The sequence below is a fragment of the Carcharhinus amblyrhynchos genome, chromosome X (assembly GCF_965287045.1).
Source record: "Carcharhinus amblyrhynchos chromosome X, sCarAmb.v2.hapA, whole genome shotgun sequence".
Taxonomy (NCBI): domain Eukaryota; kingdom Metazoa; phylum Chordata; class Chondrichthyes; order Carcharhiniformes; family Carcharhinidae; genus Carcharhinus; species Carcharhinus amblyrhynchos.
The window spans coordinates 9,248,907-9,320,995 of NC_137359.1; the positions used below are offsets into that span (position 1 = coordinate 9,248,907).

Genomic DNA, 72,089 nt, shown 5'->3' on the forward strand with positions numbered 1-72,089 from the left:
AGTACATTTATGAATGAAGCGTTGTTGGAGAAATTGATCTTCAGGTGAAATGTTATCCTGAGGTTCCGTCTGCTTATTGAAGAGGAGCAGGAAACTCTTTCTATTTCACTGCCTATTCACTTTATTTGCTGTGCGCAAAATAGTTGCTATGTAACAATGACTAGACTTAAAAAGTAACTCCATTATATGTGAGGCACTTTGAGGTTTGTTAACTGGCAGATACATGGGCTATAACTAGAACACTCAGATTTGTTGTTCAACAATATTGTACCAACACTGGATATGATGGATGGATTTAAAATGGAAGCTCGATGGAACTACCAGATTCAAAAGGTCCTTGGAGGCTTCAATTTATTACCTATGTAAATGTTAAATTCAAATATCTTGCTCCCAATCTGCTCTTTTCACCTTGCAAAAAAAAACTGATGTCCAGCTTGAGATAGGGTGCATGGCAATCCATTTAAATTTGAGACTCCTCCCTGCTTTCAATGCTCCATACTTTAGTGTGGACCCTCTTGCGTTGTAACCCTTTAATCTCCACGAGGCATCTCCAATAAAGGCTCTATTTGTGTTCATGCTGTTGTGTATTTATTTTGTTACTGTGAGTGAAAGAGGTAAGTTGCAATAGATTCTGACAGTCTGCATCAGCAGGTATGGCATATAAAACAAGAATATTTAGATTCTGAAGCCTGAAGTGTTTGGTTACTTTTGCATTAGACCATGTGTCATAGAGCAATAATGCATTGGGCCCTGACCAAAGTTGTTTAGAATTGGCCGCCAGGAGATGAGTAGTTCAAGATTAATTACCTAGAAGGATGACCTCAACAGAAATGAGCTCATGTTGATTTCAATTAAGAATTGAACTACCTAGTTAACACCATGATCAACATTCCTCATCACTGGTCTTGAATTGCATCTTGTTAATACACTTAATAAATCTTGAAATTTGGACAGATTTTTCTCAAACTTAAAGGTATGGCAGGAGAGCTGTGCTCTGTGGAATGCTCCTCCAATATGTGTGTAATAATGGACACTTCCTATACTGGAAGTGTTCAGCTGCGGCTCTTGAATGACTGCATTGTGTGACTGGAGCTGCAGATGGACTCAATATAGAGCATCTGTGATGCTGAGTACATAATGGATAGCATGTTTAGCAAGCTGGTCACACTGCAAGCAATGGTTGCACAGGTGGAGAAGTGTTAGGTGACCACCAGGAAAAGTAGTAGATGTAGACAGGTAGTGCAGGAGTCCCCTGTGCTCATCCCCTCAAACAAATGTACAGTATTGGATACTGTTTGAGGATGGCCTCTCGGGAGAACAGCAACAGCCATGTCTGTGACACCATGTTGGCTCTGCTGTACAGCTGGGAAGAAAAAGACTGGGAGAGCTAGAGCTTTAGTGATAGGGACTCAATTATAAGGGGAGCAGGCAGGCAATCCTCTGGCCATGAATAAGACTCTTGAATAGTATGTTGCCTCCCTAGTGTGGCTGCAGGGCATCCTGAAGGGGAAGGATGAACAGCCATTGGTTGTGCATAAGTCAGTGCCAATGACGTGAATAGAAAAAGAGTTGAGGTCCTGTAAGAGGAATTTAGGGATATTGGTAGTAAAAGAGCAGAATTTATAAAGTTGTAATTTCAGGATTACTTCCAGTGCTATGTGCTATTGAGTATAGGAATAGAAAGATGGGTCAGATGAATGTGTGGCTCAAGGGATGGTGTAGGAGGGGGACTTTAAATTTTTGAATCATTGGCACAATTTCTGGGGTAGGTGGGATCTGTACAAGTTGCATCTGAACCAGAAGGTGTCCAATATCCTTGCTGGGAGGTTTGCATTATTGATACGTTACTATCACTGCAGTAATGAGGGAGGGTGTCTTAAGCTCTTCAAATGAGGCTGTATGGGTGGATCTTAGAAATACAAAAGGGGCAATCGCTTTGCTGGGATTATACCACAGGCCCCTCAATAGAGCGAGTTGGAGGAGCAGATATGTAGGCAAATCAGATGAGGGGAATAGAATTATAGTATGGGATTTCAACTTTGCCAGTATTAAGTGGAATTGCCTTCGTGTGAAAGGATTAGATAAAGTGGATTTTTTAATGACTATCTGAGAGATTTTTGTGCCAGCACATTGCCCCATCCCTGCTAGGACTATGCTAGACCTAATTCTAGGGAATGAAGCTGCGCAAGTGGTCAAAGTGTTGGTGGGTGATAATGGCCATAAATCCATAAGTTTCAAAGTCATGGAAAAGGGTAAGGATTGTCCAGAAATCAAGTGTCTGAATTGGGAAATGCTGATTTCACTATCATCAGACAGGATCTGACAAACATACTGGGAGCAGTTATTTGCAGGTAAACCTACACTTGGAAAGTGAGAGTTTTCTAAAAGAGCTCAAAGCCAACGTGTTCCTCTAAGAATGAAAGGCAAGGGCAGCATCCAGGAAACCCTGGATGTTAAGGGATATTGAGCGTTTGATTTTGTTTTAAAATAAGGAAGCCTACAGTAGGTGTAGAGCAATAAAAACGGGAGGCTCTTCAGGAGTACAGTGTTTTTTGGGGGGGGGGGGGGGGGTGGTGCTTAAGGAAATATAGGAGGGCAAAGATGGAGCCACAAAATATCATTGGCAGATAATATTAAGGAAAACCCTAAGTGTTTTATAAGTATATTAAGAGCAAGAGGATGATCAAGGGACAAATTGGAGCCCGTTACAGACCAAAGGGGCAATCTGAGTGTGGGAGGAGTCTCTTTCATCTGTATTTACTAAGGCAAAAGACTTTGTAGCTGGAGATTTCTGTTGGAGTATGTTGAGATTAATAAGGAAGAGGTATAGAAGTTATAGTAACGTGCATAAATCCCCAGGGCCTGATTCGATGCATCCCAGGCTGCTACGGGAGGCAAGGGAAGAGATTGCAGGCCCTGATGGAGACATTTAAATCTTCGCTAGTCGCAAGTGAAGTTCCAGATGACTGGATGATAGCTAATGTGGTACCTTTTTATTCAAGAAGGGCTTTTTAAATGAGGTAACTAAATATATAGTGCAGTTGAGGTATACGTGGACTTCAGTAAGGCCTCTGAGGTCCTCCATGGCTGGTTAGTCCAAAAGGTTAGAGCCCACAGGATCCAAGGCAAATTGGATTCAAAATTGGCTTGTTAATAGGCAAATAGTGATGGAGGGCTGCTTTTGTGATCAGAAGCCTGTGACCAGCAGCATAAAACAGGGATCGGTGTTGGGACCCTTATGAGAGACACAGGGTAGATTGGAAGAATCTTTTCCCCATGGTAGAGATGTCTTAAGACCAGAGGGCATCGGTTTAAGGTGAGGAGTAAGTGCTTCAGAGGAAATCTGAAGAAAATAAATTTCACTGAGTGTGGTGGAAATATGGAACATGCTGCCAGGGGAGATGGTAGAAGCAGGTACTCGCAGTTTTTAAGAAGCATCTGGATGAGCACTTAAATTGCCACAGCATAATGGGCTATGGACTAAGTGCTAATAAATGAGTAGTATAGATTTGGTATTTGATAGCTGACATAGACATGATGGGCCGAAAAGCCTGATTTTTGTACTATATGACTTTTGCCATTTCAATAACTACTTTTTTGTAAACCTTTGTTAATTTGTGTAGTTTCTGCCCTTCACATTCTCTTTTCTGCCCCCCCACCATTGCACTATGTTGTCCAATCTGATCGCAGCTACATCATTTTATTTTCTTTGGCTGGAGGAAGATTCTGGATTCCTATTAATTGACTTGTTGGAAAGTTGTGTGGGTGTTGGGTTTTAAAGCTGTGAATAATTCCTGCCATTAAATCACATGGTTTAATAATGAGGTAATGAAGAATAGCCATTAGGCACTAAATTTAATCTATATTTGAAAAATACTAATCTGGATCATAGTTTTGAGTATGCAAATAGTTCCCTGAACCTTGAGCTACTAAAGGCAGATTTAGCACAATTGTTATGTGTGGGATCATAAAAGCTTAAAATTTACTCATAACTTGATTTTTTTTTTAAATGTTTGTGTTGGAGGGTGGGGATAAGTTTGGAATACATTCTGGGATAGTTTCAGAAATGTGCTATTTTATCAGCACTGCTAGTTGTGAAGAAGGGTTGCTTTGGCTGTTTTACTTAGCACGTGAAGCTGAGGGACACCACTTGGTGTATGTGGTTCAATCATCTCAAAATTTGCAGTTGAGGCAAAGCTTGAAAATGTGAACAAATGAGTTCAAAAGATCAGGAGGATAGTGAAATGAGCAGATATATAGATGAAATTTAAAACACACGAAGTGATCCATTTTTGGAAGGAGTGGTGATAAAATGATACCATTTTAAAGATGATTCAGTAAGGTGACCAGATCAAGCTGTTTTGTGGTGTTATAACATCCTTGCTTCTGTATTTTCATATCAACCACCTATTAGCTGGAATATTGTGCCCAGGCATTGGAGCAGGTGTAGAGATTGCTTAGAATGATACCAGGAGTGAGGGACTGCAATTAGAATCGAGAAAAGGACAGTGGAATGTCTGTATAAATGTTGCATTGATTTCTAAAGCAGCTCATAAGAAATAAAGTTGTAACTGAATTGAAGGCAATTGACCTGATTAGTTATTTGTCTCCTACCACTTCTGGAAACTGGATAGATGCCCTAATTGACAGGGTGTGCCTGGTGTTGCCTATCAAGCATCTGTGAGTTTCAACTTGTCTTCATGTGTGCTCTGTTCATGCTCTTTGGCTCATAAGTCATTACATAGCACTTAATCCTGTGCCATTTTTTCATTTGCCAATGATTTGCATCAAGTTTTAAGCTACTACGTGTCGTGATGGCCAAGTTGTCAGTGACTAAGCTGACAGTACAGTCGAAGGCAATGGGAAGCTACTGCTGAAAATAACCATAAACAGCTCAGCATGGCATCAATGCAAACAAACATCAATGATATAACTGTGGCAAATGGATTTCAATGCAGGCAAATGTGCAGTTATCCACTTTTTTGGCCTAAAAGGAAGGAACAGTACTTTCTAAATGGTGAAAGTGAGGGAACTGTGAGGGTGTATGTGTGTAAATCAATGTTCGAGGTCATAAGATTAGAAGCAGAAATAGGCCATTCAATGAGATCAACATAATCCTCAACTCCACTTTCCCTTACCCCTAGCCCTACAAGCCTTGATTTCCTTATGATTTAAAAATCTGTCTCAGCCTTGAATTTATTTAATGATGCAGCCTCTACAGCCCTCTGCAGTAAAGAATTCCACAGATTCACAAACCTCAGAAGAAATTCTTCCTCTGTCTTCAATTGACAACCCCTTAGTTTGAGATTATGGCACAAGGCGAAACAACCTCCCAGCATTTAACCTGTCAAACCTCCTGCGAATCCTGTATGTCTCAATAAGGTCACTTGTTCTTCTAAACTGTATTGAATATAATTTCAACCTCCTATAAGACATTTCTTCCATACCCAGAATCAACCTAATGAACCTGCAATGCCAGTATATATCTCGTTAAATAAGGGGACCAAAACTGTTCTCAGTGCTCAGGGTATTGATACAGAAATTAAAAACTAATGGAATTGTGACACACGGGTTAGCACTGCTGCCTCACAGCACCAGGGACCTGGGTTCGATTCTGGCCTTAGGTGACTGTGGAATTTGCACGTTCTCCCTGTGTCTGCATGAGTTTCCTCTGCATGTTCTGGTTTCTTCCCACAGTCTGAAGATATGCAGGTTATGTTGACTGACCATGCTAAATTACCCTTAATGTCAGGGGATTGGTAGGATAAATTTGTGGGATTAAGGAGATAAGGCCTGGATCGGATTGTTATCGGTGCAGGCTTGATGAGCCGAATGGCATCCTCCTGCACCTTAGGAATTCTGAGAACTAGAATACACACAAGTAGAAATTATGCTATATTGACATAAAGCTCTGGTTAGACCACAAATAGTTCATCTGGTGTGATGCCCAAGATATGTTAGCCTTGGACCAAGAATCATAGATTTACCAGAATGATACTTGGGTTCCAAGTGTTAGGTTATAAGGAGGAATTGCACAAATTGGGGCTGTTTTTTTTGGATCTGGCAAACTTGGGAATTAAGAGAAACTATTTCTACAGGTTGGGGAATTTAGGACTAGGGAGCATGGTCTTGGGGCTGAATCTTTTGAGAATGAAACACTTGTGTATATACACAGGGTAGTAAAAAGTTTGGAACACTTCAAGATGATGAATACTAGATTGGTTTCTTAAATTTATCAATTTCAGATTTTATAAATTATCAAAAGTATGAAGAGATATAGGGCAAGATTGGGTACATGGAGTTAGGTCACAGATCAGCCATGATTTAACTAAATGGTTTGAGGGATTTAATGGTCTACTCCTGTTTCTATGGTTCCAGACTTGTTGTCATTTCCTCTGTAATAATGTCACCAAGAGGTGTCAGTGACAGCCTAGTAATTTCAGCTCCAGAATTTCAGAAATTGACAGGAGGCAACTATAACATTCACAAGTACCTCACTTGATCAAGCTTGAGTTAGGAATTGAGTCGAGGAAGACTCGTGCTTGCATTAGTCCTTGTTTAATGGAACTGAGTTAATGTTGGCAGGAAAAAGATTTTTAACAGACATTTGAAAGGTCTGATAAAACCACAAGAGGAGCAAAATGTCATTGCACAAAGTTTTTAAAAAGGCCACAATTTTCATTTCAAATAGTTTTGCTTTTCCATTCAATTGGTTTTATCAGCATAAAAGTTTCCTATTCTGAGCTAGGTTTCCTTGGATTTAGTAACAATATACTGAGAATTTGAAGAATTGTCACAGTTTAACTCTGTGCTGGATGAATTGATATCAGATGGGGCTGAGGTCAAGCTGTTACAATTACCATTCATGTATCTAAACCAAGGTTTTGCCTTATGTCAACTACCCAGTGAAGAAAGTATTGAGCTGAGCTGTGATGCCAACAGATACATGGTGTTTAAGCATACACAAAGGTTAACTGGGTGAGAGTGGAGAGCTGCACCACAGGAAACCCATTCAAATAGTGAAGGAAAGATTTATTTTAAATTTGCTGTCAGGGTGTGAGCATTGCTGGTAAGGCCAGCATTTGACCATCCGATTGCCCTTGACGAGGTGTTGGTGAGCTGCTGCCTTGGACTGTTGCAGTTATACCCTCTGTGCTTCTAGAAAGCAAGTTTTAGGATACTAATCCCACAATAGTGAAGGAAAGGTGATATAGTTTTGATTCCAAACATTAATTGAGATGTTGTGTTCTGGCACTGATCATTGTTAAACATTGCTTTCTGCTGTCTCAAAGACAGCTGGCAATCCATTCAGCCACATCCCTGACTAAATTTGTTTGAAAATCCAGATACATTATATCCACTGCATTACCATTGTTTTTGCTCTCTCCACCAAAGAATTCAAGAAAGTCGATCAAGCAAGAGCTTTTCCTTATTGAAATCCATGGTATTCTTTGCTGAATGTCAAGGTGATGATCAGATTTCTCTGAGATGTGATCGTTGCCTGACACTTGAGATCCAACAGTTGCTTCCTGCTTATCAGCCCAAGCCTAAATATTGTCCAAGTCTTGCTGCGCATGGTTTCTGAATGTTGTCCAAGTCTTGCTGTGCACAGTATCTGAAGAGTTGTGAATGGTACTGAATACTGCAATTATGGATTTCATAGAATCCCTATTGTGCAGAAGGAGACCATTTGGCCCATAGAGTCTGCACTGACTACAATCCCACTCAAGCCCTGTCCCTGTAATTTCATGTATTTACCCTGCTAGTCCCTCTGACATCAAGGGGCAATCAACCTAACCCGCACATCTTTGCAGGGTGGAAGGAAATTGGAGCAGGAAATCCCTGCAGCCACAGGAAGAACACGCACACTCCACCCAAACAGTGACCCAAAGCTGCAATTTGAACCTGGGTCCCTGGCAATGCAAGGCAGCAGTGCTAAGCATCATGCCACCCTACCGTAGCTCAATTCTGACTAAAAGTTCGTACGTGAAACCAAATCAATACAACTCAACCAGCTTAAGGCTATGGGCCAAGTGCTGGTAAATGGGATTAGGTGGGAGGTCAGGTGTTTCGCACATGTTGGTGTGGACTCGATGGGCCAGGGGCCTTTTCTGCACTTTGTGATTCTAACTATGGATGTGTAAACAGTAGGCAACATCTCTAGCAGGTGTTTGACATATTTTACAGAACTATTGTGAATTCAATCATCTGTAATACAAAGCAACTCTGAGCACGTGATCAGATATCTTGGGACAAATCTCTATGATGTGCTTGGGATGGGGTGTGGACCAGACAGAATGTTTTTAACAAAATTACAGTAATACTATGATTCAGGTCAGAAATTCAAGTATTTTATGGAGCCTGCCTGGATCATTGAATTTAGCTAGAATAAGCATGATATGTTTCACCTCAGGTATGATTCAAATATCCCACTCGGGAGTTTTTACCAAATAAGGTTTATTTAAAAATATTGTTAACATGTATGGAAAGAAAATTAGCAATAACTTTTATCAATTACAAATAAAAACAAAACAACCAGAATAATGTATAACCTTTAAATATATCCAAGATGTTCCAATCAAACAAAAACTTCCTTTTGGACAAAAAATCCTTTGCACAGATTTAACACAGCAAAGACTAATGTTCACACAATACTGGAACTGAGTCCTTTGATTAAAACATAAGAACATAACAAATAGGAGCAGGAGTAGGCCATCTAGCCCTTCGAGCCTGCCCCGCCATTCAATAAGATCATGGCTGATCTGAAGTGGCTCAGTTCCACTTTCCCGCTTTCTCCCCATAACCTTTAATCCCCTTGCCTACCAAAAATCTATCTACCCACGTCTTAAATATATTTAGCGAGGTAGCCTCCACCACTTCAATGGCCAGAGAATTCCAGGGATTCACCACCCTTTGAGTGAAGAAGTTCCTCCTCAACTCTGTTCTAAACTGCCCCCCCCCCCCCTTATCTTGAGGCTGTGCCCCCTAGTCCTGCTGTCCTTTCTGAGCAGGAAGAACCTCTCCACCTCTACCCTATCCATCCCTTTCATCATCTTATATGTCTCAATAAGATCCCCCCTCATCCTTCTAAGCTCTAACGAGTCCAAGCCCAGTCTATTCAGCCTCTCCTCATAGCTCAACCCCCTCAACTCCGGTGTCAGCCTAGTGAACCTCCTCTACACTCCCTCCAAGGCCAAAATATCCTTGCACAAGTGCGGCGACCAAAACTGCACACAGTACTCCAGCTGCGGCCTCACCAGTGCCCTGTACAGTTGCAGCAAGACCTCCCTACTTTTATATTCAATCCCCCTCGCTATGAAGGCCAGCATCCCATTTGCCTTCCTGACCACCTGCTGCACCTGTAGACTGGGTTTTTGCGACTCATGCACAAGGACCCCCAGGTCCCTCTGCACCATAACATGCCGACTGGAGAATTGAAACCCTGACCTCTCAGCCTTGTAACTAGCTAGCAGCCCTCTGGATACACCCAGAACAATTTGAAGTCAGAATAGCTTCCCAGAACAGCAGGGTGACAAGAAGCCTTGCTTTCAGCTAATAGAATTTTCAAAAACTAGGGAGAGAGAAAAACACTTCTTTTCAGCTTCATGTCCCTTCTAAACTTAAACTAAACAGCAGCTCAGAACTGAAAATGTAAGAGCTCTTGTTACCTGACCTGCTAACCAGTTTTCCTCCTAACAATACAGGGTCATAAAACTAATTCCAGAAAGTACCTGAGGCCTGTAGTAAAAATTAACAAACTACCATTTAAGTAGCAATAAAAGGACTTCTTTTTTCAGTTTAGTTTTTTCATTGTCACCAAGCTGTCTGGAGGTCTGCTTACAACTGCAGAGAACATGATTTTTTAAAAAATCTTTTAAAGGTACACTAACATCATGTTAGATTTGTTTTACAGCTGGGGTCTCTGCTATTAAATTAAGGTGTGAATGTTTCTTTTTAAAATGTCACTTTGCATTAAAAAGGTACAAGGTAGGTCATGATTTGGTGTGAGACTATCTCCTGGAATAATACAATGTGGCATTAAAGGACCCGGCTGGAATTAAAACGCTGAACAGTTTACAGCATTTTTTTAACTACTCATATTTGCTGGTAATTTATTGTTGAAAAGGGGGGATTATAAAGGCAGTTGAGTTTATTTTTTGGAAAGTCAGCCTTCAATGTTTGCCACAGTCCACTCAGATTGGTAGGTGATCATTTGGCAGTGGTTTACAGCCCTCTCACTAAAGCATGCCAGACCAATGAAAAGGTTGGTTATGACATGAATAACCCAAAAGCGGAATGCTGCAACTACTCAGCAGGTGTGGAAAGAGAAAGAGTTAATGCTCTGGGTTTGCTGAGTATTTGCAGTGTTTTCATTGAGTATAATGGGTCTTTTAATCTTCTATGAAACTTCTCGGGGACCTCGGGGTCCTTGTGCATGAGTCGCAAAAACCCAGCTTGCAGGTGCAGCAGGTGGTCAGGAAGGCGAATGGGATGCTGGCCTTCATAGCGAGGGGGATTGAATATAAAAGTAGGGAGGTCTTGCTGCAGCTGTATAGGGCATTGGTGAGGCCGCAGCTGGAGTACTGTGTGCAGTTTTGGGCGCCGCACCTGCGCAAGGATATTTTGGCCCTGGAGGGAGTGCAGAGGAGGTTTACTAGGCTGATACCGGAGTTGAGGGGATTGAGCTATGAGGAGAGGCTGAATAAACTAGGCTTGTACTCGTTAGAGTTTAGAAGAATGAGGGGAGATCTCATTGAGACGTATAAGATGATGAATGGGATGGATAGGATAGAGGTGGAGAGACTCTTCCCGCTCAGAAAGGACAGTAGGACTAGGGGGCACAGCCTCAAGATAAAGGGGAGGCAGTTTAGAACGGAGTTGAGGAGGAACTTCTTCACTCAAAGGGTGGTGAATCTCTGGAATTCTCTGCCCGTTGAAGTGGTGGAGGCTGCCTCGCTAAATATTTTTAAGAAGCGGGTTGATGGGTTCTTGATAAGAGAGGGGATTAAGGGTTATGGGGAGAGGGCGGGAAAGTGGAACTGAGCCACAACAGATCAGCCATGATCTTATTGAATGGCGGGGCAGGCTCGAAGGGCTAGATGGCCTACTCCTGCTCCTATTTCTTATGTTCTTATGTTCTCGTGAGTGACAGCTGTCACCTCCCACGTGATATTACCACCAGTATCCAGTATTAAAGAAAAGCTGACAAGTACATTTTATTAAAAATGCTTAAAATTGCATTGTAACTGAAAGAATCCATGCTGCTGTATAGTGGCACAATGTAAAGAAATAATGAATTCTAAATCTTCTTTAAAATAAAGATCTGCCATGTGGCTTACTTCACATTAGGGAGGTATGCATGGAATCTTGATAACCAACCCAGGCTGTCTTTAAAAAAAACAATCAAAAGTGATGCTTTATGCCTGAATTGTATTTCTATATTGGTGTATGCATGTAGCTTTCTCTTCTGCAGACAGTTAGTGCTGACTTTCCAGCTGTGAAAGGCTGAAGCCAGAGTGGCTGGAGGGTTTTACCCAGGCGTGACCTTGTGTTGTGGATTATGATCAGTATTGGATCACCAGAGTAGTGTCGTCCAATAGAAAGCGTTAACTAGCCATAGGTGGGGCTAAACTGACACCATTTTATTCACTTGCACTAATTTTAATAGAAAGTGTATTGCACTCAATGTACAGAAATGCCCTTCATGTGTCTGTTTACTCAACAAACATATACCACTATTCAGTGTGAAACTTGTAGCTCTTTTCACCTTTTGCTGCCATGAATTTACACAATACAGATTGATAAGCTTCTATATTTATGTAGCTAGTTAGTTACAAACGGCACCTTGAACTCAACGGATGTAAAAGATCTCATGACAGTACAGCGAAGAAGAGCCAGGGAGTTATCCCTGGTGTGCTAGCCAATATTTATCTTTCAATCAACATCATTAAAACATTATCTGGTCATTATCACATTGTTGGAGTTTGCTATGCAACAAAATTGGCTAGCACATCTCCTAAAACAGTGACTATGCTTCAAAAGTACTTGATTGTGAAGCACTTTGGGATATCATCAAGTTGAAAGATGAGGCTGGAATTCCCAGACCTCGCCTGCAGCTGGAATTCTCTAGTCCTGCTGCATTGAATGGAGTTTTGGCTGAGCGCCAATTTCTCCATTCTCACTGGCAGCAGTGGCAGGGTGAATGAGATTGAAGAATTCCAGCCGTTATTTAAATGCAAGACTTCTTTCTTTTGGATATACATGACAAATGCAGGGAAGGGATCAAAGTATAGTGGGCAGCAGTACTCAAAAACAGGAGTGTACTGAGTAGCTGTATCAAAATCTTGGTGCATGGCTCTCACAGAGCCAGTTCCAACATCTCTTCAGTAAAAGTGCAGGAAAGCTTCCATAAAAGTTGCATATAATTGAATATATCCCTGACACACTCCTCTCCCACTGTACAGGCGGCAAAAAAAGATATTGACCTTAATTAGATAGCTGAGCAGCACACAGAAATTGGATCCCTTGGCAAAATGGACTGAACTGAGAAGTTATAGTCCTAAATAAATATTTATGATCCACCTTGTAAAATGGTGACTTCTAATCCAGGGAATTGAAGGTACTCAAGACTAGTCCTCTGGAACGGTCAACCACGTTCTGAAGTAGATTAAGTTTAATACAGAGAAGTGTGAAGTGGTACATTCTGGTTGGAAAAATGAGGAGGTGCAATGTAAAATAAAGAATACAATTCTAAAAGGGATACAAGAACAGAGACTTGGGGATGTATATACACAAATTGTTTTAAGGTGGCGGAACAGTTGAGAAAGTTGTTAATAAGGCATTAGGGATCCTAGGCAGTATAAACTTTAGATGTAGAGTACAATACCAAAGAAGTTGTGGTGAACTTTTATAAAACTCTGGTCCAATTCTGGGTATCACATTATAGGAAGGAAGACTTTAGAGAGAATGCAGAAAAGATTCATGAGAATGGTTCTAGGGATGAACAACTTCAGTTAGTCGGATACGTTGGAGAAGCTGGGGTTTTTCTCCTTGCAAAAGGGAAAGTCAAAGAAATTTGATTAGAATTGTTCAAAATCATTGAGACAGTTGACAGAAACCGTTTCATTGGTGGAAAGATTGAGAACCAGAAGTCATCAATTTTTAAGGTGACTGGTAAAAAAACCAATGGGGACACAAGGAGAAGAGTTTTTATGCAGCAAGTGGTTAGGATTTACCTGATAGTGTGGTAAATGCAGATTCAATTAAGGCTTTCAAAAGGGAATTAGATGAAGCGTCTGAAGAGAAAACGTTTTCAGGGCTGTAGGGAAAGGGTGTAGGAGTGGGACTAGCTGAGTTGTTCTGGCATGAACACAATGGCTGAATGGTCGCCTTTTGTGCAGTAACCATTCTATAATACTATGAATATTATCATGGAAGGACAAGAGTCAGGAGGGTGGAAGTATGCAGAAAGTGGGTACTTCTTTAAAAAAAAATCATATTTTGATTCAACCAGTCCTTACTTGCCACCTGCTTTATGATACTTAAAAACAGAAAATGCTGGAAATGCTCAGCTGGTCTGGCAGCATCCGTGGAGAGAGAAACAGAGTTAACGTTGATACAACCAAATTGAAGTAAAATACCATGGATGCCGGAAATCTAAAATAAAAACAGAAACTGCTAGAAAAACTTAAAAGTCATATGGACTCAGAATGTTAACTCTTTTTCTCCACGGATGCTGCCAGACCTGAATTTATCCAGTATTTACTGTTTTCATTTCAGAGTTAGTATTGAAATGAATATAGAGTCATAGAGGTTTACAGCATGGAAACAGGTCCTTTGGCCCAACTTCTCCATGCCGTCCTTTTTTGTTAAAACCCCTAAGTTAATCCCAATTACCTGCATTTGGCCCATATCCCTCTATACCCATCTTATCCATGTAACTATCCAAATGCTTTTTAAAAGACAAAATTGTACCCGCCTCTACTACTACCTCTGGCAGCTTGTTCCAGACCCTCTTTGTGAAAAATCTGCCCCTCAGGACACTTTTGTATCTCACCAGTTTATACATTTCTGCCCCATCCCTGTACCCTTGTTAAATGATGATATAACATCCACATACTTCCAGTCCTCTTGGACCTCATCTGTATCCAGTGAGGATTGGACAATGATCCTCAAAAACTGATCCTAGTCAGCAATGTCTACATCCTTTGAATGAATAAAAAGCTCTAACAAATGACCAATCCTCAAACATAACCATTGGGGCTTGATGGATTGAGTTATAAGGAGAGGCTGGATACACTGGGACTTTTTTCTCTGGACCGTAGGAGGCTGAGGGGTGATCTTATAGAGGTTTATAAAATAACGAGGGGCACAGATCAGCTAGATAGTCAATATCTTTTCCCAAAGGTAGGGGAGTCTAAAACTAGAGGACACAGATTGACTCTTTTTCAGGGATGGGGCAGAAATGTATAGACTGGTGAGATACAAAAGTGTCCTGAGGGGCAGATTTTTCACACAGAGGATGGTGAGTGTCTGGAACAAGCTGCCAGAGGTAGTAGTAGAGGCGGGTACAAGTTTGTCTTTTAAAAAGCATTTGGATAGTTGCAGGGATAAGATGGGTATAGAGGGATATAGGCCAAATGCGGGTATAATAGCAATGGGTTTAATGCTGTGAAAGGAGGAAGGAGAAAGAAGAACAAAGTGGAAGGTTTACAGTAGGGAAGAGGGTGGGAAAGATTAAATGACAGATGGCATGGAACAAAAGGCAAAGGGTGTAGTAATGTTGTAATGCAACAAAGTATTTGCTTAGAGTGTGAGTGGCAGAGTAATAGAGTCATAGAGATATACAGCACAGAAAAAGGCCTTTCGGCCCACCACGTCTGCGCCAGTCAAAGATAAACTACCTAGCTTTTCTAATCCCATTTTCCAGCACTTGGCCTGTGGCCTTGTGTGCACATCTAAATACTTCTTAAATGTTACGAGCGTCTCTGCCTCCACACCCTTCCAGGCAGCGAGTTCCAGACTCCCACCACCCTTAGGATGTGAGGAAAAACCTAATCTAAACCTTACTTTAAATTTATATCCCCTAGTCCTTGATCTCTCCATCAAGGGGAAAAGTTTTCCTGTCAACCATATCCCCCCTCAATCTCCTCTGCTCCAAGGAAAACAACCCCAGACTATCCAATCTCTCTCCTTCTATAAAACTCTCCACCCCCGGCAACAAATCACCTCTGCACCCTTTCCAATGCTATCATATCGCTCCTATAATGTGGATTCCAGAACTGCACATAATACTCTAGCTGTGGCATAACCAGTGTTTTATACAGTTCCAGCATAACCTTCAAAATAGTAAAAAGCTCTGTCCGAAAGCAATAACATGAAAAGCAAGATTCAGCTAGCACGTGGCAAGAAAAATCAAAATGGAGAACAGTTTGCAATCTGAAATTATTGAATGCAATGTTGAGTCCAGAATACTGTAAAGAACCTCACCAGAAGATAAGGTACTGTTCCTCAAACTTGTGTTGAGCTTCACTGGAACACTGCAGCAGGCCGAGGACACAAATGTTAAGTGTCAGAGCAAGGAATCGGAAGCTCAGGACCACATGTACAGACTGAGTGGAGATGTTCTGCAAGCCTCATTGTCTTTTAGATTCTCTTATTCCACATATGATCAGTTACAGTTTGCCTATCAACCTCATAAGTCTGTAGCCGATGCTGTTCTGACCTTGGTCCACTTAATCCACGGATAGATTAGGCAACAATGTTGACATTGCTTTTGTTGATTTCTCTTCAGCTTTTAATACTATGCAACTATTCAAGCTAATTGAAAAACCTTGATGTTAAGCTTACTCTCCTTTGAATCAGTGATTTCCTTCACAAGAGGATTCAAGAGGTCTTAGTTTCCAGGAGTTACTCGGAGCCCATGTTAACGAATACTGGATCTCTTCAGGATTGTGTACTGTCATCTTTACTTCTCATCTTCTATGGAATTAATTGTCAATCCGAGTATGATAACAATCCTGAAGTATGCTGATGATACAGTACTTGTGGATCTCATAAAGAACAACAAAAGAAACTACAAGAACTGAATGGAGAAGTTCATAGAATGGTGCAATAACAATTCTCAATGAAAACAAGATGAAAGAACTAGTTATAGATTTTAGGGAACAGTCAATTGTATTGTTCCTGTGAAGACTGATGATGTGGACATTGAAATGGTTACTAACCACAAGCATCTAGGTGTTAAAGTAGATAATAAGTTGAATTGGAGGGAACAGTGTACAGCTGTAGTGGCCAAGGGACACACACGATTATATTACCTCAGAAAATTAAGATCCTTTCAAATAGATCTACAATCATGAAACTTCTATACGGCTATAGTTGAGAACAGTACTAGCACTATTGGTGTCTTAGGAAAGCAAACTCTTTAAGGGTACAAGACAGGAAGATATTTGATAAACAGATCTTTCTTGACAAAATCTGCTCTCGAAAGAATTTTGACAAAAATGGAGTGTTATGATAAATGAGAAGCACTCCTTGTTGCATTATTACTGCTGGTTGCATTCAGGGAAAAGGCTACAATCCCTCAGATGCAGGACAAATCGGTTCCTCATTATGTCCTACTTTACAAGAAATTTTGCAGTTTGATGAGGATATACACTCATGGTGGCTCTTTTATTATTATCATTCACTTAGAAGTATCTTTTTAAACAAATGAGCAATGCACTCAAAATGAATTTCTGTTGGATAATAAAGTGAATTGAATTAAAATTGTATTTGGTTTCCCCAATGTAGAGGAGGCGGCATAGTGAGTAGTGAATACAGGAGGAGGTAAACAAGCAAGTGTTACACCTCCTGCGGTTGCATGGGAAAGTACGGTGGGAAGGGGATGAGGTCTTGGGGGTTATTGAGTGGACCAACGTGTTGTGAAGGGAACAGTCCATTTGGACTGCTGACAGAGGAGGATAATATGTGTTTGGTGGTGGCTTCATGTTAGAGGTAGTGGAAACGGTGGAGGATAATCATCTGAAGGAGAAGGCTGGTGGGGTGGAAAGGGACGAGGGAAATCCTAGCTCTGGGAGGGATGGAGAGCAAATTGTGTGGGAGATGGGTTAGAGATGGTTGCTTTATGGTGCTCTCATTTGATCAGTTCCTATTAACAAACTGACTGCTCTGTTTAACACAAAAACAAAATATTGTGGAAGCTGATATCCAAAATAAGCAAAAACTGCTAAAAATATGCAGCAGGTCAGGCAGCATCTGCAGAGAGAAACAGCGTGAACATTTCAGGTCAATGACCTTTCAGAAGGAAGATAGAAATGCCTTCACCTCCCTCCAAAAACTGTTACAGTTCCCTTCGAACTCACTTTCCACCCCATCGATCTCCTCAAAGTATCACCCTCCGCCATTTCTGCCACTCCAAAATGATGCCAAACACGTTCTTCCCTCCCCTTTCAGCATTTCAAAGGGATCATTCCCTCCGTGACACCCTTGTCCACTCCTCAACCACCCCAACACCTTGTCCCCTTTTGTAAACCAGTAGAAGGGGAAGGTGGCAGGAAGAAAAGGTAAGATCTAAAATAGGATAGGGCAGGACAGTTTAACAAACAAAAGATTTCACAATGTAAAAGCCAAAGAGATTAGTAATAGATATAATAAAGAAATAAAAGTTGTGTCCAGATGAGGTGTGAATGACTATATAACAGCCATCTTAATGCAACTTTAAGGGATAAAGAAACAGCCAGAAATAAAAAGAACAAGATGGAGGCAGAGGTTAACTCAATATTGAGTGAAGAATACTGAAGACTGCCGAGACAAAAGATGAGGTGCTATTCCTTGAGCTTGAGCTGTGCTTTGTTGGAACACTAGCAGGCCAAAGACAGAGCGATCAGAGTGGGAGCCAGGTGGAGAATTAAAAATGACAAGTGACAGGAAGCTTGGGGATATGCTTGCAGAGCAAACAGAGGTGTTCCATAATGCAGTTATGCAGTCTACATTTGGTCTCTCCAAAGTAGGTGAGACAGCATCGTGAACAGTGAATGAGTTACATCTCCTAAGCTTGCATGGGAAGGTGCTGTAGGAAAGGAAGTGAGGAATGGACCAGGGTGTTGTGGGGAAGGTTTATTTTTGGAATGCTGAAAGGAGGGCAGGAGAAGATGAGCTTGATGGTGGAATCATACTGCAGCTGGTGAATATGGTGGAAAATGATCTGTTGAATGCAGAGGATGGTGGGATGAAAGGTGAAAACGTGGCAAAATCCTTTCATGGTGAAGTGCATGAAATCGATTGGACACGGTGGAGATTTCTATAATTATACTGGGGGTGAGGGAATCCTTTGAGGACGAAGGAAGACGTATTAAAAGTGCTGGGTGCATCATCAGAATGACTGATCTGTTAACTGTAGTATTATCAAATGTATTTAAAAATCAATAAATGTGTACATGGCAGACAACTTGACGTAAAAATTAAAAGATGACATTTTCATAGCACCCGATCACACCTCACATACGATAAATCACTTTGAAGTGCAATTTCCACAATATGGAGGTAACCACCGCAGCCATTTTGAGCACAACAAGATCCCACGCTAGTAAAGAGGTCCTCAGCATACCAAGAATCAAAAGGTAATGAGGAAAAGTCGCGGATCTTCAAATGATACAATGGAGCCTTTTTTAAAACAAAAAGCGACCCCTTTTGGGAATCTGGCAGTGAAGTGTCGAGTCAGCTCAAGATTGTGGCGGCGGGGCTAAAATGGATGCCGTTGATCATCGGAAGGACAGGACAGGACATTTGGAGAGAGAGGATTTGAAATTAATTTGGAAAAAGTGAGGGGGGAGAATATATTGTCAGAAGAGAATTAATCCGCGGTAAACAATTTTCTCCTGACTCATTATTTGGGAACGTAAAAACGCGATTGAACGTCTAAAGAGGCACACGCCGGTTTGATTGACAGCTGTAAGGAGGGGGGAGGCCGGAAGTCCAGCCCGGACCTCGCAGCGGAGGCAGCCAATCAGCGCCACGTGCCCCACACACGGTTAACGCCGTAACCATAGCGAGTGGCGTGCGCTGCGTCACTTTGTCTGGGGCGAGGTAGAGAGGAGGGGGCAAAAAAAAGGCAAGAACGCGCTTCTCCAGACGCCACTTGGTCTTGTGAGCTCCCCGACGACCGAGTAGAGCTTTAACTACACAGCAACCATGTAAGTGATGCTTTCCGCAGGCGGCCTCAATAAGCCAGTGGCGCCTTCTCCGCAATACTCGTGTAAGGAGGTGGTGTGGGAGGGCCGGCCAGCAAGGCTTTGGGAGTTAGGCGCCTTTTCGCTAGCCTAGGCCGCTGCAGTTTTTTTTTAAAAGCTACTTAAGATGGGGAGATTTGAAATGGAAGGTAAAAGATTTTGAGGTTGCAACATCTTATATTTCCAGAGTTCCTTTTCTGGTAGCCGAAACGTGTTTTAGCTAATACCTATTCAAACCTCAATTCTCGAGGGCTGCAAATGCGGGACTACGTCAGGTTGGGAGAATATTTAATGCCCAAATGGGTTGGGGAAACCCTACGTTCTCACTGCGTGAATGATTTTGCAGCCGCTTAAATGTTGCTTTTTCGGGGGGAGGGGGAAAGAAACCCCGCTGTCGGCTTGCTTCCACGTGAGTGGAAACGCACGGCAGCCTTGCGGGACTGTCATGTTCCAGCGCAATTAATTCCAGTTTTATCGTTGAAAATGTGCGGCTTATTCCCACAACGATACATGTGTGTTTTCTTTCTTTCTCTTACCTGATCTTTTTTACTTGAATCAACCGGCAGCACAGAATAAAGCAGCGGGTTTGGAAACGATTTGGAGAAACTGCGGTTTCTAGAAATTTCTCTCTTCCCCCGGTGCGCGCAGGCGCGGGCACACGCACAAATCTTTCGGGCTTCTCTACGTTAATGCTTTATCGGATTTTCTTTTCCCTTTTTCAATGATTTTAAATGTTTTTTTCAAGGTGAATTGTTTTTTCACTGGTGGTCTTCCTTTTGGCGGCAGGATTTAAGGGGGGGGGGGCTTTGGCTGTTGCGCAATATTGAAGGAGCCGCCATTTAACGCAGTCTCGTCCTCTTTTCCTACCCTGGTGCATTCTTCGCCGCAAACACAATTTTCTCTCTTCGCGCTTTTGACTCTGCCATTATTAACAGAGTAACCCTGGCTTCGATTGTAGAAATCTGCACGCTTGAGTGTCTCTCCCCTTGCCTACACCGCCTTATGCGCACAGTGCTAGAAAATCCAGAAACTTCGAATGACCACAAAGCTTCTCCGAGGACTGTGGGGTGCGACATATTTTCGCCAGTCGCCGATGATTTGGAGCAATAAATGTTACTGGACAACCTAACCCGAGATATCAAGAAGTCTGGGAAATTGTTTTTTTTTGCCGCATCATTGTAAGTCATGTACAGTACCACGTTGGGAACACTCCAGGGTATGCAGTAGAGAAAGTAAACTCGAGTGTTGCTGGGAATTAGGTACCTTGAAACACTTACAAGGGGAGATCAAGAAAACTAGGCATGTTTACACAGGGGTTGGGAGGGGGGGGAACAGCTTGGGTACGATCTTGGAGTGAAAAAAAAAATCCTGATAGTAATTGAATCCTAGCTCAAGACTCTGAAGTACAATTTCATGCTTACAGATTGAAGAGGATGGTGTAAGGAATTCAACAGCAATCTGCTTTTTTTTTGCAAAGTAGCAGTCGTGAGATATGGATGGTATAAAATTTGGAACTAGGGACAAAAGATTCTTTCTTTGTGTAAAATCAGCTGCATTGTTGAATATGATGCTCTGGCAAAATGTGGTACCCTTCTAGTTTGAATCTTGTGTCCTCAGTACTTTATTGTACAGAAAAAAATCCTGGACATCGAAGCTTCCACAGTTATAAGATCACTGATCAGAATTTCTCATTAATCTGATTTATAGTGCTTGGGCAAGCTTGCCTGAATTTTGTCTCTGGCTCCAGTGTTGGAATCGTGGAATCTATGGCGCAGAGACAGGCCCACGCCGACCAAAAAGCCCATCTAAGCTAACCCCATTTGCTTGCATTTGGCCTATATTAATCTAAACCTTTCCTATCCACATATTTGTCCAAATGCCTTTTTAAATGTCAATGCTCCTGTCTTGACCACTTACTCCTGCAGCTCGTTCCACATACGTACCACTCTGTGTTAAATAAATAGCTCCTCGGGTTCTCATTACTCTCCCCTCTAACTTAAACCTATGCCCCCAACGCTGGGGGGAAAAGCCCTAATGTGGAGATGCCAGCATTGGACTGGGGTAAACACAGTAAGACGTCTCTCAACATCAGGTTAAAGTCCAACAAGTTTATTTGGTAGCACAAGCCACTAGCTTCTGGAGTGCTGCTCCTTCATCAGGTAAGTGGGAGTTCTGTTCACAAACAAGATTACCTATAAAGACTCTCATTCCACCCATTATTTTGTAAATTGAGTTTGTCTTTATATGCCCTGTTTGTGAACAGAACTCCCACTTGCCTGATGAAGGGGCAGTGCTTCTGAAAGCCAGTGGCTTGTGCTGACTAATAAACCTGTTGGACTTTAACCTGGTGTTAAGAGACTTGTTACTGTGAAAAAGACCCTATCCATGCCCCTCAATCTTATACACCTCTAAGATCACCCCTCAGTCTCCTATGTGCCAAAGAAAAAAGTCCTGGCCTTTCCAATCTCTCCCTATAACTCAGTCCTTTGAGTCCTGGTAACATCCTTGTAAATCTCTTCTGCGCACACACAAGTTTGATGTCTTTTCCATAGCAAGGCGACCAAAATTGAATACAGTAATCCAGTTGTGACCTCACCAATGTCCTGTACAAATACAACAACTTCCCAACTTCAATACTCAGTGTCCTGACTGATGAAGGCCAGCATGCTAAAAGCCTCCTTCACTGCTGTATTTACCTTTAGAGAGCCATGTACCTGAACTCCAAGGTCCCTCTGTTCCACAATACTCCCTAAGGTCTTACCATTCACTGTGAAAGTCCTACCTTGATTTGACTTTCCAAAATGGAACACCTCAGACTTGTCTGTATTGAACTCCATTTGCTGTTTTTTTTTGGCCCACTTCCCCAGTTGATCAAGATCTTGCTACAATTTTTCATAACGCCGTCTACAATGCCACCTATTTTATTATCATCTGCAGACTTGCACATTCTCATCCGAATCATCGATGTAGTTAACAAACAGCAGTGGGCTCAACGCTGACCCTGAGGCACACCACTCGTTACAGGCCTCCAGTCTGACAAACATCCCTCCAACATAACCCTCTGCTTCCTACCACCAAGCCAATTGTATATCCAATTTGCCAGCTCTCCCTGGATTCCATGTGATCTAACCTTCCAGAGCAGTCTACCATGTGGAACTTTATCAAAGGCCTTACTGAATTCCATATAGATGTCATCTACCGCCCTGCCCTGATCGACCTTCCTGGTCACTTCTTCAAAGAACTCCAAATTTGTATGACATGATCTCCCACGCAAAAAGCCATGCTGACTACTCCTAATCAAACCCTATCTTTCCAAATGCCTGTATATCTTGTCCCTCAGAATCCTCTCTAGTAATTTACCACCGCATATGTTGGGTTTACTAGTCTATAATTCCCAGATTTTTCTTTGCAGCCCTTCTTAAATAAGGGCATAACTTTTGCTACCTTCTGGTACCTCACTCATAACTAATGATGTAAGTATCTTAGTCAGGGCTCCTGCAATTTCTCCTCCAGTCACCCAGTGTTCTTGGATATACTGGTCAGGGTCAGGAGATTTATCCACTTTTGTACATTTTAATATGCCCATCACCACCTCTAATGTGGACTGTTCCCAATATATTGCCATTAACTTTACTAGGTTCCCAAATCTTGTTTTCCTCCATGGTAAACAAATGAGACATTCATTGAGAACATTATCCATCTCCTGCAGTTCCACACATGTCCATTTTGGTCCTTGAGAGGCCCTATTCTCTCTTGTTCTCTTTTCTTTACTAGAATCCCTTTGGATTCACCTTAATCCTCTCGGCCAAAACTAACTCGTGCCCTCTTTCTCTTGATTTCCCTTGATTCCAGCTGCTTGTATCTGAGCCATGCGTCCTCTTCCTGGCTAAAAGCTCAGTGTGTTTTGTCATCCAGTGTTCCCTACTCCTGCCGGCCTTTCCCTAACAGGGACGTACAAACCCTGAACTCTAGCTATTTCACTTTTGAAGGCCTCCATCTGCCAGAGGTCCCTTTGCACTCAAACTACTACAGTCAATCTTTTGCAAGCCCCTGCCTAATTCCATCAAAATTCACCTGGCCCCAGTTTAGGACTTGCACCTGTGGACCAGTTTTGTCCCTTTCCATAACTATTTTAAAATTAATAGAACTATGACCACTGGTTCCAAAGTGTCTGCCCACTGACACCTCAGTCACTTAGCCTGTCCTATTTCCCAAGAGTCGGTCTAGTTTTTTCCTTTTCCATGAAGGACCCTCCACGTATTGCCTAAGGAAACATTCCTGAACGCACTCAACAAATTCCACCCCATCTAAGCCTGACACTATGGCAGTCCCAGTCTATCTTAGGAAAATTAAAATCCCCAACAATTACTATTTTATTACCCCTGCAAGTCTCCCCAATCTCCGTGCATATTCTAATTCCGGTTGACTTTGGAGACCTTCAGTACAACCCCAATAAGGTCACTATCCCCTTATTTCTTAATTCCACCCACACAGTCTTGTTGAATGATCCCTTAGTTATTCCATCTGACTACCGCTGTGATGCTCCCTTTAATCAAGAATGCAACTCCCCTTCCTCTCTTTCCTCTCTGTCTCGCCTAAAGCACCTGTACTCTGGAACATTAAGATGCCAGTCCTGTTGCTCCCTTAGTCATGTTTCAATTATTATAATATCTCAGTTCCACGTAACTATCTATGCCTTGAGTTCATAGCCTCCCTACTGTACAGGAGGAGGCCATTCAGCCCATTGAGCCTGCACTGATGACAATCCCAGACTCTATCCCTGCAACCCCAGGTATTTACCCTGCTAATTCCCCGAACTACACAGGATTCTATCCCAGTCCTACATAACTGTCCATGCCCTGAGTTCATAAGTCTTAACTGTCAGCCCTCTTGCATTGAGAGAGATGCAATTTAATCCAACAGGTTTTCCTCACTCCCTGCTATGCTCCTGACTGTTTATTCAGCTTGTCCTTGCTGAGTATTGCATCTGGTTTCAGCTCCTCACTTGCTTCCTTGCTGCTGAGGATCTTACCCTCCCTAGCACCAGCAAATCTGGCGTCCCCCTCCAGCTCAGATGCAACCTGTCCCTCTTTAAAAAGATCCCAATGACCTATGAATCTGAATCCCTGTTTCTCTCTTGACCGTCAGAACTGGGTGTAATGCTGATGGTGTCTTCTGACCAGAACACTGGTTTGATCGCTGTTCATCTGAACTTTACTCGATTGTTTTGGCTCTGCAGTTCAATGTTGTATGGGCTTTGATTTGCAGCTCTGCATTGGTTTGATGTGCTTATCATTGTGTCTACTAAGACTTCATTTATGCTATTTAACTGCCTTTGCAGTATGTTATCACCTATTCTTTTGCGTAGTGCTCTATTTATCTGCCATTCTGTCCGCTGCAAATTTTCTCCTGATTCATTCTGTAGTGTGACCTTTTTGATTCTGCTGTTTCTCTTTGGTATCGTCTGCAAATTTAATCACTTTGCATTAAGTTTCTGTAACCCAGTCTTTCATCAAAATTATAAACCAACACTAAGCCCTTGAATGCCCAACTCTACTGTCCTACTCCATGATGTAAATTGCTTAACGGTAAGCAATAATGAGCACATGTTCAACCAGTTTCTTCATTCCAATGACTTGCTGTGAATCCCATAGCTTTTGAGTTTAATAGCTTTTGCTTGGAATTTCCAAGAGTCTTTTTGAAGTTGAATTACGTCATGTTATTGGACATGCACAGTTTGCTTCTGCCTATTACTTGCTCTAGGTTAAGGAGCTTGGTCAAGCTTCTTTCCTTTCTGAATTTGTGCTGAATGCTGTTAACTAGGTTATTACAATGATAAATTAGCTGGTGGTACTCGCTGCTAATCCAAGCTACTGAGAGTTGGTGCATACCAACTACAAAATAATTCCTTTTACAAGATGGCTGATTGAAGACTTTATGGCTTATTAACATTTTATTTATTGGATGTGGGTGATCTTGGCTCAGTTGCTTTTGTGTGCTGAACTGGATTCTTGAATGTTTTAAGAAAAGTGACTAGTTTGATTTACGTGTTTTTTCTCAAAAGAATGAGGACTCTGGAAAATCTGGTGATGGAGCTGTATCTGTCCTTGAATTAAAGTAAGGGGTGATCGTTGGAAAGGATGACTCAAAAGTTTGCATTCTAAAGATGAGGATGAATGTGTGGCTGCTTCGTTCTGTGTGGTTGAATCATGCCCTGTTAGCTTACGGCCGGAAAACTAGTAATAAGCAGTTGAAGTATTATACTGCACTGGACGTGTGGCCAACTTCTATGCCCAGGAAATTTGAAGATTTTTGATATGGAATAAATCAGTGTGTTTTAAAGGACTAGATTTAATTGTATACGTGATTGTGAACTCCCAGGTTGTTGCTTACTGTGTTAGCTAGAGAGAAGGTTGTGCTGCAACAGGCAAGATATTTTATACTTTGTACCCTAATGTATGAATTTTTAAAGCTTTTCACAAACAGCTTTTGGATTACCTTAAGGTTACAGCAAGTAGTGATGTCCAAGCCCGAGCTGAAGGGGAGGCAGGAGCATAACTAAATGAAGATGTCTGGAACAAGCTGCATGTTACTTGTGGGCACAGTAAGAAATCGCTCAATACCAAGCTAAAGTCCAACAGGTTTATTTATAACAAGGTTTTTGGGGCGCTACTCCTTCCTTTAGGTGAGTCATGTGTTGGACTTTAACCTGATGTTCTGAGACTTCTTTCTGTGCCCACCTCAGTCCAATGCCGGGCATCTCCACATTACTACTTGTTGTCATAAGGGACCTTAGTTCAAGTGAGATGATTTCAGCTTACTAGTCTCAATTTAGGACATTGGTAACTGGTGCATGTCGCATGGATTGGTTCTATTTGTTTAAGCCAGGAAGCTCTTTTTGTGGCGTACACCATGGTTGGTTACATCTGAACAAGTACCCCAGGTTGTAGCCTGGATTGTTGGCATGCCACCTCCTCTCCAAGCACTTTTTACATTCCTCTAACATGCAAGAGGTGAATACATCTGCATTCGGCATGGGTAAGTTGTGTTTTGTTCAATGCAGTTGCTGTTTTTTGCTCAAAATGGTAACTTAAGATGTCTTCAGTATTCAACATTTTTCAATGTGAACCTAAAAATGAAAGCTTTTGGTAATGTTTGGCTGTTTTTAGTTGAGATGTTAACTGGCGACATGTTGCCATTTGGTATCCAAGGTGTGTTATGGTACCTAGGCCTAAATTTGCATGGTCGTGATCAAATCCAGGAATCAGGACTATTAATATCACTTTGTTTTGAGTGATAGTACAAAAAGGTGGGATCTTTCAAGGTATTCCCCAAAGCTGTAATGTCTAAGTCATGTACTATACAAAAGATGACAGGCTCACTTTTGTAGTTGATCTTTAATTTTCAACTCCTGTTTTTCCCATCTGCACTTCCAAAGATGACCAAGAGTTGAGCAGACTTGTTTTTATTCTTTTTCATATGTTGGTGTTGCTGGCTGGGCTAGCATTTCTAATGTCCTTGAGATGGTAGTGGTGAGTTGCTTTTGAGCTGTGTGATGTAGGTACACCCATAATGCTGTTGGGGAGTTCTGAGATTTTGACCCAGGGACAGTGGTTCCAAGTCAGGGTGGTGAGTGGCTTGGAGAGGAACCTGTGGATGGTGGTCTCCATGTGTCTGCAGTCTTCCTCTTTCTAGATGTTGGAGGATGAGGTTTTGGAAGATGTTGTCAAAGGAATCTTGGTGCAGTATATCTTATAAATGGTACACTCCCGCTGTGCCCCAGTGGTGGAGGAGAGTATATGTGTTGAAGGGGTGGGTGGAGTGCCAATCAAGCAGACTGCCTTGTCCTGGCTGGTGTTGAGCTTTGTTGGAGCTGTGCTGATCCAGGTAAGTGGAGAGTATTCCATCAGACTCTTGACATGTCTTATGGATGGTGGACAGGATTTGGGGTGTTGGGTGAATTACTGTATGTAGGATTCCCAGCCTCTGACTTTGTCTTGTTTATTCTTGTATTTATATGGCTGGCCCAGTTCAGTTTCTGGTCAATAGCAGCCCCCAGGATGTTGATAGTTGGGGGGGGGAGGGGTTCAGCTATTGTATTGTTGTTGAATGTGATGTTGTGATGGTTGTCTCTCATTGGAGATGGTTGTTGTCTAACACTTGTGGCATGGATATGTTGTTTGCTACTGGCAGCCCAAGCCTGAATGTTGTCCAGGCTTTGTTATATATGGACACAGACTGCTTCAGTATCTGAGTTGCAAATGGAGCTGAACATTGTGCAGTCATCAGCGAACATCCCCAGTTCTATCCTTATGATGGATGGAAGGCTGTTAAAGCAGCTGAAGTTGGCTGGGCATAGGAAATGGCCCTGATGAACTCTTGCTGTGATGTCCTAGGACTGAGATGATTGACCTCTAATGTCCACAACTATCTTTTTGCAAGGTATTCCAACCAGAGGAGAGTTTTCCTGCTGATTGCCATTGACTTCAGTTTTATTGAGTCCCTTGATGCCATACTTAGTCGAATGCTGCCTCTATGTTAAGGGCAACCACTCGCCTCACTTCTGGAGTTCAGCTCTTTACAACCTTGGTCCAAATATGGACTAATGAGGTCGGGCCAAGTGGCCCTCACGAAACCCAGATTGAGCATTGGGGAGTAGATATTGCTAACTGCATGTTGCTTGATAGTGCTGTTAATGACACTTTCTATTTCTTCTGCTCGAGAATAGACTAATGGGATAGTAATTGACCAGGTTGGATTTGACTTGTTTTTGTGGATAGGACACATCTGAGTAATTTTCCACATTGGTGCTGTAGCTGTACTAGAATAGCTTGGGGGTGTGGCTGGTTCTGGAGTGCGTGTTTCAGTACAGTTGCTGTCATGTGCTTGGCTTAATGCCCTTGCAATATTTGATGCCTTTGCCTGTCTTTTTTTCCAGTGTAGTGAATCTAATTGGCTGAAAACCAGCACCTGAAATTTTGGGGGAACTTGGAGGTCAAGTATCACTATCCACTCAGCCTTTCTGTTGCAAATGCTTCAGCCTTATTTTTGCCTTGATGTGCTAGGCTCCCCCCATAATTTTGAGGGTGGGGGGTGGGTATTTGTGGAACCACCACCCGTCAGTTCACTTGTCCACTGCTATTCAAAAATAGATGTGACAGGACTGCAAAGGTTAAATATGTTCTATTGTGGTATTGCTTAGCTCTGTCTATTGCATGCTGGTTTCTGCTGGGGTATATGTGGTAGTCCTATGTTAGAGCTTCACCAGGTTGATGCCCTAATTTTTAGATATGCCAGGTGTTGATTCTGGCATATCCTCTACCATTGAACCAAGATTGATACTGATATGGGGTGCATGCATTGTCTCTATTGGCCCACAGTGTCTTCTGGATGATCAGTTCAGTTGCTCAATATGTTCAAAATCTGTCCCATTTAGCACGGTCGTACCACACATCATGAAGGGTATCCTTGACGTGAAGCTGGAAATGCATCTCTACAAGGAATTGTGCGGTGGTCACTCTTACAAATGCTATGATGCAAACAGGTTGATTGGCGAGGGTGAAATCCAGTAGGTTTTTTGCTTTCGTTGGATCTCTTGCCACCTGCTAGAGACCCAGTCCAGCAGCTATATAATTTGATCCTGACCTCCCTGGATGTCTGATTCAGCATGGCAGAAGCCAAACAGAATAGGTGCCCAAAACTCTTGAGTTTGTTCCTGACGGATCAGGGAGTACCCCAACTTGTCAGTGCATTGTATTTGATATATTTTTCTAATGCAGCTAAACTTTGCCAAGTTTTTCTAAATTCCCTTTCTGCTTTGTCAGATTGGAGACCACGTACAGGTGTCTTTATTTGCCTTTACCTCAAATCTGTCTGGAAACTAGAATCCTGCAGGATTCGAATCTAAGTTCTTGATGTGCTGAACCAAGAGTTCACGGTGAGAATCTTTGCCATGGTAGGGATCTGACATCATATGCTGCCCTGGTCAAGTTGATATAGCAATTTAAAAGTCAAGCGTTTCAACCGTAATCAACAAATTTGGTAAATCATCTCATTTGGACTTCTGGTGTGTGCAGAAATGCCTCCTGTTTTGTCCGCAATGACATTCCAAAGTGACTGTGTAAAACACTTTGGAACAACTAGATTGTGATTTCTCTTTGCAATGTGATAGTATAGCCCTTTCAAACATGGAAGAATTGCTTTTCTGATGCACTTATTTGATTAAATGGCTCATTCTGTGTGCAAAGAAGCCCCCACTGGAAGATGTAGAAAATGATGTGACATTAATATTGATGATGATCACCCTCAAATGAGGCTGCATCTGTTTGTCCCTATCTGAAATCTCATTTGCAAGGAAAACTTCAAATAAAGCTGATGCTATGCTCTTGAACAAAAGTGTGCGTGGATGGTTATATGCTATTTTTCTGTGACCATCAACTAATGAGAAATATATTGTATATTCAAGTCTTGTTTTGTCAAGTAATGTACAAGATTAGAGAGAAAATGAACCAAGAGTAAGAAGTTGTCTGGGGATTGGGTGGAAAAAGAGGAGAAAGATCCCATTGTACTATTTTGAAGAGCAGGAGAGTTACCCCTGGTATCCAGGTCAATATTTATCTCAATCAACATCAGAAAACCATCATTACGTTACTATTTGTGGGAGTATATTTTGCGCAAATTGACTGCTGTATTTCCTGCATTCCAATAGTGATTGTTTCAAAAGTATTTCATTGGCTGTGAAGTGCTTTGAGACTTCTGGTTGTGAAAAGATGCTAAACAAATGCAAGTCTTTTTTGGTCTTGCTGCCAAACTGGCAACTTGTTGCTGCATGACATTTCTTCTGGTCTGCATGTAGCCATGGAAGTATGCCAGGGTTGTTGGGTGGCAATTCTGGCCTCCACAGCACTGTCCTCATGTTATGCACAAGCTTGTGTGCATATTTATTGAAGTAGAAGTGATTACTGTAGGACTAGCAGATGTCCACAATCTGACTTTTTTTACATGTTGGGTGCTGGTTTTGTGGAAACAGTTCCTCAGTAAATACAGTGAACATGCTGCTGAATTTCTGATCAGTGTGCAACCGCTTAGTGCCTTTAGCAGATGGTGTTTATGCTAATTATTGCTTTCTGTCAATATGATGTGACACTCGGGTTTTGTTAGCAAATATTCTGCTCTTACAAAGGGTTTTCAATACCCTGCATTGGATATGTGATTTATGAATCCAGTTGTCAGACTCTGCAAAATATAAGTGATAATGAATGGCTACCTGGTGCATGAAAAGGCTTTTGTGTTCAAATATAATTCCACTCCTAAGCAAAGGGAAGCAGACGCCGCCCCCCCCCCCCCCCCCCCCCCCCCGGTGGTGGTGGTGGAAGTATCAGGCAGAGATCCCCCTTTATTTCTATCTTCCTATAACTGCAACTGAGCTATTTGCTTCCGCTGCTACTTAATGTAGTGTTGCATGTTGTTGCCACTCCTTAGGTAATTAAGTTTGCCCTGAATTCCCTATTGGATTTATTAGTGGTGCACTAGTCTCCTAGTTTGGTCTACTACTCTAATGGCAACATTATCACCATGTCTATTTTACATTCTCCCTTCTGAGCAGTGCTTTTCAAAACTGAAACCTGTGAGGGTCTGACAGATGGATTGCAGGCATGATTTACCAATGTGCCCCAGATACCTTTGCTCCCCTACCCCATTTAGCCTTGTGTAAGCAGAATGTAGCATATCTGCATGCCAAAATTTGATATACTAAAATTGTCAATTAAACACCAATTCTGCATGCTTGTATTTGCTGTATTAACAGGATATGGAATTGTATTTCCAGAATCCAATTGTGAACAATAAAGGTTTTAGTACCGATTCCTGTAGAGCACCATTCCCACTTGTATAATTTTGTTAATCTGAGTAACTGCTGTTGACCCCTCTTCTTTTTGGCAGCCAACTCGCAATCAATTCGGCTGCCTGTCCTGACTTGCTCTTAATCAAGAGTCCGGTAAACGAAGATCATCAAAAGCCTTTCAAAAATCTAAATATACTGCATTGCCCATGTCTACTTTTTGTCAATTCTTTGCATCTGATTAGTCAAATAAAGCGTGACTTTTTTTTTGAAGTCTGTGCTGACTATTTGGTTTCTAGACCTCTTTCTATTCCTGATGTGGAGATGCTGTTGTTGAACTGAGGTGGGCACAGTAAGTCTCAACACCAGGTTAAAATCCAACAAGCTTATTTGATAGCACAAGCTTTTGGAGTGCTGTTCAACTGATGAAGGAGCAGCACTTCGAGAGCCCATGCTACCAAATTAACTTGCTGAACTTTTTTCTATTCCCTTTGAGTAAAGATTCCAGTTCCTGTCAAGCTGACTGGTCTGTAGTTACCTGACCTTGCTTAGTTTCCATTTTTTTAAATATAGGAATGACAGTTGTCCTCTGGCACTCATTTCTAATGCTTTTCTTGTGCATGTAAATACATGGATTAGGATTTTAATTCAAATAATTATTTAGTATTGTCATTTTGTTGTCATCTGTGACAGTGGTTGAAGATTCTTATAGTTCTGAGAAATCAGTTGCTTCAAATTTTAAAATCTGATTTGCCTGAAACTAAAGATGTTTCATGTTGCCCATAAGCCTTTAACAATCTGACTTTCAAATTTCAGATATTTGTTGTATGTATTTGCTAGTTTGTCTTTTTTTTGTGCTTAGAAAAGATCTGGTTTTAGTGTTACCACAGTAGTGACATTTCTATCGGGGCAAGTTAGGTGGATTGGCCATGCTAAATTGTCTTAGTGTCCTAAGATGTGTAGGCCAAATGGATTAGCCATGAGTTTGCACATTCTCCCCATGTCTGTGTGGGTTTCCTTCAGTTGCTCAGATTTCCTCCCACAGTGCAAAGATGTGTGGGTTAGGTTGATTGGCCATGCTAAGTTGACTAGTGCCGGGGGATTAGCAGGGTAAATGTGGTTGCGGGAATAGGGCTTGGGTGGGATTGTGTTTGATGCAAAGTTGATAGGCCAGATGGCCCCCTTCCGCACTAGGGATTCTATGATATGAAGTATTGTTCATATCAGGCCATCCCTTGGTGTATGGGGGTGGAGCGGGCAGAGAATGTTACTGTGAATGCCATTTTGAATGCAACCTGTGAAGAGCAATGGACAAATGTGCACCCCCCCCCCCCCCCCCCCGCCCCACACACACACACACACACACACACACACACACACACACACACACACACACACACACACACACACACACACACACACACACACACACACAAATAAATATAAAGGGGGCAAACAATAAATGTTCTGACCTGGACTACTGTCCTGCACTCCTGGTAACAGGTGTGCATTGGAAGCAGACTGCTGTGGAGATGAAGAAAATGGCTTAGAGGTAGGCTTTTCTTGAAAGCAAATTTTGGTGTTGACCTAAACTGAGTGTGTGCAAATGAAACCAGTTTTGTGCTGCATTTTAAACTCTTCCTCCCCTTGCACCACCCCCACTTTTTTTCTCAGCCCGAAGATTGGCAGAATTCTGGTGCTTTGTTTCTATGCTGCACCTGAGCCTAAACTCTGATAATTTAATAAGGCAACAATCTAACCAATGTTAGATGAATGTTGCATTCTTGGTTTTGTTTTTATTGCAAATGAGTGCATAGGCAAATTCACACATCTTGGGCAATAGCATTGCTGTCAAGGGTTCTGGAGTTAGAGGTTTGTAATTCTGTGACATTCTATGTGTTTACATGCTATCTCAATGTATTGCTTGTATTAAAGCTCTGCACTGTATTTTCTGATATTGAGACCTAGATTAATGGGGATTCTGTTAATCTAGGTGACTTAAAAAAAACTGAGCATTTTTACTGTCATGGGAGTAGCCAGAAATGCTATGCAAAAATTGGTGCACAATATCCTCTGCAATCTGGTTGTTCCCTGAATGTTCTCTTCCTTTCTCCACAAATGAAAGCTTGACTCATTTTTGTTTTGCTTCCTCGCTTGGTTCCTTTAATGAGCCACTCCTTTCTCCATCCATTTATTTTGCTGATAATATCTTGCTCAGGTACTGTTTCACCAAATGGCTGACATTTGGTGTCCAGGTGGCCATTGCACAAGTGAGCTTTAACAGTTAATGGCTATGATTTATTAAATTGCAGATGTTGTGGTCATAAATACATTTTCTGCAGAAGATCTCAGAATTTGCATAACTTTTTCTCTGGTTAGTGATCAAGTGCAGCAACTCTGCTTTCTGATTCTGGCTAAAAAAAAAAATAGAAAATGGAAATAAGTATGACTTGAACCTGTTTTGAGGCAATTGTCTATTTCTGAACAAAGCTGAGGATTAATGTTTGAACACTGAACCAGCATTGGGAAGTGGAGAATTCTATTTAATCTCTAGGCTCAATATACTCGACGGCTAAATGTCACTACTGCTCTCCACACCAGAGCCTGAGAAATTGTTAACAGATACAAAATGTTAGCTTTGTGCCCAATCACCTCAGTTGTGAGGCTATCATGCCAAGCAATGATGCAAGCAAAATTGAAAATATTTGACTGGCCAAGCCTGACCACACGAGCCAGTTAGGCCAAAACATTCGGTACTTGTCTGCATCAGGAGGGAAGAGTGTAGAACTCTATGAAAATAAAATTTCACTTGTTTTGCCATTGGTTTTCCTAACATGCAATTCAGTGTTCCACATCTTGCATTCTCTATGCATCAGTAATGTAATGCCAAAACTGTAGTATGGGCTTCAGTTTGTGTTGCCATTATCTTTTACCTTTTCTGACCTATGTTGCCCCATATATAATTGCTATTTTCTTTTGCTTTTATGCAATCCTGCATTTGTGTAGTATTTTAATACATCATTTCAGGCATTGGGGCCTCGGTGCTGTATATGGGCAAAAGAGAATCCACACAATTTGCTTAAATGATGTCGTTAATTTCTATAGGATATTTGCAGTGGGTTGTGAAGCTGCATTTGGATCTGTGGTTCTGATTACTTAGCTCAGAGGATCCCAAGTGTTTGATGCATGCACCCCTCCCTGCAGAGATTCATATCCCATTCAAATGTAGTCGTGTTTTCTCTTCCTCCCCCCCCCCTTAAAAAAAAACACAACAATATTTTGAGAGCATAAAGGCTAACAGCATTAAATCCTCTGATCTTAAAAGCTGTGGGGAAATTGTAGTTCTAAATGCTCACCCTGTCCTTAATACATGTAGAGATTGTGTGCATTGTAGCTAATTGCTTCAAGATCTTTTGCTTTTCATGTAGCACTTGGAAATTGTCTTTAATTTTAATTGAAGCAACATCATATAACCATAGAATGCAGTATGGGGTGATCTCAGTGCAGCAGAGGCATTTAAATCCCTGCTGCTGTCTAGAATCAGGCATTCGATCTCCTCCGTTCTAGTAGCTGGGTCTAGAGTTGGTTTCTACACATTAGTGACAATTCAAACATCTCTGCTGAGGTAAGATCACTCCTTAAATGAATTCCTTGGCTATGTGACCATGTTGGTGGCTCTTCATTTGCTTTGCTCTCTCCACCTTGCCCAAAGTTTGGGAACCTCTGACCTAATGCAATTGTTTTTCCACAGCAACAGAACCTAGAGACTGAATTGCACTAAAGTCACTCTTGGAATGTTTTGCATGTGGCTTTGAGAACTTGTGGCCTTTTTTCACACAAACTTTGATTGTTTTCACTCCCATAATGCTTTTAGGCAGCCAGCTTCTGCAAAGTGGTATGACCGAAGAGACTACGTCTTTGTTGAATTTTGTGTAGAAGACAGTAAGGATGTTGAAATAAATTTTGAAAAAGAGAAGTTTACATTCAGGTACGTAGTAGATATTCAATCCCATTTATGTCAATGTCTGTCATAAGCTTAGGGACAGCTTTATTTCATATCTTAAATGTGTTTGAAAAGAATTTGGGCTCTAGTCTAGTAATAGCATTTCTCATTATTGTTCATAAAAGTTGTAGTATTTTAATCTGGTAATTTATAAGCGCTGACATTGGCAACACTATTGTATTTCTGAGACTTGGTCACAAATCTGTGTAACCTCTGCACTGGAATTTGTTTTACTGCAGAGCACCCAATTTTATTTAAGTTCTTCCATTTTAGAATATTAACTGTAAAGACTTGTGGTCAACAAAAGATTGAATTCATTTTTCTGTCATGAAAGAATGCCTTAGCATTGCGCAAGAGATTTCAGTCAGCACTAATGTATTTTGCGTGTTTTTCTCTCGCTCTCCTGTCTCCCTTCTATCTGTTTTCCTTTGTGTCTTCCCATTGTTACATGCTGTTGCTTGACTAAGTGAGCATACCAGTACTATTCTTGTACTGGCTGATGAAGTATGTGGTTGTAGTCTAGAAACCTTCCCTTCAAATATTTTCTCCGCTGTGGATGCACCTGGCCATCACTTGGTACAGCCTGAGATTAGCAAATCACAATGAAGATTCTGAATCTGCATCCTGCTGCTCTAAGCGCAAAACTGGGCCATCAAAATGTTGTATTGTCAGGATAAACTAACACGTGAAAGTGATGCACTGACCAAATTTCCTTTCTCAAGTTTCCTTGAGGAAAGGCTCAAATGTTGCAAACTGGGATCATTATAATTGGGAACTTGGCATGGCATGTAAAGCCACCACAGGGACCATGCAGACATTGGGAAAAGTATGCTCACCTTGTGGTTTTTCCTTAAGTGTTACCCATGCTGAATTATGAGGATGACTTGAGCTGATCACCACAGTTGGTGACATGAGCTCTGGATGGAAAATTTGTTTTTCTTATGTTTTAAATGTATGTAAATACTTGAAATTTTAGAACTTTGACGGTTGCCACGATATGGAAGTGCATATGTTAATTATCAGAAGCCGTCAATTTTGTTTGTACTTCTAATATACAGTCCTTTCTCACCTCGAGTAGCAGCTGAGGAGACTTTCGGATCTTTCTGCCAATACTTTTGAGTTGGTTCCCAGAAAGTGTGCAGTGCAGGATCTCTTGAGGAAAAACCCTGTTTGTTCATTCTGTCTCTGCTTCCTTCAGCCATCAGATAATTGGATAATCTCTTATTGAGAGAGATGACAGTATCCAATGATCTTACCACAGTTATTCAGAAGATTAATTTGGGCCTTTGTGCAATTCTGTTAAAAACCATGAGGCTTAAAGCAAGCTACCATTGAATCATATGTGTATTAAAAACATTAATGCTTCTTAGCAAAGCAGTTGTAATAGTTTAATTTCCATTTTAAAATTGGTGCGTGCTGTATATTTATAGATGGGAGGGTAAATGTTTTGCAGTAGGTTGCTGTGCGGGTGGTGAATTTATCCTACTTATCTGGTTATTTAAAAGTCGTCATTTTGCCTGACCAAGTTGCTGGCTTGATCTTTTATAGTTTAATTGGCATTTGGAGTCCTCTGGTATCTTAATCAAATGATCATGGATGGTGCATATTGGGAGGCAATGACTGGAGAGCATTAAAACCGGGTCTCGTGTCCTTCCTTATCAGCAGTTGTCACCAAATAAGGGCAGGATCTCAAGTGTTCCCCCCCCAACCTGGGGGCGATGCCAGCTATGCACCAATGGCTGCCATGTGTATCTGTCGACTTGAGCTTACTACCGATAATTTACAGAAGTGTTAAATACACAACTGTGTATATAGAGAGCCAGTTGTTTTTGCTTCTCTACCTCTCCCTCCCTCCCTCTCTCTTCTCTTCTCTCCTCTCCTCCCCCCACCCCCCCCATGCTTTGTGTGGCTTTTGCAAAGAGATAATGTGTATTGGCTGAAATGGCAACATCTGAATCTGCACTGCTGTTCTGAAAATATGGTACAGTATGCCCAAGAACCGGCAATTAAGTTCCTATTGTGCACTGTAGTGCAAGTTAGGCAAATGGCAGCACATGTTTGATGCAGTGAGCTCCTGAAGATGGGTCATCAGATCAGTATTAAAAGGGCATATTTGAAATTGCAATATATACCTCGAGCTGCATATGAATGTGAAGCATCTTTGCGCAAAAGCTCGCAAATTTTTCCCAATCTGAAGCCATTGCAACTGCTATCTTTGCTCTCATCAGCTAACAGCATGGAATGGGGAATCAAACCCAAGACTTTGTTGTTTGTGCATTTTGTTTATAAATTGAGCTGAAGGGAGTGGCAGATTTTGACTTTGTTGTCACCTGCATGCTCTAGTTTCATTTTGAGACCAAAGTCAGGAAGGGGATTCACTCAATTTGGCAGCCTTATGACCCTTTTAAAAAAACTTGAGGTAGAAAATGGTCTCATTTTCTGTAGGTTTTTTGTTTTAATGTGTTGTCCACCATTTTAGACGACTTTTCTCTTTCCCTTCTGCACTCCCACATTTTGTGAAAAGGAAGATTTTCTCCGTACATTATTCTTTACAGGGGCTCTGGAGCTTCTCAAGCTCCTAAGCTAGGGTTTGCTCTGCAGACTTTTTAGCTGGGCTTTAAATGCAGCAAGTTTACTTCTCAGTTGACTGAGAGATCTGTATATGAGGAGCTAGCAGCATTAGCACGATATAATTTTGAGATGAGGTGTCATTTTGTCCATTTTGCTGAAAATTGTTTCATTTCAAATAATGACCTTTAACCTACATGTGGTAATGGAATTCTGCAGGTTTAAATATAGATTAAATAATGAACATGCTCAAATTTATTTCCACCCTTGTCTTGTTCAATTCCTTCCTGATGAAGGTTTAATGGCTCAGTTGGTAACTGCACTGCTCAATGTAGCATTGAATCGTAGAGGCTTTGAAGGTCTTTGATCTAACTGGTTTTCACCTGGAGCATTGAGAGCACCAGTTGGCTTAAATGTCCTCAGGCTGGAATAGGAGAAAAGCTACCAAGACTTCATTGTTGTGGTTGCCCACTGTTGACCAGTCCAGCCTGCATGTTAATATTTGGGCAGGAGGATTGGCCTCTGCTGTTATCACCTCCCTTCTGTTCCCAAATGGTGAAAAGCAGGTGCTAAAAATAAACATCCTGAAGACTCAACAGATTCTCCCTCATCTGAGTGGAAATCATTCATTTTTCTGGTATAAACTTTCTCAGTACTGAGATATTGCGGATGGGGATTGTGAAGGGAACTGGGAGAATGTATATGCATCAGACTACCGTGGGTAGGTAAATGGGTATGGCTGATGTAAGCAGAAGACTAAATGCAGCATAATAGAGTGCAGAAGAAGGTAGGAGATGACAGCCAAGTTGGATGGGCAATGCATGCAAAGTGGAGCAGGTTGCATTAACAAGCAAGTTGGCACCAAGGATGTAAACCATCTTGCCAGCACTGTTACGACGGTTGGGGGCAGGAGGGTGTTTGAAGAAGAGACATTCTTTTGCTGGAAGTTATAGCACATCCATTCTACTATATTAGCACCCATTGCCCATGAGACGATGTACGCTATAGTTGAAGTCTGATGTCCTTGGAGTCAATATTAGGAACGTAGGATTGAATTTTCCTAGTAGAATTTTGATTTATTGTCACATGTTTTAGTATACAGTGAAAAGTATTGTTTCTTGTGTGCTATACAGACAAAGCATACTGTTCCTAGAGAAGAAAAGGAAAGAGTGCAGAATGTAGTGTTAGTCATAGCTTGGATGTAGAGAAAGATCAACTTAATGCAAGGGGTAGGTCCATCCAAAAGTCTGGCAGCAGGAAAGAAGCTCTTGAGTCGATTGGTACATGACCTCAGACTTTTGTATCTTATTCCCGATGGAAGAGTATGTCTGGAGTGTGTGGGGTCCTTAATTATGTTGGCTGCTTGAAGTGCTATTCCTCAAATCTTGTGTTCAACTTCATTAACAGTGTAAAAGGCCAGTGATGTGTAATTGGGATTGGGGCAGCAAGTCAAATTGGCAAAAAGTGTTTGGAGTTGCAGTTGCAGCTAGAACAGTTATTGTGTACTTTTTTCAGTTCTGATTTAAAAGTTTATACCTGGAAGATGTGCCTAGCTACAATGCAAAAGGTTTTCTTTTATCTCTGGTCACACACACTCTAAAGGCTGCACCTGTTTGCTATAACACTTGTATGGACTTTCACAGATTGTTTTGGGATATGAACCATAAAATATGGAATGCAAGTAAATTAAAATACAATATTGAACAAGCAGTAACTTAATCCTAGTAAAACCATATTTTAAAAATGCTGTGATTTGAGAGCAGGATAGTAACATTTTTTTGTATGGCTTGTCTCTTTCCATGTAGCTGTCTTGGAGGAGCTGAGAACGTGAAACACTTTAACGAAGTTAACCTTTATAATGCAATTGACCCAAGTGTAAGTATTGGTGATCTCGTGAAGAATTTATATTTATATTCTAGATCCATTTCTTAACCAAAAAAAGCATGCTGATGACCCATTCCCAAACTCTGCTGGTGCATTTGTTCAGTTTGCCACCAAAGTAACTGTGGTTCACTTTTCTGTAGATATTGTATTACAATCTTTAGAAAGGGTTGCAGTAGTTGGGGAAGTGGTCTTGCTTATGTTAATAAAATTCTATATACAGTGCAGCCCCGTTGTAACGTGATGGTTGGGTTCCCATAAAATGTTATCGCAGTCATGTTAAATCACTAAACTGGAAAGAGCAAAAAAAAAGTCCATCTGTCATATTGTGTCATATCCAATTTTGCGCTAAATCGGGGTACCACTGTAGTTGGGGTTGAGTTTTTTTGAGTAGATTGAGATATTTTCCTGCCCTCTGCCTTGTAGTTACGCGATCTACTCCTGGGCCTCAGTCCCTGTTACATTCCCTAACAATTCAGAAGTATGAATGTTGCTGACAGTGTTTTACCTCCCATTGTGGTCTTGGAGAAATATTGTCCTATAGCAGTCCAACCTGTTTTTAACTCACCTGTTTAAATTTGCTAAAATAGGCATTGTTGCAAGTTAGTATAATTATTCCAATCTGCTTAATTTGGATGTCTATTCTCAATATATTCTGTAGGATTCCAAACATAAGCGTACAGACAGATCCGTCTTGTGCTATTTAAGAAAAGGAGAATCTGGTCAAGCATGGCCACGGTTAACCAAAGAAAAAGCAAAGGTAACAGATTGTTGCAGTATTTAAGTTTTTAAAAACAGTGCCAGAAAAACTCAGGTCTGGCTGAGCCTGTGGAAAGAGAAACAGTTCATGTTTTGAGTTGAGTATTACTTTCGCACTCTCCACAAGAGGTGTCAGACCTGAGTATTTTCAGCACTTTGTGGATGCTGGATATGTACATTAAAAATAGTTTGCATTTATCATTTGCTATATTTGCTTTTTTACTATCCCATATCACTTGCTTCGAATGACTGGCTGACCACTCTTTTTTACAGTTAAACTGGCTCAAAGTGGATTTCAATAACTGGAGAGATTGGGATGATGACCCAGAAGAAGAAGATCTATCCAGCTTTGAAAAGTTCTCACAGGTAAGAATGTCTACATGTTTGGAATTAGCAAATTATTACTCCTTTTTAACTATCTTTTTTGATGTCATGCATATTATATGTGACATTTTGATCATCAGTATATTTTACCTGAAGGAGGAAACTTGATCTGGGAAAGGAAAATCCTGGAAAGCATTGAACTTGCTCCAGTGTCTTGTTTAAACCATGTCTCACTTCTTGCTGAGTTTGGGTCTTCTATCTGCTCTGGCGCTTGCCTTCCTGTGTGCTTAATGCCCAGAGCATGCACTGCAAGTAACATCTCGCCCACATGTTTGAGGGCATTTAAGAGTCAGTCACATTGCTGTGGATCTGGAGTCGCATGTAGGCCAGACTCGGTAAGGATCACAGGATTACCTTCCCTAAAGGACCAGATGAATCTTTACAATGATCAGCAATGGTTTCATGGTCATTTGTTATTGGACTTTCGTTCCAGATTTGAGTTCAATCTGCCAGGATGGGCTTTGAACCTGGGTCTCTGGACTACTGGTCAAGTGTCACTATCACTGCCATTACCTCCTATTTCTGAAGAGAAAAATATTTTGTGCCTTTAACCCATAACTGAGTAAAACATTTTTTCAAAAAGCTAATCAAACTTGAATTGGTGTCAATGGCAAACCTTTTTCCTTTGGAAAATGATTTGCATTGAATTCAGTTCTGTGCCCCTTCTCGGTCCTTCAGGGCCTAGCCAAGTGTGGCTGGTCATTTGCGGGCACAGATAGGAGGTTAAAACAGATTCGATGACTTGACTTAGTTTGCTGCTACTCAACCCTATTAGTGCTATTTTCTAATGAGATCAATGGAGAGTGAAGACAATGAATCATTGCTTGTTATACACTCCTTTTTCACTGTTCCTGAGGAATTAGGGCATCCCAGCTGTGGTCAGTTTGGCACTGATTAGAGATTGAACTGGGACTATCCTGGTATGTACCTGGCACCAACCCAATGTCTCACTTGTTCCTTTTTAATGTGTATTGCAATAGAATGAAAGAACTTTTTGGGAAAAAACTTAAATTTAAAAAAAACTTCTTTTAGATGATGAACAATATGGGGGGAGATGATGATGGTGACATCCCAGACGTAGATGGAATGGATGATGTAAGTATGAAGATACTGGCTTGTTGAATTGTTTTCAGTAGTATTTAATTCTGTCAAATGGAAATGTGATTGTAGGGCAGCATAGTAACAAAGTTATAGCTAGTTTTGCAAGGGTTTAAAATCCATGATTCAGCTATTTTTCAAATGTTAAAAGCAAAATACTGCAGATGCTGGCATCTGGAAAAATAAAATGCTGGAAAATCTCAGATCTGACAGTATTGGTGGGGAGAGAATAGAGCCAACGTTTGGAGTCTAGATGATCCTTTGTCAGCTGGATTCAAACGTTTTTTTTCTACCTGTCGGTTTCGTGCATTGCATGTGTAAACGTGGCTTAAGTTGCTTTTTGGGGTGCATTGAGTCTGTCCAATACTCATTGACAAGTCTATGGTTCAGGCTATCCTTTTTGGAGAGAAATAAAGGGGACATCCGAATGAGCACAAGTACTGTATTTGTGGGAACATCGCCCTGTCCACATTCTGTGTTACTTCTCTCTCTTTCCTTAAATAAGGAAACTTTCTTTGACACCAGGAAGTTGATGAATTGCATTCTTCAGATCTAACAAAGTCAAAGATTTTTTAGGTGGATTGAAAAATGTCAATTTGGGATATGATTTTAGTTCTGAGTGTTTATTTTGTCTTTGTGCCAGCCTCTCAAACTTAGAATTGAATAAGTGAGAGAATTGGATCTGTGTTGCCATATTTCCACCTTGGAAATTGCTATTTCTGATTGTACAGGCATGACCCCCAGTATTATTGCCATTCTCACATGTGGCCTCTGACCCTGGCCTCTTGTTCATCCCCTTCCCTTAAACCCACCATTGGTGACTCTGGCTTTTGCGACTAGGTTCCAAACTCTGGAATTCCTTTCCTAAACTCCTCTGCCTCCTTAAATCCAACCTTTTTTGGTTATTGCTTCAATATCTGCTCTATTTTTTGTCAGTGTTTTCCCTTGCAGCTCTGTGTAGTATTGTGGGACCCTTTTCTATGCCAAAGGTGCTGCATAAATGCAAAATTCTTTCACGTTAACAGACTACACAGTTGTATAGTGGTTGGTTAGCACTGCTGCATCACAGCGTCAGGGCCCTAGGTTCGAATCCTAGCTTGGGCCTCTGGTATTTGCATGTTGTCCCTGTGTCTGTGTGGGTTTCCTCCCACAATCTGAAAGATGTGCTGGTTAGATGCATTGACTTGAACAGGTGCCCAAGTGTGGCGATTAGGGAAATTTCACAGCAACTTCATTGTAGTATTAATGTAAGCCTTACTTGTGACTAACAAACTTTAAACTTTTATAAATAAACTAGGTGTTTGACCGTTAGCCCTGTCTCAATAAGCTCACAATGCATTTTGTAGCATCTTTGCTTTTGTTCCTATCTAAATAAGTGTGCTTGTAGCTAAATATAACTTGGGATGGAGGTCGACTTCCCCAGAAATCTGTTGGTGCTTGTTATGCTGAAAATTCTTGTGCATGAAATTAACTGCTTTCCACAAGGCCAGGAAGGTTCATGAACAGCTGCAATATTCGGCTGGAATAATATAGCCACAGTTAGAGGCATGGAATAAGTTTGGATGTATAGCCAGGGAAAAGAAAAATGCAGGCAATAAAGTGAAAGAACAACACATCTCTTAGACAAATTCAATAGTCAGAGGTAAACTGTGCATAAAACATAGTTGATCTTGACCTGTTCCACTGACTTGTGGATAAAGCTTAGAGACCACTCCCACAACCCAATAGATTCTCTTAATTTTGCATTTCTAACTTGAAGTCTGTTGGGTTTGTATGATGTGACAATATGGTGACCACTGAAAAGGAATACTTGACTTAAATTGGTGTAACCAACAAATTTGAATGCTAGGACATGAAGGTAAAACCTACAATCTTTTGCCCCCTCGACCAAGTATATTTGCAATTTGGACTGTAGCTGTGGAATGCCTGGATACTATTGTATAATGGGAAAGTGGTGGTAGTGTAATTAGAAAAAAAACTGTTTTGCCTTTGTGGTTCCTCTTGTCATAATGCCTGGAGGTATTATGCTGGTGTTGAGTTGTGCTACTTGCCCATCTTAAACAGTGAATTAATGTCATATATCAATATTTAATATTAATTTTCCTATTCTAGGATGGATCGCAGGACAGCGATGATGAGAGTAAGTAGAATTTTGGGTTTTTAAAAGTGAAGTTTTTAAAGTTTTTTGCTGTTACTCAGTGTTTTATATCTCTCTTTCAGAAATGCCAGATCTAGAGTAAATGAATGGGGAGAAAAAGGCTTCAGGGAATTGGAAGAAAAGCATTCATTAAACTGTTAATTTTTAACAAAACAATTATAAGTTGATAGCTGTTGAGGGCAGTGGTGCATCTTTCAATCCACTTTCAACCTGTTTAAAGGCTTTTCTAGGGGTCGATGCATACCAGAGTGTTGAACAAATTGCTTACCAGTACAGTACAGTATATATAAAAACCTGCCATTATGTACAGATTCCAATTTGCCAGGACTTTGCAAAAAAAAATTTTAAGTTATTTATAGTGATTGTATTGACTAGTACTAAACCTTGCAGTCAGATGTTCCCTTACAATCTAGTACTGAATGTCTTCAGTATCAATAAAGCCACTGTAGCTAATTCTGCAGCAATTAGGATGCTGAGGTTTTAAATAAGTTTTCAAAGTGGCTCCATCCCTAATAATTGGCTAAAACTGTTAATGGTATTGGTTGACCCTTGAGCTTCTACATCTGTTAGTATGAAGAGTGATAAAGCTGTACATTGTCGCTTGTGGATCTTAAGTGGCTGTACATTTAGATGACCAAGTGTATTTGCACTGTCTTGAGTATGAATGCAAGTTTGAAGAAAATGTTAATACACTATCTTTAGGATGTATTTTGTGAAATCTGCTCAGTACAAGCTGAACCTCAATTTATGTCAAATGCAATGGAATTTTTTTTAAGCCTACAATATCTTTCTAATAAACTGTTAACACTTAAACCTGCTCTGTGTTGTTATTTCAAAGAGTATAGGACCTGTATGGATGTGATTAATCTTTCCTTAGATTGCTGAATATTGATTGAATTACATTTAACTTTTTTAAAAATATTTTAGTATTGTTGCAGCAATTCCTGTTTTAACCACTCCCCTCCCAAAAAAATCCAGAAGACTTGTCTATGGTCCTTGTGTGCGTGCAACTTGGCTAGCAATTCTTGGCTGAAATAAACTACACGAGTTAACTTGGGTATAACCCTTTTTGCAATTACTTCAGTTGATGTATTCTGAATCTAAATCTAGTTTGTACAGGATAAAACTCCTATTTTTAACTTATTAAAGCACAGTTGCCCAAAGGTATTGACTTGGTCACTTTGACTGCATTGGACTAATGAAGAACATAAAATAATTCTGTACTTAATGTTTCTCAGTCCTATCCAAAATAACTGCTTCTGAAGTTCCTCTTGGGATTAAACAGCTAAGTACAGGCATAATGCCAAACAGTTTCAGCATCTGTTTAATATCTATCCTTGCCGAAAGACTAATTTGAAATGCAACAAAACTTGTATTGGCACAGCAGCTTAATGTAGAAAATGTTACAGGGTACCTCAGGGAAAATGGAACAGGTGTAGAGCCTAAGGAGGAGTGACTGGCAACTTGGCCAAGGAAATGGCTTTTAAGGAGGCTTTTAAAGGGTTTGGAGGGTGGGTGATGGGGAAGGAAGTACTAAAGACCAGAATCAAAGAACCAGGGTGTGGGTGGAAAATTTGCAACAGTGCAGAGAGTATAAACTATGGAGAAATTTGTAAACAGGAGAGAATTTTAACTTTGGGTTGAGGAACCGTTCTAAGTAGCAAGGGTTATGGAGAAGCTGTGTTAGGTGGGATGGAGATGTGTGGCTGAGAAAGTTAAGCTGGTGGTCATGGTGTTTGAGTTTCTCACTTGTCTGTTTTCTGACATCTTGGCTCAGATAAAAGAATGACAATGAAAGCTGTGTCAAGCTGACAACTTTACCCAAAAGAATGTTTTACATGTAACTCATTGGGGGTGACCAAAATCTTTTCAGTGGTGGATTTTGATGTGACAGATAAAGGGGTTTAGGGAAGGGATTCCAGGGCATGGGGCCTAGATGGTTGGAGATGCTGCTGCAAAGGTTGAAGTACACAAGAAGTCAGTTTGATTCTTCCAAGTTCTTTGGAGATGGGTGAAGCACAGCTGTGAAGGGATTGTGTGTTTATATGCCTTGTGTGAACAGAACTCCCACTCGCCTGATGAAAGGGCAGCGCTCCAAAAGCTAGTGGCTTGTGCTACCAAATAAACCTGTCAGACTTTAACCTAATGTTGAGACTTCTTACTGTGTTAAGGGATTTAAACACAGTTAAGTATTTAAATAGGGTGGGTGCAAGGGTAATAGCCAAATGCAATAAGCAAGGACAGGAGTGATGGGTGGGCATTCATGATGGATCTATCTGATTTGAGAAGTTTGTCCAATGAATTATGCAAGATTTAAAAGTCCTGATCTAAATTGTTACATCCTGGACAATATGTACCTTTTTAAAGATATGGTGCCAAATCCTGCTTAAGAACTTGCACATTGCTCCAGGGACATCCTTTTTTTAGTACAATATTAGTTAAGATTTGTGATGAGGAAGTCCACTTGTGTTCTTGATCAGTTAAGCTAGAGAAGTTGCAAATCTGAACAATAAATGGTTTCCTTTTAATCCTTGACTAACTGCTGTCAGGATTTCCTTTTTTGAAAAAGGAATTGTGTACACTCAATTGATACTTTCAGTAATAAGTGCAGTTGCATGCATTTCATCGAGGGTGAAACGTAATTAGGCCATCTAGCTCAGTTGTCAAATACTTTCTAACCCTGCTTATAGTGCTGTCTTTTGATAGCCTGCAGGTGAAAACAGATCTGGTAGGGTTATGGGATTAAAAATACTGGAATGCTGAGTTTACTGTTTAAAAATAATGCACCAAATTATTGCTCCCTGGAACTCTGGCTATCCATAAATATTTGTAGGGTCTAATTTGAGGACATGGGAATTGAGTGGGTTTCTCTTTATTTTCTTCCTTTCTCCCCCCACCACCAAATTTAATTTGTTTATAAGTATCCACTGCTTCCTGAGAATTATATCAACACCAGTCCCCTAGGCCATTCTTCATGGAAGCCCTGACAGCCAGTTTGGAAGAATATTTGATACCGAGCATCACAGCCATGTTCACTGATACTGACATATTCCTGGAAAGGAGATCCATTTCCCCCCTCTAGTTTTGGGATGCTGAAGTGAATTGTATTGCACCTCTGCTCTTACATGGGTCAGATAAATTATGGGTCAAATCTGGCATCCTGTTGGCCTTGAACAATCAAATGCTGTTGATGGGGCCTTGTCAATTATATTATGGTTGTATTATTTATGAATGATTGCATCCAATATTACTATCCTATTTTCTTGCCTGTCATTTTCTGTTACTTGAATACATTATTTGGCAAGTTCTTAAAATTACTGAGTAGAGGTTGCTGCTTCATAGGATTCAAGTGGAGTAGGTCTACCTCCAGTACCATGATTTTGAAATTTAGAAGATTGGATTATCTGTGGTTGACTTTCTGAATAAAATTATTTAAAATGTATGAAACAAAAGTTAAGCTTGATGCAACAACTTGCACCCAAGTGATCAGTTTCAGTGCAACCACAATGCTCTGTTAAATGAGCCATGCTGCCAGGGATTAAAAGTCTTGTGCTACATGTTTCATAATTGATTACTTAGAAACCGTATCTGCAACAGATAAAAACGTTCCGCTTCAAATTCCTGACAGGTTGCTGCTTTGAGGAATGATTGGCTCAACGTTGAGCCAGAGTAAAGGGGGGGTTGTTAAATAATACTGAAATCCTTGAACTAGTCCTGTTTCAATGATCTCAGCACCAGTGTTTGAAGAGGGTTCAATGCTAGAGTCTGGAAATTTCTAAAGAAATGAAGCTGGTTAGTTCCCAGTAGATACTGGTGCTCAGATCACTTGTTATAATTTCACTATTTAATAATCTTGCACTGAATTATTCTATTTTTGTTTGAATGAGTATGTTGAATGTTAAACTTAAGGAGTACAGAGAAGGTTTAAGAACATAAGAACTAGGAGCAGGAGTAGGCCATCTAGCCCTTCGAGCCTGCCCCACCATTCAGTAAGATCACGGCTGATCTGAAGTGGATCAGTTCCACTTTCCTGCTTTCTCCCCATAACCCTTAATTCCCTTGTCTATCAGAAACCTATTCACCTGTGACTTAAATATATTCAGCAAGGTAGCCTCCACCACTTCAACGGGAAGAGAATTCCAGAGATTCACCACCCTTTGAGTGAAGAAGTTCCTCCTCAACTCTGATCTAAACTGTTTTCCACCCCCCTTTATCTTGAGGCTGTGCCCTCTAGTCCTGCTATCCTTTCTAAGCGGGAAGAATCTCTATCCCCTTATACGTCTCTATAAGATCCCCCCCCCTTCAGCCTGCTAAACTCCAAGTACAGACCCAGTCTATTCAGTCTCTCTTCATAGGCCAACCCCCTCATCTCCAGTATCAGCCTAGTGAACCTTCTCTGCACTCCCTCCAAGGCCAAAATATCCTTATGCTGGTGCGGTGACCAAAACTGCACACAGTACTCCAGTTGCGGCCCCACCAGTGCCCTGTACAGTTGCAGCAAAACCTCCCTGCTTTTATATTCTATCTCCCCCCCCCCCCCCCCCCCCCCGCCCTCGCTATAAAGGCCAACATTCCATTCGCTGCCTTGATCACCTGCAGACTGGGTTTTTGTGACTCATGCACAAGGACCCCCAGGTCCCTCTGCACCGTAGCATGCAGCAGCTTCTCGCCTTTTAAATAATCCCTCCAACTATTATTTCTGCCAAAGTGGATAACCTCACACTTGCTAACATTATACTCTGTCTGTCAAGTCCTCGCCCACTCGCTCAGCCTATCTAGATCCCTTTGCAGACTTTCCACACCCTCCATGCAATTTGCGTTTCCACTCATCTTTGTGTCATCAGCAAATTTTGTCACTCTACGCTCAGCCCCCTCCTCCAGATCATCTATATAAATGGTAAACAGTTGAGGCCCCAGCACTGATCCCTGCAGCACTCCACTAGTCACCAACCGCCAACCAGAATAGCACCCATTGATACCAACTCTTTGCTTCCTATTAGACAGCCAATCCTCTATCCATGCTAACACCTTATCCCCAACTCTGTGCACCCTAACCTTGTGTAGTATCCTTTTGTGAGGCACCTTATCAAACGCCATTTACCAGGATGTTATCTGGTATGGAGGGTACTATCTATGAGGAGAGATTGAATCAACTGGGATTGTTTTCCCTGAAAGGATGGAGGCTGAGGGGCGATAGGAATTTATAAAATTGAGGGGCATAGATGGAACAGTTGGAAGCTTTTTCCCCAGGGCAGAAACGACAGTTACAAGGGTGCACACATTGAAGGTTGGGCGGGGGGAGGTTCAGAGTTGTGTGGGGGAAATTTCTTTGTGGTGAGGGCCTGGAATGCACTGCTAAGTGAGGTGGTTGAGGTAGATATGTTAGTGACATTTAAGACTTATCTGGATAAGACAAATGAACAGATTGGGAAGAGAGGGATCCTGGCTCTAGATAGAACAGTGTGATCAGCGTAGGTTTAGATGGCCGAAGGGCCTGTTCCTGTGCTGTTCTTTTGTTTTTGTTTGTTCTTAATGTTGAATTATTATAGTTGCATGTATCGTGAAAAGTATTATTTCTTGTATGGTATACAGCCAAAGCATATGGTTCACAGTACATAAGGGAGGAGAGGGTGCAGAATAGTATTACATAGCAAGGGTGTAGAATAAGATCGGCTTTATAGTGGATTTAGCGCTTGAAAGAGAATAGTTTTAGAAACATAGCATGAGTGAAAGATAGAATGAGGCTACGCTGGGCACAGCTGGCAAGTCGCCACGTTCCCGTGCCAGCTGCTAAATTGGATATGCGCTTATCGACAATTGAATTTTGTATTTTTAGCTACCGCAACGTAAAGATATTTGTTGTTTAATTATATTCCCTGCATGCTTTAGGTATTGGAACAACTCTGCCAGTTTACTGGCATAACCAATCAGGTTACACGATGTTGGAAAGTGGGATGAGTCCAGATGCTCTGGGAAGGGCGGGGTTAGTACAACAAAAAGACCCAATCAGCAATGCGGTCTCCGTTGCCTCGCACCACCAACAGCCAATTGGGGATTTGGAGGGCGCGAGAGTTGTTGCCCTTTTCTGTCGAGGGCGCCGAGCTTAAGCGATGGTTGCAGAACATAAAGGGTGAAGGATACTTTGATGTAGGTACTTAAAAATATATTCCCGTGAAGGCAAATAAAATAACCAAACACGACCTATTGCGCTCAACTGTTAACCATGCTCCCTCATTCTGAGGCTTTGCTTCAATTTAACTTCAAATAAACCAGGCGCCCAGCCAATTGGGCCTCGTGTGAGCAGAGGTGGTGAATGTTGGCACACAGTTTGGCTGCAGAGGGCACACTACTTTTATGCTACCACCAAGTGCCAGTGCTTCATGCTCCACAGTGGAAAATCAGATCCACCGATGCAGAAACTGCTGGAAACCTTCAGCAGCATCTATGGGGAGAGAAACGGTTAACATTTTTATGTTGATAACCTGAGGCCATTTTCAATACCTGACTCTTTCCTGGTTTTGTTTTTAGCAACAATTTGTATAGCATCTTTAATGTGATAGAATGTCCCAAGGCACTTCACAGAAGAGTCATAAAGCAAAAAAGCTTGGTCAAAGATGTAGGTTTTGTTTAAAGTTTATTTGTTAGTGTCACAAGCGGGTTTACGTTAACACTGGAATGAAGTTACTGTGAAAATCCCCCTAGTCACCACCCTCCAGTGCCTGTTCGGGTACACTGAGGGAGAATTTAGCATAGCCAACATACCTAACCAGCACATCTTTCAGACTGGGAGGAAACCCACGCAGACATGGGGAGAACATGCACAAACAGTGACCACAACAGGGAATTGAACCCATGTCCCTGGTGCTGAGGGGCAGCAGTGCCAACCACCATGCCACCCCAGGTTTCAGCTATCATTGAAGAAAAAGTAGTAGGAAAATTAATGGGGTTAAAAGCTGGCAGATTCACTCCATCCTTAGGATCTTAAAACAAGTGGCTGCAGAGATAGTGGCTGTATTAGTTTTAATCTCCCAAAATTTCCCAGATTCTGTAAAGGTCTGAATGCATTGCAAAACTCCAAATGTAATGCCCCTATCAAAGAAAAGGAGACAGAAAGCAGCCAGTAAGCCTAAAAGCTGACTGGGAAAATGCTGGAATCCATTATGAAGGCAGTAACAGCAGGACATTTAGAAAATCGTGATACTGGCATCGTTTTATGAAAGGGAAATTTTTTGAAAAATATATTCGAGTTCTTTAAGGATATAACAAGCAGGGTGGAAAAAGAGGGATCAGTTGATGTAGTGTATTTAGATTTCCAAATAGCATTTGATTCGGTGCCACATAAAAGGTTACTACACAAGATGAATTCATGGTGTTGGGGGTAATATATCAGTAAGGATGGAGGATTGACTGACTAACTAACAAGAAACAGTTGGGACAAATGGGTCATTTTCAAGTTGGCAAACTAACCAGTGCCGCAGGGGTCAGTTGGGCCCTCAACTATTTATGATCAAGATCAATGACTTGGATGAAAGGGCAGAATGTATTGTCACCAAATTTACTGTTGATAATTAGGAAAACAAGTTATGAGGAGGACACAAAGTCTACAAACATTTATAGATAGAATTACAGAACTGTTACAGCACAGAGGGAGGCAACTTGGCTTTTGGGTCTACACCACCTTGCCAAATGAGCGTTTGGACTGAGTGCCATTCCTCCACCATTTCCCTGTAATCCTGCACATTGTTATCAGAAAAATAATCTAATTCTTTAATTGAATCTGCCTGCAGCATACCCTCAGGCAGGGCATTCCAGACCCCAGTCACCTGCTGCGTGAATAAGTTGTTCCCCGTGTCTCTTTTACCAGTTATTTTAAATCTATGCCTTCTTATTCCTCCCCTCAGGAGTAGAAACCCATTCTATCTACCCTGGATAGGGAGCAGCTGTTCTCCTTAGTTGAAGGGTCAGTTGCGAGGGGGTACAAGTTAAAAGTGAGGGGTGGGAGGTTTAGAGGGAATTGAAGAAAAACATTTCTGTCAGAGGGTGGTGATGGTCTAGAATGCACTGCCTGGGAGGCTGGTGGAGGCAGGATGCCTCACGTCCTTCAAAAAGTACCTGGGTGAGCACTTGACACATCTTAACATTCAATGGGCCAAGTGCTGGCAAGTGGGATTAGGTGGGCAGGTCATGTGTCAATGCAGACTTGATGGGCTGTAGGGTCTCTTCTGCACTGTAGTATTCTGTGATTCTATCTAGTTCCTTCATTATTTTGACTACCTCGATCAAATCTCTCCTAGCCTTCTCCGTGGAAAACAGTCCTAACCCTTCCAATCTGTCTTCATAACTGTTTCTTGTTTCTGGAGCCATTTTCATGAATCTTTTTGCACTCTCTAAAGCCTTCACATCTTCGCTAAAGTGAGACACCCAAAACTGGATGAAGTGCTCCAGCTGAGGCTGAACTAGTGTCTTATACAAGATCGACATAACCTCCTTGTCCTTATACTCTTTACCTCTATTAATAAAGCCTAGGATGCTGTATGCTTTACTAACTGCACTCAACCAGTTCTGTTACCTTTAATGACTTATGCACCATATTGTTACAACCGGAATAGAGAGTGTGCAGTTTGACTAGCCCCACTACTCCACAGGTCACACAATTCGCTTAAAAGTTTGATTCACTCACCAAGTGGCACAGTGGTTAGCCCTGTGTTAGTGGGTCAATGTCTGTGTGGAGTTGCACGTTCTCCCCGGGTCTGCGTGGGTTTCCTCCGGGTGCTCTGGTTTCCTTTCACAGTCCAAGAGACGTGCTGGTTAGGTGCATTGGCCATGCTAAGTTCTGCCTCAGTATACCCAAACAGGTGCTGGACTGTGGCGACAAGAGGAATATCACAGTAACTTCACTGCAGTGTTAATGTAAGCCTTGTGGCTAATAAATAGACTTTTAAAAATGGCCAATTGTTTACCTTTGCTACTGTTACCCAAAATAAAATAGACTTTAGCCAGCCTTCTTTTCAATAAACATCAAATTTATTTATTATAAAATCTGTCTTGTCAAATAGAAAGGCAAAGCTTATTAACTTAGCTTAGAGTATGCAATATGAAAGAATACTAATTACTTTTTCAAGATAGCCTAAATCATACATGTACACATCAAAGGAAAACAAGTTCAAGATAGAGGAATTCTGCCAAAGGTTAAAAGTCAACGGTTCAAAGGAAAAGGAAAGATGCTAGAGTTCTTGAAATGGCATCTGGGTTATGTGGTTGTTGTCAGCGCTGATGTGTGAAACAATCAGTGACTCTTACACTGCTTTTCAGGAGGATTCACATAGTACTTGATTCAAGCATGTATAGCAACTTGGGAGCAGCTTATATTCATTTCTGACTGTGGACTGGCTCTGGGCTGCTGTCTTCTTTTCAGCACAGTAAGAAGTCTCACAACACCAGGTTAAAGTCCAACAGGTTTATCTGGTAGCAAAAGCTACTAGATTTTGGAGCACTGTTCCTTCGTCAGGTAAGTGGGAGTTCTGGTCACAAACAGGGCATATACAGACACAAACTCAATTTACAAAATAATGGTTCGAATGCAAGTCTTTACAGGCAATAAAGTCTCAGGAAAGAGAGTTAAGCACAGGTTAAAATGATGTGTATTGTCAGACAGTTAGTGAGATTTTGCAAGTACAGGCAAGACGTGGGGGTTACAGATAGTGTGACATGAACCCAAGATCCCTGTTGAGGCCGTCGTCATGTGTGCGGAACTTGGCTATCTGTCTCTGCTCAGCCACTGCGTTGTGTGTCATGAAGGCTTGGGGAAGGCTTTGGTGTGTACGTGTACGATTTAGACTATCTCGAAAGAGTAATTAGTATTCTTTTCAGCAAGCAGTCGGTCCTCCTTCTCAAAAAACACTTTTAAACACAGTTTTTCAGGCATATTTCTTTCCCCACAGCCTTAAACTACCACGTGACCCCCTTTGCGCACAGTCCACCAGAATAAAGAGGTTAAAAGCAAATTACTACAGATGCTAGAATCTGAAACCAAAAGAGAAAATGCTGGAAAAATCTCAGCAGGCCTGGTAGCATCTTTAAGGAGAGAAAAAAGCCAGTGTTTCGAGTCCAAATGGCCCTTTTTTCCCAGCTTTTTCAAAACTCTTAATATGCTTAAATGGATGTTTTTTCCAGGAATAGCAATTAGGTCCTGTATTAGCTATTTAAGGAACAGTGGGGTGGGGGTTTCCGCCCCTGTTTTCAGCAGGCAGGAAAGCTGGTGGGGGCAGAGCAAACAGCAGGAGTCCCCAAATGTCTTTTATGCCAGCAGAATTTCCTGTTCCAGTCATTCCCAAATTCCTGCCAATGATATAATGGGGTTCCCGCCGTGAAAGGTTGAGAACACTATTACCATACATCAACATCCTATTAGCGGGCTTCCCCACTGTATTGTTTCCCCCACCTCCCTTCACGTTAGGATTTACAACAGCTTTTGACAAACAGGGACCTAGAGAATAGTTTCTGCTGGGGTCGCACAGCTAAGTACAACCCCCAGTGAGGAAAACTTCAAGACCATGCAGTACCCTGATAGTGCCAGGGATGGGGGCTTCCAGTGGGGAGGGGGGTAATTTCTAGTAGCAAAAGCTACTAGATTTCGGAGCGCTGTTCTTTCATCAGGTAAGTGGGAGTTCTGGTTACAAACAGGGCATATAAAGACACAAACTCAATTTACAAAATATTGGTTTGAGTGCAAGTCTTTACAGGCAATAAGTCTCAGGAAAGAGACTCCACCCACCTTTCTGGGTGGAGGCAGGGGGAACCATTTCCTTCTCTTTATTTTGAAAAGAGTGCCCTGATCTCTTGAGGTTGCTGGTGGGGCAGGCTCATTCAGAGACTGCCCTGCCAGTGTTACATTGTTGGACCTGCCTCCAGGATTTCTTTTGACAAAGTGTCAAAACATATGGTGGAATAAGCCGGCAGTGGAGCCAGTGAGCCACACATGCTTTTTCCAGCTGAGTTGACACTTCGTTAAAAAAAGAAAATTCTGCCCAATGTCTTTCAAAATGCAAAGGATGGAATTTTCCCGTCCCATCCCCCACAGGGACTGTAGCAGGTGGTTCACGGACCATGCAAAGGTCCATTGACCAAACATGTTCAGGTTAGGTGGATTGGCCATGCTAAATTGCCCCTGAGTGTCAGGGGGACTTGCTAGGGTAAATGCATGGGGTTATGGGGATAGGGCCTGGGTGGGATTGTGGTCGGTGCAGACTCGATGGGCCGAATGGCCGCTACCTGCTCTGTAGGGATTCTATGATTTCTATGATAACTCACAACACCGATCTCAGGCAGGATTTTCTGGCCTTGCAACGAGCACGGCCAGAAAATCCCGCCCAAATTCTTCTAGACGGTTCTTAGTCCTTGAAGATGAACCATTTTCTGTGAGTAAAATGTTCATAAAGTATGAATCAGGTCCCTCTGCTCCTGCAGCCACTTTAGAGTTGTATCCTTTATTTATATTGCCCCTTCACATTCTTCCTACCAAAATTAATCACTTCATATTTCTCCACATTGAACTTCACCTGCCACTTATCTGTCCATTCTACCAGCATGGGTATATCCTTTTGAAATTCTATACTGTTCCTCCACAGTTCACAATGCATCCCAAGTTTTGCATCAGTTGCATACTTTGAAATTGTGCCCTGTACATCAGGGTCTAGTCATTAATATACGTGAGGAAAAGCAAGGGTTCTAACTGTGATTGCTGTGGAATTCCAGTACAAACCTTCCAGACCAAAAGAAAACCCATTAACCACTAATCTCTGTCCCTTTTATTCCATGAACTACAACTGTTCACAAGTGTATTGTGTGGCACTATATTAAATGCCTTTTTGCAAGTCCATGTACACCACATCAACAGCCTTGCCCTCATCAACCCTCTCCGGTACCTCTTCAAAAAACTCCCAAGTTAGTTCAACACAATTTTCCCTTGCAAAATCCATGTTAGTTTTCCTTAATTAGCCAGTATTTATCCATTTGACTAGAATTTTGTCCCCCATTAGGCTTATCTTTATACTTTTTTTAAACAAGGCTGCAATTCTCCAATTTCTGGCACCATCCCTCAGTCTAAGGAAGATTGAAAAATTATGGCCTAGTGCCTCCTTAATTTTCACTCTCACTTCCCTCTGTATGTTTGGATGCTTCTCATCCTAGTGCTTTAGCAACTTTAAGTGCATATATTTAATACCTGCTCCTTATTAATTTTAAACCTCTCTAATCTCTGATTTACCTCCTCTTTCATCATGGTCTAGGTGGCATCATCGTCCTTGATAAAAGATACATACAAAGTATTCATTTAATATCTCAGCTATACCCTCTGCCTCTATGCTTAAATCTCCTTTCTGGTGCCTAACTCCTTTTATCACCTTTTTACTGCTTGTATGTTTTTTGAAGACTTTGGGATTCTCTTTTATATTGTCTTCATACTTTCTCTTTATCTCTCTTATTCGCTTTGTCACCTTCCTTCTGAACCTTCTATCTTCAGCCTGGTTCTCAATTGCACTTTCTGCCTGACATCTGTTATAAGCAACATTTCAACAGATCCATTCTTACCCCATTGAAATAGGTTTTCCCTCAGTTAAATACCTTTACTCTTGATTGTTCTTTGTCCATTTCCATTGCCAGCCTAACCCTTTTGATAAAATAATCACTGTTTTCTAAATTTTCTCTCACTGACATTTGCCTCATTTGGCCCACCTTATTCCCAAGAACCAAGTCTAGCAGTTCCTCCTTTCTTGTTGGACTGGAAACATATCGCTGTTGATAATTTTCCTGAACACCTTAACTGCCCTTTATGCTACTATTATCCCAGTCTATATTTGGATAATTAAAATCCCCCATTATAACTACTCTAGAGTCTTTGCACCCCTCTGCAATTCCTTTCCAGATTTATTCCTCGCCATCCTTCGCAATAGTTGATTGCTTATAGACTACACTGAGTAATGTAATTGCACGTATTTTGTTTCTTAGCTATATAGATTCTGTCCTTGTCCCCTCTGGGACATCTTCTTTCTAAACACTGCAATGCCCTCCTTAATCATTACTGCCACCCCTCCTCCATTACTTCCTTTCCTGAACACCTTGTATCCAGGAATATTTAATGCCCGGTCCTGCCCTTCCTTGAGTCAGGTTTCTGTATTTGCACATGGCAATCTGTGTCTGTAACTCAGCAATCTTATTGACCACACTCTGTGAATTTACATACATGCACAGTAACTCTGATTTAGACTTTATTCCTTTCTCCCTGACCCTGACCCCACATGTTAACTTATTATTCCTTATTTTAATGCTATCTATCCCTTTCAATATTCTGTGCACCTTGGTATTCTTCCTTGATATTACCCCCTGCTTCCCTCAACCTCTAAGTTTGTTTCAACCATCTCCAAGAGTACTAGCAAATCGCTCAAAGAACTCAGTCCCAGCTCTATTTCAGTGCAACCTGTCTGGCCTTTACAGGTCCTATCCCCCCAGACTAGTCCCAGTGTCCCAAGAATCTGGATCATCTTGCCAGTCACACATTCATTTACTTTATCCTCCTATTTCGATTACACGCACTTGCACATAGTACTGGCAGTAATCTGGAGATTACTATTTTTGATGCTCTGCTTACTAATTTCCTATCCAGTTCCCTAAACTCTGACAGCAGGATAACATCCCTCTTTCTGCTTATGTAATTTATACCAATGTGGGCCGCGACTGGTGGATGTTTATCCTTCCCCCTCAGGGTGCTCTGCAGCTGCTCAGAAAGTAGTCTCACAACACCAGATTAAAGTTAAAGCTTTAACCTGGTGTTGTGAGACTACTCACTGTGTCTACTCCAGTCCAACGCCGGCAACTCCACAGCATGCAGCTGCTTAGAGACATCTTTGACCCTGATGCAAGGAAGAACACACCATCCTGAATTGATGCCTGCTGTCAGAAACTGATCTTGGGTCAAATATCACAGTAAGGTTGCAAACAGTATGCTTTAGCCTCAACAATTGCCAGCGAGAGGGATGGAATCAGTAGGTAGCAACAGAGTTTGTAAAAGGTCCTAAAGACCCTTCGAACTCAGGTCAACTGACACCATGGATAAAGCACTCAAACTCTCAAATTATTGTACAACAAATCTCTCTGGATGGCACAGTGGCACATGGTTAGCGCTGCTGCCTCACAGCGCCAGGGACCCAGGTTCGATACCCAGTTTGGGTCACTGTCTGTGTGAAGTCTGCATGTTCTCCCCGTGCCTGAATGGGTTTCTTTTGGATGTTCTGGTTTCCCTCACAGTCCAAAGATGTGCAGGTTAGGTGCACTGGCTGTGCTAAATTTTCCCTCAGTGTACCCAAACAGGTGCCAGAGTGAGGCGACGAGGGGATTTCACAGTAACTTCATTGTAGTGTGAATGTAAGCCTACTTGTGACTAATAAAAATGAACTGAACTTGAACTCCTTTATTATACTCTACCACGTTACCACAAGAGTGTCAAACTCTACTACACAAACTTAATATGCCAGGCATCAAACTTTGTTATACACAAATTATTTAACCTCTGTCTTTACTTCGTAATACACAGGGTAACTAACCTCTGATTTACTTTGTTACACACACACTATTTAACTGCTCAGTTACTTCGTTACGCACAAAGTAACTAATCTCTTACTTCATTTCTTTATACACAAAGGGGGCAATTTTACCATTGCGTTGTGCCCATTTTCAGTTGTGACGCCGGGGTAAAGCGGGACGTAAAGTGCTTAGTACGATTGACACCGGTTTTCACGACCATTTCCAGTATGGTCAGGTTCTTGCCAGAAATGGGCAAGAGGCAGGTTAATATATTTAACGTTATTTAAATGCTGTTTAACATCTGCTTAGCGAGCCTGGCGCTCAATCATCCGAGCTTGCCCCTGCACCCCACCCCGGGCTGACTGTTTTATAGTGTTCAGTTCATGCACTGTGAAACTCAAAATATTCAGTAGTAAAGCTGTGGCATTGACTCGTTGAGAAAGGCATAAATGTTAAGAACACAATTTAAATAAAAAAGACATTACTTTCTCCCCTGTCTCTTATTTTCCCTTTGTTCAAATATTAATTTTACTTTTCCCTCAATAAAACCTATGTTTTATAACTTTGTTTTAAATATTTTACTTTTTGATTATTCTTTCCCCTGGCTATTACCATTCAAGTTTTGGAAAAACTGGGCTTTCATTGCTTTAAAATGGTTTTGAAGAAGATTTTACACACCATACAGCAGCAATTTCTATTTGTTTCTCAAATTTGCACAATGCTCCTTGAGTGGAGGAGAATCATAGAATCCCTACAGTGCAGAAGGAGGTCATTTGGCCCATTGAGTCTGTAGTGACCACAATCCCACTCAGGTCCTATTCCCATGACCTCATGCATTTACCCTAGATAGTTGCCCTGACACTAGGTCAATTTAGCACGGCCAATCAACGTAACCCGCACATCTTTGGAGTGTGGGAGGAAACCAGAGCACCTGGAGGAAGCCCATGCAGACACGGGGAGAACTTGCAAACTCCACACAGACAGTGACCCAAGCCGAGAGTCAAATCCAGGTCCCTGGATCTGTGAGGCAGCAATGCTAATCGCTGTGTCACTGTGCTGCCCATCTCAGAGCATTTGAATGATAAAAAAAAAGACACCAAGAAAAGCAAGAGGGAAATTATGAGGTGTTCAAAAAACCACCTTGAACGTACTCAATGACTGAGCTCCCACAACCCTCTGAGGTAGCGAATTCAAAAGATTTGCAAACCTCGCAGAAGAAATTTGATTATTCCATCAGCCAAATGTGAATTTTGCTTTTGAGTGCTTATCAAGATGCGTGATATCAACACTGCCTTTGATGAGTGCAAGAAGCAGACCACATCATGCGCTGCCCTAATTACTTGTCCGTAGCCTTTAGAGAAAGCATGATAAATATTCGTGCACCATACAATGAGTTTATGAATTCTGTTGAAAAGAGGATCTGATTTTTTTTTCATTCATGTTAAAGTCCAAATGGGCACCAACTGTCACCATCAAACACTCCCAGGACAGGTACAGCATTGGGTTAGATACAGAGTAAAGCTCCCTCTACACTGTCCCCATCAAACACTCCCAGGACAGGTACAACACAGCATTAGATACAGAGTAAAGCTCCCTCTACAGTGTCCCCATCAAACATTCCCAGGACAGGTACAGCATTGGGTTAGATACAGAGTAAAACTCCCTCTACACTGTCCCCCATCAAACACTCCCAGGACAGGAACAGCATGGGGTTAGATACAGAGTAAAGCTCCCTGTACACTGACGCCATCTAACACTCCCAGGACAGGTACAGCACGGGGTTAGATAGGGAGTAAAACTCCTCTACACTGTCCCCATCAAACACTCCCAGGACAGGTACAGCACAGGTTTAGATACAGAGTAAAACTCTCTCTACACTGTCCCCCATCAAACACTCCCAGGACAGGTACAGCACGGGGTTAAATACAGAGTAAAGCTCCCTCTACACTGTACCCCCATCAAACACTCCCAGAACAGGTACAGCATGGGGTTAGATACAGAGTAAACATCCCTCTACACTGTCCCCATCAAACACTCCCAGGACAGCTAAAGCCCAGGGTTAGATACACAGTAAAGCTCCCTCTACACTGTCCCCCATCAAACACTCCCAGGACAGGTACAGCACAGGATTAGATACAGAGTAAAGCTCCCTCTACACTGTTCCCCCATCAAACACTCCCAGGACAGGTACAGCACAGGATTAGATACAGAGTAAAGCTCCCTCTACACTGTTCCCCCATCAAACACTCCCAGGACAGGTACAGCACAGGGTTAGATACACAGTAAAGCTCCCTCTACACTGTCCCCCATCAAACACTCCCAGGACAGGTACAGCACGGGGTTAGATAAAGAGTAAAGTTCCTTCTATATTGTCCCCATCAAACACTTCCAATAAAGCTCTACACTGCCCCAACAACCCTTCTCATCTGAGTGACGTTTGTTTCAATTTTACATATCACCGTTCTGTGACATTACTCAGTGAAATGAAAACCAGTGCCACGTTAGTGACAGTTTTTGCTGGTGTCTACTGCTCAGCCAGAACTGAGCAAAGCTGTCCAAACTCTTCATTCATTACCTCAACATCAAACAGACAAAATTCTGCTACACTGGAGTGTAGAAATGAATAAGTGGACACAGATTTTGTGACCACAATCATCCCCACTATTATTACTTTCAGACTGGTCCCCATAGTCCTTGGCTGAACGTTATCTTCAGCCAAGATTGAAGAACATAATCAGAATTCCCCAGAAAAGAAACCTTCCATCCAGCATGACATCCCTTTGGAAAAGTTTTGAATGTTGGATGATTGTATGGAAGGATGGACAGTCATGGCAGAATTGATTTGATTTATTATTGTCACATGTATTGGAATACAGTTAAATGTATTTTTTTCAAGCTATACAAACAAAGAGTACGTTGGGGAGAAGGAAAGGATAGGGTGCAGAATATAGAATTGCAGTTACCAATAGAGTAAGGGGAAAGATCAGCTTAATATGTGATAGGACCATTCAAAAGTCTGGTGGCAGCAGGGAAGAAGCTGTTCTTGAGTCAGTTGGTACGTGTTTTCAGACTTTTGTATCTTTTTCCTGATGAAAGAAGGTGGAAGAGAGTATGACCAGGATGCGCGGTGTCCTTGATTGTGCTGGCTGCTTTTCCGAGGCAATGGGAAGTGTAGACCGAGTCAATGGATGGGGGGCAGGTTTGTGTGATGGACTGGGTTATGTTCACAACTCTTCGTAGTTTCTTGCGGTCTTGGTCAGAGCAGGAACCATACCAAGCTATGGTACATCTGGAAAGAATGCTTTCTATGGTGCATTGGTAAAAATTGCTGAGAATCATAGTGGACATGCTGAACTTCCTTAGCCTTCTGAGAAAGTAGAGGCATTGGTGGGCTTTTTTTAACTATAACGTCAACATGTAGGGACCAAGGACAGGTGGTTAGTGATCTGGGACAACAAGAAACTTCGGAAGTATTGTGTTCGGAAGTATTGTGGATGCATTGGTGTACCAAGGGATAGCTTGCTTGCATGTATTGAAAACCACATGGCAACTTGGAAAAACCTTGAAGCAGAAAAGTTTAAGTCTGTGGTTACCAAGAGTGCTGTGCTTATGGTGGATTGGCCCTTCAGATGCAATGCTGCGATATGGCACAACTCAGTGGCCTTCCCTTGGCCAGCTTCCAGCTCCTTAGTCCTGCTTAGATTTATTATGTGACTCATTTACTTTCCCAATTCCAGTTGTATTGAAGGGTTGATACTTGGCATTTTAACCTGTCTTTTCTTTACAGATGCTGACAAATGTGTACATTTGCAGCATTTGCTGTTTTTGTTTTAGGCCCTCGACATTTGTTTTATCTTATGGCCTGAACAAGCTTAATAACAAATTGCTGCCTGCTATCTCAATTTTCAGTGCTCTCTGCCAGATTCTTTTCCATAGGCCAAAAAGCGTGAGGAACTGAACATCATATTCTTGCATGTTTTTCTTCTCCCCGTTCCATGTGGTGACCCCACATTTTTTGACTACAATCCCTCCCACTGTCATCACTTTCAGAGTCCCCATAGTCCTAGGGTAATGCATATCTTCAGCCAAGTTTGTAGAACGTAGGCAGAATTCCCCAGAAAAGAACCTATTGATAATGGGAAATCACTAAGCCAAGTTCAATCTCGGGTCTGTGCTGACTAGGCTGATCTAAGCCAAGGGATTGCTAGTGTATGATAAAAGTGGTTTCAATACCCATGTAATATCGTTATTATTATGTGCCTTGTCCATTCAGTTTTGGTTTGAACGTGAACCACTAGATATAATAATTCTGATGAAAAGTCACAACCTGAAAAGTTAACTTTGTTTATCTCTCCACAGATGCTGCCAGACCTTGTATATTTCCAGCATTTTCTGTTTTTATTTCGGACTTTCAGCATCCATGGAGTTTTGCTTTTGTTCTAGGTAACTCTGGTTAGGCTTTTGCCTTATAGACTCAACTCTCTCTTTGTCTGGAGTGGGAGCCGCAAATCTATTTTCACACAGCTTAGGCTTCCAGGAGCAAATAGTTTTGTAAACGAATCCTATATTTTATAATGTTGCACAGAGCTCAGACTTTGGGACAAGGAATTTTGGCTGCACACAAAGAATAATAGCTTGCTCAAGGGGCTGCTCTTTGTGTGAATCTAGATGCAGTGATTATTCTACGATGTAGGGCATCAGCCTGTTGTCCTTACCTGCTGTCGACATGGGGTAATGGAAAACCATAGGCTCTTGAATGGTAAGGTGATCAAAGGCTATGGGGAAAAGGCCAGAGAATGGGGTTGAGAAACTTATCAGTCATGATTGAATGGTGGAGCAAACTTTATGGGCCAAATGGCCTAATTCTGCTCCAACATCTTATGATCTTATAGCTGTGGTCCCAGGATTACAGTCATAACCAGAAACAATATATGTGCTAACAATTTACCACCACAGTATGTCTTTATAAGTTATGTCAACAATAAGATATGATGTACTATTCCTAATCTTCAATTATAAGAAATTTCAGCATTTCCTAGAACAGCCTGATGTGATCATGTGCAAAGTTCTATTTTTAAACTTTATAACATGATTATTTCTGATATTATATAGTGAATCGGAAATGTTTTTTTCCATTAATTTTCTGTACTTTATTCCCACATCCGTATCTTGATTGTAAAGATTCATGCCAGAATATAGTTCCACAAGGGTCTTCTTGGTATGTCACCAAATTTTCAGGCTTAATTCATATATCTCAAGAGTGAGCTTCAAGGTGATATTCAACTTGGGGGAACAGCATCAGAGTTATTCCCAATCTTGTCTTTAACGGCAACCTGCTTCATCCCTCTCTATCTCTGGAACCTGCTTCAGCCCTACAACTCCTCAAGAGCTTTATGTTCCTCCAACTGTGACACCTTGTGCATCCACCATTCCCTTCACCCCACCATTGGCAGCAATGCATTCAATCATTCTAGACCTGGAATTCCCTCCTTAAATCGCTTCACCTATCTCTGCTCCAATAGGTAATTTCTTTAAGCTTGCCCCTTTGGCCAAGCTTTTGGATCACACCTCCTCCCTATATAGATCCTTCTTTGGCTTGATGTCAGTGTTTGCCTGATTAATCCTCCTTTGCATAGTGTGGCCTGTTTTACTATTGTTGTGGTTTAGGTTAGAAACTCCAGAGTGTTTTATGGAACCCACCTGAATCATAAGTTTTGCATCTTGAAATTGGCTAGGATAAGCATGATATGTTTCACTTCAGGCAGATTCAAATGACCCAATAGGGAGCTTTTATCAAACAATGTTTATTTAAGAATACAGTTAACGTGTATAGTAATAAAATTAGCAAGAACTTTTATCAATTACAAACACGAAACAAAACAACCACTATAATGTATAGCTTTTAATGAATATCTCTAATGTGTTCCAATTAAAACCAAAATCCAATAAACAAAACCCTTTAAACAGATTTATCACTGCACAGGCTAAAGCTCACATGGTACTGGAATCCAGTTCCCTGGGTTAAATGCTGATTTCAAATGATTTTGAAAACCCAGAGCAGCTTGCATTCTTCAGCTTCTCAAAAACCTAGATTCTTTACTGTAGTATGGCAACAAGCCTTTCTTTCAGATAACTGGTAAAACTTTCAAAGCAAAACAGAGAGAGACTTTTTTAGCTGTGCTTCTAATGTCGCAGCCAAAATGAAACAAGAAACAACCCTTGTCACCTGACCGGCACACTGTTTTTTTTCCTCCCATCAATGACATCACCTAAGGCTGTGAGCTGAGCAACACTGTGACTGAGAACTGCAGAGATCATGATTTTTTAAAAATCTCTTAAAGGGACATTAACGTCCCACTATGTACTATATAAATGCAAGTTGTTGTTGCATGAGCCCACTTTCTAGCATGGATAATGAACAGGAGCAGCAATCCTGACTGATTTACATGGGTACTGAAATCGCTTTTATCATGTACTATCAATCCCTTGGCTTAGATCAGCCGAGTCAGCACAGTCCCGAGATTGAACCTGTCATTTTCCTCATCTATATAGCTCAATATCAGGCAATACAGTGTATTGGGGTGCTCAAGCACTGAAAAGTGTCTACTTGGTCAACTCAGTAAGACAACAATATTGAATGACAGAACACCAAAGGAGAGACATTTTAAAATTAAATGGAACAAAAGAAGCCTTGTCTGGCTTTTCTGAAATGTGGAAAAGGTGAATTAAGTTAATCTTCAAATCTCTAAATCATTAGAGGTTTAATTTTTCCCGTGTGCTATTCTTAGTGCACTGGTGAACACATGCATTCAATTCCTGTCTGTACTATTTTAGTATATTCATTAACCTGGTTAAAATAGAGGCCGAATTGTCACTTATTTTTGGTGCTGTGACTTCTCATTACTATGATACACAAGTCATCGCTCGTCTGTTGACATTACAGAATCCCAGGTTAATGATCATCTCACTTTAAATTTAGCTTCCTCATTCTGTAGCCTCTCTCATTCAATAATTAAATGTATTTATGGAGAACAGTATATGATGTTGGCTACATACATACATATAAACATACTAATTAAGAGCAGGAATAAGCCATTTAGCCCCTTGTGTCTGCTGTGCCATTTGATAAGATCAAGGCTAATCTGATCGTGGCCCCTACCTTCCTATTTATCCCTATAACCTTTGACTCCCTTGTTAATCAAGAATCTATCTAATTCAACCTTAAAACTATTCAATGACTCAGCCATTGATTTCAGGGGAAGGGCATTCCACAGACTAATAAGCGGCATGGTGGCACAATGGTTAGCATGCTGCAATAATTCCCGGCTTGGGTCACTGTCTGTGCAGAGTTTGTATATTCATCCCATGTCTGTGCGGGTTTCCTCCGGGTGCTCTGGTTACCTCCCACAGTCCAAAAGATGTGCTGGTTAGGTGCATTGACCACGCTAAATTCTTCTTCAGTGTACCCGAACAGGTGCCGGAGTGTGGGAACTAGGGGATTTTCACAGTTACTTCATTACAGTGTTCATGTAAACCAACGTGTGACTAATAAATAAACTTTAACTCTGAGAGAAAGTATTTCTCTTCACCTCCATCTTAAATGGGAGACACAAACTGTGTCTGCTAGTTCTAGGATGTGCCTCAAGGGGAAACCACTTGGCATGCACCCTGTCAAGCTCTCTCAGGATCGTATATGTTTCACTAAGATCACCTCTCATTCTTCAAAACTCCAGTGGATACAGGACCAACCTATCCATCTTTTCCTTTTAAGATAACCCTTTCATCCCAGGAATCAGTTGAGTGAACCTTGTCTGAATGTTTCCAATACAATTAGATCATTTCTTAAGTAAGGAGACCAAAATTATACACAGTACTCCAGATGTGGACTCACTGACTACAACCAAACTTCCCTACTTTTATATTCATTTCCCTTGCTTTAAATACCAATGTTTCATTTGCCTTCCGAATCACTTGCTGTACCTGCATACCAACTTTTTGTGATTGATGTACCTGGACACCCAGATCCTCTGTACTGCAGTGTTCCGCAACCTCTCTCCATCTAAATAATATACTGCTTTTCTATTCTTCCCACCAAAGTGAACAAGTTCCCGTTTATCCACATTATACTCCATATGCTAAGTATTTGCTCGCTCACCCCACTTGTCTGTATCCTTTTGCAGACTCCTTAAGTCTTCTTCACAACCAACTCTCCTATCTATCTTTGTGTCATTTAGCATACATACATTCGGTCCCTTCATCCAAGTTATTGATGCAGATTGTAAATAGTTTGGCACTGATCCCTGTGGCACCACACTAGTTATAGCTTATCAACCCAAAACTGACATATTTATCTGAATTCTCTCCTTCCTGTTAGCTAACCAATCTTCTCTTCATGTTATCCCATACACCATGAGCTCTTACTTTATGTAGTAACCTTTGATGTGGCATCTTATAGATGCCACATCGAGTATGGATAAAGTAAACGTGGAGCAGATGCTTCCTCTTGTAGGGCATTCTAGGGCAAGAGGTCTGAGGATAAGGGGTAGCAAATTTAAAATAGAATTGAGGAGAAACTACTTTCTGAGAGTAATAAATTCAGAAATAAAGGCCGGAATTCTCTGATCTCATCCGCGGCTGGGATTCTCTGGTCTTGCTGCAGTGAACGGAATTTCGACTGGGCCCCAAATTCTCCATTCTCGTTGGCAGCCTGAACAAATTTTGATTTTGCCATACTTTGATTGTGAATTATTTGGTCTGTGCTTATAGATTATTAATGATGTGGAGTCAATTGTGAAGTATCTTTTAAATGAAACACCATTGTGTTCTAACGTGTACATTTACAGTCGTGAAAATAATGATCATTACCCAGTAACACAACCTGTTTATACTGTTGTGTTTTAAGTTATAACCTATGTATGCATAGGTGCTGGAGGATAGATTAGATGGAGGTGTCCGACATCAGAGAATTCCAACCAAAGTTTGATTTGATTTATTATTGTCACATGTATTGTGATACAGTGAAAAGTATTGTTTCTTGCACGCAATATGGACAAAGCATACTGTTCATAGAGAAGGAAATGAGAGGATGCAGAATGTAGTGTTACAGTTACAGCTAGGATGTAGAGAAAGATCAACTTAATGCGAGGTAAGTCCATTCAAAAGTCTGACAGCACCAGGGAAGAAGCTGTTCTTGAGTCAGTTGGTACGTGACCTCAGACTTTTGTATCTTTTTCCTGACAGAAGAAGGTGGAAAAGAGAATATCCGGGATGTGTGGGGTCCTTAATTATGCTGGCTGCTTTTCCCGAGGCAGTGTCTCTTGCTGGAATCTCATTTTAACAGTTCAATCATTCAAGGAAAAGTGATTGTGAACATTTGGTTCCTGTAGTTCAGCCTCCTACAAAATGAATGCTGAATGTGTTTTTTCTCTATTTATTTTCTTATTGTGTGGTCAGATAAATGACCCTCTGTTTGGTCCTGACTGGATTGGATATTCCTGCTGTACAGAGGGGCATGACAGGATCCATGAAACAGGTGAATGTAATTTGGGCTATTAATGGCAAAACATGCAATTTGCACAAGTAATTCTTTATTTTCCCTCTCCACAATCTTTTCTCCATCTCTCCTGGATGATTCATGCTTGGTTGCAGGGTGCAGGAGTACCATATTTCTTCAGCATCTCGTCCAAGTGCCTATTCTTCACTTGTGAGCTGGTAGGATATATGAAGGCTGGGAGTATTAAATCTGAACCCAAACATATCCTTAACCAATGTATATACACGTGGGCCAGAATTCTACCACCTTGCCCGCCACAGAATCAACATGGGCGAGTGTCTGACAATGGAAATCTCCATTGACAACGGAAATCTCCGTTGACCTTGGGCGGAAATTTCCAGTCTCGCCCGAACGAGGCTGTAACATCCCACCCAGTGTCTTTCTAGCAGGATGCACTGGATAGAGTTCAGGAGGAGTAAACCAGGCCAATGGTCCCCTCTTAGCTTAAACAACATCCAAGGGCAATTTACCAAAGCAAAATACTGCGGTTGTTGAAAATCTGGATTAATAACAGAAAATGCTGGAAATACTCAGCAGGTCAGGCAGCATCTGTGGAAAGAGAAACCAAGTTAATGTTTCAGGTTGCTGAACCTCAACAGAAACTTGTTGCATCTCAGCTGCTGAAATCAGCGAATTCAACCTTTTAACAGAATTACTGTTTACCCATCAAATCATCGAGGGAACTAAAAAAAATGACTCAGTGAAAATGCTTAGTTCAGTGAGTGTAGATTGAAAATGCGATAGCTGGAAATAGAAGCAATTTGGCATCCATCAAACTTCTCTTATTTTCAATTTTATGGCCCTGTGAACTGCTTTGGATCAAGAGTGATGCAATGCAAGACCCTTCCCTGTGATGCACAAAATACAGCTGTGCTGTGGCACCAAGTCAGATAAGAAGTGACACATGGAAAAGGGGGGGAGGGTGTGAGGGTAGGTGACGTTACGGGGGCTAAAGTTGAGGAGAGGGTACAGGTAAGGGAAGAGGCCGAGGATGTCCCAATAATAGAGGGAGCAGGGGGCGTGAGTATGGTTGGTGGCGTTACGGCAAATTGGGTCCAGGTGAAGGCTGGGATGAAGGCACTTTACCTGAATGCACGAAGCATTCGGAATAAAGTGGATGAGCTGGTGGCGCAGATCAGCACAAATGGATATGATCTGGTGGCCATTACAGAGACATGGCTGCAAGGTGACAGGGACTGGGAGCTGAATGTCCAGGGATATCAAGTGTTTAGGAAGGATAGGCAGGAGGGAAAAGGGGGGGGTGTAGCTCTGCTGATTAAGGATAGCATCAAGGTGGTAGCAAGGGATGATATTGGAGCCAAGGAGCAGAAAGCGGAATCATTGTGGGTAGAGATTAGGAACAGCAAAGGGATGAAGACGCTGGTGGGTGTCGTCTATAGACCCCCAAATAATGATCTGGAGGTGGGGCGGGCTGTTAACGCACAAATAAGTGCGGCGTGCAGGGATGGGACAGCCGTAGTTATGGGGGATTTCAATCTACATATAGATTGGTCGACCCATGTTGGACGCGGTGGGCTCGAGGAGGAGTTCTTGGAATGCTGCCGGGATAGTTTCCTCGAACAGTGTGTGTTGGAGCTGACGAGGGAGCGAGCTATCTTGGATCTGGTGTTATGTAATGAGGCGGGTAGAATTAGGGACCTTGCGGTGAAGGATCCTCTTGGGGAGAGTGATCGTTGTATGGTGGAGTTTCTGGTGCAGATGGAGGAGGAGAAAGTGGGTTCCCGGACGCGCGTCCTTTGTTTGAACAGAGGGGAGTACGGTAGGATGAGAGAAGAATTGGCGAATGTGGACTGGGGGAGCACGTTGGAAGGTAGGTCTGCTGAGGAGCAGTGGAGGATCTTTAAGGAGATCTTTCTTGGTGCTCAGCAGAAATTTATTCCGATGGTCAAAAAGGACAGTAGGAGGAGAGGTAATAAGCCATGGATAACGAAGGAGGTGAAGGAAAGTGTTAAATTAAAAGCGGAGGCGTTTAGAATAGCAAAGAGTAGTGGGCGAGAAGAGGATTGGGAGAGGTTTAAATGTCAACAAAGATTGACAAAGAAGATGATAAAGAAGGGTAGGAGAAACTATGAAGCTGGGCTTGCGCTTAATATAAAAAAGGATAGCAAGAGTTTCTATAAATATATAAAAAGGAAGAGGCTGGCTAGGGTGAACGTTGGTCCCTTAGAGGATGAGAGGGGAGACTTAGTGGTAGGGGATGGGGATATGGCTGAGGTCCTGAATAACTTTTTGTTTCTGTCTTCATGGAGGAGGACGTCAATAATTTGCCGGGTGTTAGCGATGGAAAGGTGGTAGGACTGGAGGGTCTCAATGACATTACTGTTACTAGAGAGGAGGTGCTCGACAGACTGGAGGGACTGATTGTGGACAAGTCACCAGGACCGGATGGAATGCATCCGAGGGTTCTGAAAGAAATGGCGGAGGTGATAGTGGATGCCTTGGTGGTTATTTTCCAGACATCGCTGGATTCCGGGGAAGTGCCAGAAGATTGGAAAGCAGCTAATGTTACGCCGTTGTTTAAGAAGGGTGCCAGGCAAAAGGCAGGGAATTATAGGCCGGTTAGTTTAACGTCTGTTGTAGGTAAAATGTTAGAATCCATCATCAAGGAGGAAATAGCGAGGCATCTTGAGAGGAATTGCTCGATAGAGCAGACGCAGCACGGTTTCGTTAAAGTGAAGTCGTGTCTGACAAATTTACTGGAGTTCTATGAGGATGTGTCTAGGGCGGTGGATAGAGGAGAGCCAGTGGATGTGGTCTTTCTGGATTTTCAGAAGGCGTTTGACAAGGTACCTCACAAGAGGTTATTGCAGAAGGTCAGGGGACAGGGAGTTGGGGGTAGGGTGTTAGCGTGGATAGAGGATTGGTTGTCAAATAGGAGGCAGAGAGTGGGGGTCAACGGGTGCTATTCGGATTGGCAGATGGTTGGAGTGCCTCAGGGGTCGGTGCTGGGGCCTCAGCTATTTACCATTTATATAGATGATCTGGAGGAGGGAACCGAGTGTAGGGTGTCGAAATTTGCTGATGACACCAAGATTGGAGGAAAGGCAAATTGTGCGGAGGGTGTGGAGAGTCTACAGAAGGATCCAGATAAGCTGGGCGAATGGGCCAGGAAATGGCAAATGGAATTTAATGTTGGCAAGTGTGAGGTGGTCCACTTTGGTAGGAATAATGGTAGGAAGGATTATCACTTACGTGGCGAAAAACTGCAGCAGGCGACGGTGCAGAGGGACCTTGGGGTCCTTGTGCATGAGTCGCAAAAACCCAGCTTGCAGGTGCAGCAGGTGATCAGGAAGGTGAATGGGATGCTGGCCTTCATAGCGAGGGGGATTGAATATAAAAGTAGGGAGGTCTTGCTGCGGCTGTATAGAGCATTGGTGAGGCCGCAGCTGGAGTACTGTGTGCAGTTTTGGGCGCCGTACTTACGCAAGGATATTTTGGCCTCGGAGGGAGTGCAGAGGAGGTTTACTAGGCTGATGTCGGAGTTGAGGGGGTTGAGCTATGAGGAGAGGCTGAATAAACTAGGCTTGTACTCGTTAGAGTTTAGAAGAATGAGGGGAGATCTCATTGAGACGTATAAGATGATGAATGGGATGGATAGGATAGAGGTGGAGAGACTCTTCCCGCTCAGAAAGGATAATAGGACTAGGGGGCACAGCCTCAAGATAAAGGGGGGGCGGTTTAGAACGGAGTTGAGGAGGAACTTCTTCACTCAAAGGGTGGTGAATCTCTGGAATTCTCTGCCCGTTGAAGTGGTGGAGGCTGCCTCGCTAAATATTTTTAAGACGCGGGTTGATGGGTTTTTGATAAGAGAGGGGATTAAGGGTTATGGGGAGAAAGCGGGATAGTGGAACTGAGCCATGACAGATCAGCCATGATCTTATTGAATGGTGGGGCAGGCTCGAAGGGCTAGATGGCCTACTCCTGCTCCTATTTCTTATGTTCTTATGTTCTTAAATGGACCCCATTGTTTTATAGCACGCTCATTGCTGCAGTGCTGGCACAGCATTGTCCTACTA

General features: G+C 41.8%; 1 protein-coding gene across 1 annotated transcript; it reads left to right on the forward strand.

Annotated features, from left to right (window-relative positions):
- Positions 1 to 19,056: 19,056 nt before the first annotated feature.
- On the forward strand, positions 19,057 to 44,735 carry ptges3a (prostaglandin E synthase 3a (cytosolic)). The gene is made up of 8 exons (XM_080217944.1): positions 19,057 to 19,196; positions 34,946 to 35,059; positions 39,448 to 39,517; positions 40,185 to 40,283; positions 40,556 to 40,648; positions 41,699 to 41,761; positions 43,877 to 43,904; positions 43,985 to 44,735. Coding segments are annotated over exons 1-8 (489 nt in total). The 5' UTR covers positions 19,057 to 19,194; the 3' UTR covers positions 44,005 to 44,735.
- The last annotated feature ends 27,354 nt before the right edge of the window (positions 44,736 to 72,089 follow it).

Coding starts and splice junctions, on each gene's coding strand:
- ptges3a (XM_080217944.1), top strand. Junction 35,060..39,447: donor AAAGAGAAGTTTACATTCAG/GTACGTAGTAGA, acceptor CTTTCCATGTAG/CTGTCTTGGAGGAGCTGAGA. Junction 40,649..41,698: donor GCTTTGAAAAGTTCTCACAG/GTAAGAATGTCT, acceptor AACTTCTTTTAG/ATGATGAACAATATGGGGGG.